Source organism: Psittacula echo (genome assembly GCF_963264785.1).
Source record: "Psittacula echo genome assembly, chromosome: 19".
In the NCBI taxonomy this organism is placed as follows: Eukaryota; Metazoa; Chordata; class Aves; order Psittaciformes; family Psittacidae; genus Psittacula; species Psittacula echo.
The window spans coordinates 3,246,207-3,317,851 of NC_137755.1; the positions used below are offsets into that span (position 1 = coordinate 3,246,207).

Here is a 71,645-nt window from a genome sequence, read left to right on the forward strand (position 1 = left end):
GGCCAGCCTGGCCCGCGTGTGCGGCCTGCGCCCGCGGGACGTGGTCTACACCACGCTGCCGCTCTACCACGCTGCCGGGCTCATGGTGGGGCTCGGGGGGTGCATCGAGGTCGGTACGTGCCCCACGGAGCGGGGGGAGGTGGGGGGTGGGGGGTGATGGATCAGTGACGGGTGATGGTGGGTGATGATGGATCAATAACAGATCAATGATGGATCAATGATGGATCGATGATGGATCAATGATGGATGATGGATCAATGATGGATCAATGATGGATGATGGATCGATGATGGGTGATGATGGATCGAAGCTGGATGATGATGGGTGATGATGATGGGGGATAATGGATCAATGATGGATGATGGATCGATGATGGATGATGATGGATCAATGATGGATGACGATGGATGATGATGGGTGATGATGGATCAATAACAGATCAATGATGGATCAGTGATGGATGATGGATCAATGATGGATCAATGATGGATCAATGATGGATGATGATGGATCAATGACGGATGATGATGGATCAATGATGGATGACGATGGATGATGATGGGTGATGATGGATCAATAACAGATCAATGATGGATCAGTGATGGATGATGGATCGATGATGGATCAATGATGGATCAATGATGGATGATGATGGATCAATGACGGATGATGATGGATCAATGATGGATGACGATGGGTGATGACGGATGATGATGGGTGATGATGGATCAATAACAGATCAATGATGGACGATGATGGATCAATGATGGATCAATGATGGATGATGATGGATCAATGATGGATGATGATGGATCAATGATGGATGATGATGGATCAATGACGGATGATGATGGATCACTGATTGCTCAATGATGGCTCAATGATGGCTCAATGACAGATGGTGTTGGATTGATAATGGATCAGTGATGGATGGTGATGGATCAACGATGGATCAGTGAAGGCTCAATAGTGCATCAATGATGGATCAATGAGGGATCGATGGATGATGATTGATCAATGATGGATCAGTGGTGGATCAATGATGGATCAATGACGGCTCAATGATGGATGATGATGGATCAATGATTGATGATGATGGGTCAATGAGGGATCAATGATGGATCAATGGTGGGTCAATGATGGATGATGATGGATCAATGATGGATGATGATGGATCAGTGATGGATGATGATGGATCAATGGTGGGTCAATGATGGATGATGATGGATCAGTGATGGATGATGATGGATCAATGGTGGGTCAATGATGGATGATGATGGATCAGTGATGGATGATGATGGATCAATGGTGGGTCAATGATGGATGGTGATGGATCAATGGTGGGTCAATGATGGATGGTGATGGATCAATGATGGATGATGATGGATCAGTGATGGATGATGATGGATCAATGATGGATGATGATGGATCAATGGTGGGTCAATGATGGATGGTGATGGATCAATGATGGATGATGATGGATCAGTGATGGATGATGATGGATCAATGGTGGGTCAATGATGGATGGTGATGGATCAATGATGGATGATGATGGATCAATGGTGGGTCAATGATGGATGATGATGGATCAGTGATGGATGATGATGGATCAGTGATGGATGATGATGGATCAATGGTGGGTCAATGATGGATGGTGATGGATCAATGATGGATGATGATGGATCAGTGATGGATGATGATGGATCAATGGTGGGTCAATGATGGATGATGATGGATCAGTGATGGATGATGATGGATCAATGGTGGGTCAATGATGGATGGTGATGGATCAATGATGGATGGTGATGGATCAATGATGGATGATGATGGATCAATGATGGATGATGATGGATCAATGGTGGGTCAATGATGGATGATGATGGATCAGTGATGGATGATGATGGATCAATGGTGGGTCAATGATGGATGGTGATGGATCAATGATGGATGATGATGGATCAATGATGGATGATGATGGATCAATGGTGGGTCAATGATGGATGATGATGGATCAGTGATGGATGATGATGGATCAATGGTGGGTCAATGATGGATGGTGATGGATCAATGATGGATGGTGATGGATCAATAATAAATGATGATGGATCAATGGTGGGTCAATGATGGATGGTGAAGGATCAATGATGGATGATGATGGATCAGTGATGGATGATGATGGATCAATGGTGGGTCAATGATGGATGGTGATGGATCAATGATGGATGATGATGGATCAATGGTGGGTCAATGATGGATGATGATGGATCAGTGATGGATGATGATGGGTCAATGAGGGATCAATGACGGCTCAACGATGGATCAATGGTGGCTCAATGACTGCTCAATGGCGGGTGCTGGCCACCCCACACCCAGGTGCCACCTGCGTCCTCCGCTCCAAGTTCTCCGCCACCCACTTCTGGGACGACTGCCGCCGCTACAACGTCACCGTCATCCAGTACGTGGGGGAGCTCCTGCGCTACCTCTGTCACACCCCCCAGGTGATGACCCCCCGAGCCCCACCCCGGCCCCAACCCCCCCGCCTTGGGGTGCTGCTCTCACCCCCCGTCACCCCACAGCGCCCCAATGACCGCGAGCACCGGGTACGCTTGGCCGTGGGCAATGGGCTCCGAGGGGACGTGTGGAAGATGTTCCTCGACCGCTTTGGCCCCATCTCCATCAGGGAGTTCTATGGGGCCACCGAGGGCAACGGTGGCTTCATCAACTACACCGGGAAGGTCGGGGCTGTGGGGAGAGCCAACATGTTCCTCAGGGTGAGGACCCATGGCGGGCGATGGCGGGGGGGTGGGAAGAGGTTGGGGGGCTTCAGGTTGCTGGTGCCTCCATGGAGAAGTCAAGGGCACCCATAGGGTTGGGTTGGTAGCAAAGAGGATCTCCAGGGCTTCTTCCCCTTTGAAGATCCTAAAGGAGCATCCTCCATTGGTTGGCCAATGGTGACTCCAAGGTTGGGATTGGAGGGTTCATGATGGACATGGATGTCCCCTCCATTGGTTGGCCAACATTGACCCAATGGCAGGTTCTGGAGGGTTCATGGTGGACATGGATGTCCCCTCCATTGGTTGGCCAACATTGACTCAATGGCAGGTTCTGGAGGGTCCATGGTGGACATGGATGTCCCCTCCATTGGTTGGGTCTGCGGTGGCATGAACGTCCCCTCCATTGGTTGGCCAACGTTGACTCCAAGGTTGGGATTGGAAGGTCCATGGTGGACATGGACATCCCTCCATTGGTTGGGTCCTCTCCATTGGTTGGCCAACGTTGACCCAATGGCAGGTTCTGGAGGGTCCATGGTGAACATGGGTGACCCCTCCATTGGTTGGCCAACACCGACCCTCCAGCATTGACTCCAAGGCTGCTTTGGAGGGTCCATAGGGACACAGCCACCTCCAGCCCCCCAAGAAGAGCCCTTTGGATGCCACTTGGCCATCTCCAGCCCCCCAAATGTCCATCCAAAGGAGGCCTTCTCCCCCATCTTCCCCTTGGTTGTGCCCTACACGTCTTGGGCTTGAGATACCACCATGAGCAGGGTCAATGGGTGGCTCCCTCTCATTGCAAGGGTGATGGAGGGGAGCTCTCGGCCTTCATTCAGCCCATAAGGGGGGGCTTCCTCTTCCACCATCACCTCTTGGTCCTTCTTCTGCCCCCCCAGTTCTTCGCCCCCTTTGAGCTCATCAAGTACAACGTGGAGAAGGAGGAACCGGTGCGAGACGCACGAGGCCTCTGCATCCCGGTTGGGCCCGGTACGATGGGATTGGACCTTGGGAGGTGGGAAGGGGATGGAGCTGCAGCAAAACCACCCCGGGGGCCTTGACATCAGCATCTGAGGGGGTGGAGGCCACCAGGAAGCCACCAGAGAGACAGGGACCAGTGGTGGGACATGGAGGTGATGGCCCTCACCCCTCAGGTAGCTTCTGGAGCAGCGTCTGAGCCTCTTTGTCCTCCCTATAGGGGAGACGGGGCTGTTGGTCACCAAGATCACCAAGACGACCCCATTCCACGGCTACGCCGGGGATTCCATGAAGACGGAGCAGAAGATCCTAAGGAACGTCCTGGTCCACGGTGACGCCTTCTTCAACAGCGGCGACCTCCTCATGATGGACCATGAGAAGTTCCTCTACTTCCAGGACCGCGTTGGAGACACCTTCAGGTACCGCGGGTGGACCCGGCCTGGCCAAAGGCACCCCTGGACCCCCTCCCACCTTCACCCTCTTCTTCTCCATAGGTGGAAAGGGGAGAACGTGGCCACCACAGAGGTGGAGGCCGCTCTTGCCATGGTGGACTTCATCCAGGAGGTCAACGTCTATGGGGTGGCCGTCCCAGGTGAGCTCCTCGTGGGGCTCAGGTGACCCAATGGGAGGTTCGGGGGGGGGTTCAACCACTTGGGGTGGCACCGAAGGGTCTCAAGGGGTCATTGAGAAGCTTGAAGGACCTCGAGGTGGACCCACAATGGCCATAGAAGGGGTTGGGGTGGATGGAACCATCACGGTCTTCTACTGCCACCCACTTCGAGATGCTGCTCGACCACTTCAGGTCACAGAGGCTCAAAGTGGAGGCACCAAAGGAAGAGTCAACCAAGACCAGGCTGATGGGGGCACGTAGCGTGGCCATACGATGGCCCAACTGACCCCCAAAATAGGACTTCATGACCCAAAATCAGCTTCCACTGTACAGTGGGTTCCTCCATCATGGCCCAAGGGGCCTCCAAGAAGGCTGAATGAGGACTTGGCTTGCCCAAGTCAAGGCTTCGTTGTTGTTATGGCCATGGACATCACCCCTATGCTGGTCAATGGAGCCCCCAAGAGAAGCCAAGGGGGTTCTGGTGGCCCCACGTTGATGTTTCGGGCATGAGGGGCCTCCAAGGAAGGTGAAACCCCCCCAAAATGGGTGTTCTGGGCAGCCAAATGGGCACCAGGGTGGTCAATGTGGGGAGGGGGCTGGAGGTGACCATGGGGTGTCCATGGGGTTTCCGTAGGGTGCGAGGGGAGATGTGGCATGGCCGCCGTGCGCCTCAAGCCGGGGCACAGCTTCGATGGGCAGAAGCTCTACAGCTTCGTGGAGGACGCGCTGCCGGGGTACGCAGCACCACGGTTCCTGAGGGTGCAGGTCAGTGACTGCTTCTCCATCCCAATGCATCCCTACCCATCATCCATCCCCATCCATCATCCATCCCCACCAAACATCACCCACCCATCCATCCCCATCCATCATCCATCCATCCATCATCCATCATCCATCCCCATCCATCATCCATCCCCATCCATCATCCATCCATCCATCATCCATCATCCATCCCCATCCATCATCCATCCCCATCCATCATCCATCCCCATCCATCATCCACCCATCCATCATCCACCCATCCATCCATCATCCATCCCCATCCATCATCCATCCATCCATCCATCACCCATCCATCCATCATCATCCATTATCCACCCATCCATCCATCATCCATCCATCCATCATCCATCCATCCATCATCCATCCATCCATCATCCATCCATCCATCATCCATCCCCATCCATCCATCCATCATCCATCCATCATCCATCCATCCACCCATCCATCCATCATCCATCCATCCATCCATCATCCATCCATCCATCATCCATCTATCCATCCATCATCCATCCATCCACCCATCCATCCATCATCCATCCATCCATCATCCATCCATCAATCCACCCATCCATCCATCATCCATCCATCCATCCATCATCCATCCATCCATCATCCATCCATCCATCCATCATCCATCCATCCACCCATCCATCCATCATCATCCATCCATCCATCATCCATCCATCCATCATCCATCCATCATCCATCCATCATCCATCCATCCACTCATCCATCCATCATCCATCCATCCATCATCCATTCATCATCCATCCATCATCCACCCATCATCCATCCATCCATCATCCATTCATCATCCATCCATCCATCCATCCATCATCCATCCATCCATCCATCATCCATTCATCATCCATCCATCCACTCATCCATCCATCCATCCATCATCCATCCATCCATCATCCATCCATCCATCCATCATCCATCCATCCACTCATCCATCCATCCACCCATCCATCCATCATCCATCCATCATCCATCCATCATCCATCCATCCATCCATCATCCATCCATCATCCATCCATCCATCATCCATCCATCCATCATCCATCCATCCATCATCCATCCATCCATCATCCATCCATCCATCCATCATCCATCCATCCACTCATCCATCCATCCACCCATCCATCCATCATCCATCCATCATCCATCCATCATCCATCCATCCATCCATCATCCATCCATCCATCATCCATCCATCATCCATCCATCATCCATCCATCCATCATCCATCCATCCATCCATCATCCATCCATCCATCCATCCATCATCCATCCATCATCCATCCATCCATCCATCATCCATCCATCATCCATCCATCCATCATCCATCCATCATCCATCCATCCATCCATCATCCATCCACCCATCCATCCATCCATCCATCATCCATCCATCATCCATCCATCCATCCATCATCCATCCATCATCCATCCATCATCCATCCATCATCCATCCATCCATCCATCATCCATCCATCATCCATCCATCATCCATCCATCCATCATCCATCCATCATCCATCCATCCATCATCCATCCATCCATCCCCATCCATCATCCATCATCCACCCATCCATCCATCCCTCCCTCCACCCCTCATCCCTGTATCCCTGTTCCTCCCAGGACTCTCTGCAGACCACGGCCACCTTCAAGCAGTGCAAGAGCCACTTGGTCACCCAAGGCTTTGATCCCGACCTCATCCGGGAGCCTTTGTTCTTCCGCCACAGCCAGGCCAAGGCCTACGTGCCCCTGACCCCCGAGCTCCACTCCCGCATCCTGGACATGGCCCTGGCCCTCTAATTCCCGCTGGGAATTCCCGATGGAGGACGCCCATTCCCCCCCTTTCTGCCCATGGAAGCCCCCCAAGCCCTTCTCCTGAGCCCATCCCCACTCTTCCCTCCTGATCCCATGGAGCCCCTTCCACTCCCCCATTCCCAACATTCCCTTCTCCTCCCCTTGCGTGTGATGGGATCGATGCCAACCCCTCCGTGTCCAACACGACCCCAACGAACATCCCACCACCACTGCAGCACCTTCTCCTCCTTCCCACCACCTTTCGGTCACGGGAATAGCGGGAATAGCGGGAACAGCGGGAACAGCGGGAATACTGCTCCATCCAGACCCCAAAGCCACCCTTTTGCTCCTTACAAACCCCATTCCTTTTATTCCCAGCCCTTCCAAAGCCATCACTTCCCGCCCTCGCCATCCTCCAGCTTCACGGCCGCTTCCCGGCCTTCCCAGCGCCGTTCCCGCTGGAGCTCTCCGACGCGGAGCCGGAGGCGCTGCTCCCGCCTCTTACAGGCCTGGAGCTGCCGCTGGGCTTTTCCCAGCGCTTCCAGAGCCGCTTCCGCCCGGCGCTTCCAGAGCAAGGCGCTTCCCACCTGGTAACTGTGCTCGCTCTGGATGTAGGCTCCGAGGCGCGGCGGCAGGCGGAGCATGTACCGGGATGGGGACGGAGGCACGGATCCGGCCTCGGCGCATCCCAACGGAGGCTCCGGGCTGGAGCCGCGCGCTTCCGAAGCGCCGGGAAGAGCCGGGATGGCGCCGTGGTCGCCGGCCGGAGCAGAGCCCTCGGGCTCTCCCGGGAAGCAGGAGATGGCCAAAGGGAAGGGGGGGGAAGAGGGATCCGATTGGGATAAGGGGGGGTTCAGGGGGGAGGGAGAGGGATCCAGTTGGGAAGAGGGATCCAGTTGGGAAGAAGAAGAAGGGGCGAATTGGGAAAAGGGCTCCAATTGGGAAGGCTGCAACTGGGAAAAGGATGAGTCCGCTCGGGAAGAAGAATCCAGTTGGGAAGAAGGCGGCTCCACTTGGCAGGAAGGATCCAATTGGGAAGCAGAGGGATCCAACTGGGATGCAGAGGGCTCCAATTTGGGAGCAGAGGGATCCAATCGGGACACAGAGGGATCCAGTCGGGATGCAGAGGGATCCAATTTGGGAGCAGAGAGATCCAGTCGGGACGCAGAGGGCTCCAATCGGGACACAGAGGGATCCAGTTGGGATACAGAGGGATGCAATTTGGAAGCAGAGGGCTCCAATTTGGGAGCAGAGAGATCCAATCGGGATGCAGAGGGATCCAACCGGGACGCAGAGGGATCCAATTGGGACACAGAGGGATTCAATCGGGACGCAGCGGGATCCAATCGGGACGCAGCGGGATCCAATCGGGACATAGAGGGCTCCACTCGGGACGCAGAGAGATCCAATCGGGACGCAGCGGGATCCAATCGGGACGCAGCGGGATCCAGTTGGGATACAGAGGGATCCAATCGGGACACAGAGGGATCTAAACGGGACGCAGAGGGATCCAGTTGGGATACAGAGGGCTCCAATCGGGACGCAGCGGGCTCCAATCGGGACGCAGCGGGCTCCAATCGGGACGCAGCGGGCTCCAATCGGGACGCAGCGGGCTCCAATCGGGACGCAGCGGGCTCCAATCGGGACGCAGCGGGCTCCAATCGGGACGCAGCGGGCTCCAATCGGGACGCAGCGGGCTCCAATCGGGACGCAGCGGGCTCCAATCGGGCCACCCTGCCTTCAAGCCTGGGGAGCACCAAGAGCATCCATCGAGGCTGAGGAGCACCCAAGCCAAGGTGCCCCCCCCCCCCCCGCCCTGCCCCTGGGGCCTCACCTCCACTTGCGGGGGCCCTTGAGGGGCTTCAGGGGGTCCGAGGCCGGGGGGGGCTGCAGGCGGCGGGGCCGGGGGGGCACCAGGTTGAAGAGGGTGGGGACGGCGCCTTCCTTCAGGCGGTGGTAACCGCTGTGGGGCACAGAGAGGGGGGTCCATGGGGGCACAAACAGCATGGTCTATGGGGGTCCAGGGGGTCTATGGGGGGTCCAGGGGGGAGTCTATGGGGGCACAAAGAGGGGGGTCCATGGGGTCTATGGGGGGTCCATGGGGGCACTAAGAGGGGGTGGGTACATGGGGTCTATGGGGGGTCCATGGGGTCCAGGGGGGAGTCTATGGGGTCTATGGGGGCACTAAGAGGGGGTGGGTCCATGGGGTTTATGGGGGATCCATGGGGGCACTAAGAGGGGGTGGGTACATGGGGTCTATGAGGGCACAAAGAGGGGGATCCATGGGGTCTATGGGGGGTCCATGGGGTTTATGGGGGCACAAAGAGGGGGGCCTATGGGGGGTCCATGGGGGCACAGAGAGGGGGGTCCATGGGGTCTATGGGGGGTCTATGGGGGCACAAAGACGGGGGTCCATGGGGTCTATGGGGACACAAAGAGGGGGGTCCATGGGGGGCCCATGGGGTCTATGGGGGCACTAAGAGGGGGTGGGTACATGGGGTTTATGGGGGTGTCCATGGGGGCACAGAGAGGGGGGTCCATGGGGTCTATGGGGTGTCCATGGGCTCTATGGGGGTGTCCATGGGCTCTATGGCGGCACAAAGAGGGGTGTCTATGGGGTGTCCACTGGGTCTATGGAGGTGTCTATGGCACACGGAGCAAACCATTCCCACTGGGGGGGGGGAGACGATGACCACTGTCACTCCCTAAAGCGGAACGCCCCATTTTAACCCCAAAAAGGGGGGGGTTGGGGGGGGCCATCCATGACCGCCGGTCCTTGAGGACCCCCCGAGGCACCTGAAGCCCACGATCTCGAAGCAGCTCTTCTCGAAGTGCTGCGAGCAGAAGTAAATGTACTTGGAAGCGGGATCCCAGAGGCCCTTTCCCGTGGCATCCCGGCGCCGGCTGTTCTCCAGCCATAGGGCCCGCCGGGGGTTGTCCTTCTTGGGGAGCCTGGGGGGGGGACACACACGCATTAAAGGACATTGGGGACATGGGGGGCACCTCAGCTGTGAGGCAGTGGCTTCAGAATCCTGCTTGCTGGAAGGGTGAAAGGGGGCAGACCCCCCCCCAAGGTGGGAATGGAAGGGTCCAGGTAGGGAGAGGTAAAGGGAGTGCGGCAAAACCATTGCGGGAATAGGGGGGAGTGGGGGGAAAGCACTGATAAAGGGGGGGACAAATGGGATAACCCATTGATAAAGGGGGGGACATGGGATAACCCATTGATAAAGGGGGGGACAAATGGGATAACCCATTGAAAAAGGGGGGGACATGGGATAACCCATTGATAAAGGGGGGACAAATGGGATAACCCATTGATAAAGGGGGGGACAAATGGGATAACCCATTGAAAAAGGGGGGTCCATGGGATAACCCATTGATAAAGGGGGGGTCCATGGATAACCCATTGATAAAGGGGGTTCATGGGATAACCCATTGATAAAGGGGGGGGCACAGGGGATAACCCATTGATAAAGGGGGGGACATGGGATAACCCATTGATAAAGGGGGGGTCCATGGGATAACCCATTGATAAAGGGGGGGACAAATGGGATAACCCATTGATAAAGGGGGGGTTCATGGGATAACCCATTGATAAAGGGGGGGTTCATGGGATAAACCATAGATAAAGGGGGGGGTCCATGGGATAACCCATTGATAAAGGGGGGACAAATGGGATAACCCATTGATAAAGGGGGGGACAAATGGGATAACCCATTGATAAAGGGGGGGTTCATGGGATAACCCATTGATAAAGGTGGGGTTCATGGGATAACCCATTGATAAAGGGGGGGGTCCATGGGATAACCCATTGATAAAGGGGGGGACAAATGGGATAACCCATTGATAAGGGGGGGACATGGGATAACCCATTGATAAAGGGGGGTCCGTGGGATAACCCATTGATAAAGGGGGGGTCCATGGGATAACCCATTGATAAAGGGGGGGGGACAGGGGATAACCCATTGATAAAGGGGGGGACAAATGGGATAACCCATTGATAAAGGGGGGGTCTGTGGGATAACCCATTGATAAAGGGGGGGTCCATGGGATAACCCATTGATAAAGGGGAGGGGTCCGTGGGATAACCCATTGATAAAGGGGAGGGGTCCGTGGGATAACCCATTGATAAAAGGGGGTCCATGGGATAACCCATTGATAAAGGGGAGGGGTCCATGGGATAACCCATTGATAAAGGGGAGGGGTCCATGGGATAACCCATTGATAAAGGGGGCCCATCTGGACCAACCCATTGCTAGAACCAGGGGGAGGGGGTGCAAAGAAGCCCCAAAGAGATGAGCCCCTCCCCCAATTAAAGTCACCCCAAGGCAGGAAGGGGGTGAAACCCCCCCCCCCCGGACCAAACCACTCTGGGGGGAGCGGGGGGCGCCCACCGGTGGAAGGAGATCCCACGGCTCCGCGTCTCCCGCGTGTCCCGAGTGCAGCAGCCGATGGCGGAGCAATGGCGCGGCATCTGGGGGGGCAAGGGGGGGATGAATGGGGGGGAAAGGGGGGGAAAGGGGGGGAATGAATGGGGGGGAAAGGGGGGAAGGGAGGAATGAATGGGGGGGAATGGGGGGGAATAAATGGGGGGGAAAAAAGGGAAGGGGGGAAGGCGGGAAGGGGGGGAATGGGGGGATGAAGGGGGAGGGGGGAAGGGGGGGAAGGGGGGGAATGGGGGGGGAATGAATGGGCGGGAAGGGAAGAATGGGGGGAAAGGGGGGGATGGGGGGGATGAGGGGGGAGGGGAGGAAGGGGGAGGGGGGGAAGAGGGGGAAAGGGGGGGCAAAGTGGGGGGAAAGGGGAAAGGGGGGAAAGGGGGGGAAAAGGGGGAAGGGGGGAATGAATGGGGGGGAATGGGGGGGAAGAGGGGAGAATGGGGGAAAGGGGGGGAATGGGGGGGGAATGAATGGGTGGGAATGGGGGGGAATGGGGGGAAGAGGGGAGAAACGGGGAGAAGGGGGGAAGGGGAAGAAAGGGAGGAAAGGGGGGTGAACGTGGGGGAAGGGGGGAAACGGGGGAGGAGGGGGGGAAAGGGGAGACAATGCAGAAAAGTGGTGTAAATGGGGGTAAATGGTGGGAAAAGGGGGGCAAACAGGAGGTAAATGCAGGTAATGGGGGGCAAACGGGGCAAATGGAGGGGGAAATGGGGGAGAAAAGGGGCAAAAAGAGGGGGGCAGAAGGAGGGGGTAGGAAGAGGGTAAAAAAGGGGGGGTAAAAGAAAGAGGCACCCTCACATTCGATGCCCCCCCATAACGCACCCCCCAACCCCAAAGGACCCCCCCAAATGCCCCCCCCGCCTCTTCAGTGTCCCTCTGATGACGTCACGGGAGGAACCCCCAGTTCACCGCCGCCCCCCCCACCCCGGGGTTGGGGGTGCGCATGACGTCACAGGGAGAGCCTGTGACGTCACGGGGGACCCCCCGCCCTGCCCCGAACCCACCTCTGCGCTCCCATCCCGCCGCCTCCGACGCCCGCCCGCAGCTCTCGCGAGACTTCCGCCTCTCGCGAGAGCCGGGCCCGTCCCCTCCCGCTCCTCCCTTGCCAGCCTCTCATTGGCTGAGACGCCGGCAAGGGGGCGTGGCTCCGCCTCCTCCTTGCCCCCGCCCCCTTTCATTTGCATACCGCACTGCCATTGGCGGGGCTGGACACGCCCCTTTCTTTGCCCCGCCCCTTCGCCGCCGGCGTTTCAACGCGCCTCCCCCAGCGGCTTTGGGGCGTTCCGGGGCGTTTCCACCCCGTTTTGGCGCGTTCCAAGGTGTTTCCACCCCGGTTTGGCCGTTTCAAGGCATTTCCACCCCGTTTTGGGGCGTTCCAAGGCGTTTCCACCCCGTTTTGGCCGTTTCAAGGCGTTTCCATCCCATTTTGGGGCGTTCCAAGGCGTTTCCATCCCGTTTTGGGGCGTTTCAAGGCATTTCCACCCCGTTTTGGGGCGTTCCAAGGCGTTTCCACCCCGTTTTGGCCGTTTCAAGGCATTTCCATCCCATTTTGGGGCGTTCCGGGGCGTTTCCATCCCGTTTTGGGGCGTTTCAAGGCATTTCCACCCCATTTTGGGGCGTTTCAAGGCATTTCCACCCCGTTTTGGCCCTTTCAAGGCGTTTCCACCCCCGTTTTGGGCCATTCCAAGGCGTTTCAAGGTGTTTCAAGGCCCCCCCCCCAAGGCCCCTGAGTTCCCCCAAAGTCACCGGGGGGCAGAGCCAATTGAAGGCACTTTAATGATTCTCTATAGACGTACACATATGTAATGTCCCTTTAAGCCCTGCCCTAATGCTAGAAGCGGGGGGGGTGTCCTTGGGCGCCGTTTCAAGGGTCCAGCGGGGGGGACCCATTGTCCTCACTGCTGTCCCCATTGGTGTCCCCATCGGTGTCGTCGGTGTCCTCGTCCTCCCCCCGCAGCATCCGGCGCACGGTGCGGGACAACGTCAGGGGGTCACACCTGGAGGGGGGGGGCGGACATCCCATAATACCCCATATAGACCCCTTCCTTACCATGATACCCAATACACTCACCACTATCCCATAATACCCCAAATAGACCCCCCCCATTATCCCATAATACCCCATAATACCCCCCTACTATCCCATAATACCCCATACGGACCACCCAATATCCCATAATACCCCATACAGAAACCCTTACTATCCCATAATACCCATAGACCCCATAGAGCCCCACCACTATCCCATAATACCTCACAAGCCCCCCCATTATCCCAATATACCCCATACATCCCCTCCATCATCCCATAGTACCCTGTAGAGACCCCTCATCCCATAATACCCCCAAACCCCCCACTATCCCATAATACCCCATACAGACTCCCCCTCCATCCCATAATACCCCCAAACCCCTCCACCATCCCATAATACCCCATATAGACCCTCTCCATCCCATAATAATACCCCATAGAGCCCCACCAGACACCCCCCATTATCCCATAATACCCCTCTATAGGGTATTATAGGGTGCTATAAGGAGCCCATAGGGTTCCATAGGGTGCTATAGGGTTCTATAAGGAGCCCATAGGGTCCCATATGGTGTCATTAGGCTCCATAGGGTGCTATAGGGTGCCGTAGGGTTCTATAGGGTGCTATAAGGAGCCCATAGTGTGCCATAGGGCACTATAGGGTGCTATAAGGAGCCCATAGGGTCCCATATGGTGTCATTAGGCTCCATAGGGCGCTATAGGGTGCTGTAGGGCTCTATAGGGTGCTATAAGGAGCACATAGGGTGCCATAGGGCTCCATAGGGTTCCATAGGGCTGCGTGATCCTACCTGAGCCTCGCTCTCAGAGCAGTCACGTGACGTGCGGTGGCCGCGGCCCCGTCCCCGGCGGCCTCCAGTGCCTGGCGCAGGCGCCAGCCCTGGGCTTGGTCACGTGACGTCCCTGCAGCCACCGTGGCCACGCGCTCGGCAACAGCGTGGCACATGACCTCCAGAGCCTGCGCCTGGGGGGGACACGTGATGTCACATGACACGTGATGTCACATGACAACACGTGGTGACACGTGATGACACATGACACGTGATGGCACATGACAACACGTGGTGACACATGATGACACATGACACGTGATGGCACATGATAACACATGATACACGACACGTGATGAGTCGTGACGTCACACAACACCACATGAGAACACATGACGGCACATGATGACAAGTGACGATATGTGATGTCACACGATGACACGTGATAACACGTGACGACACATGACACGCGATGGCACACGATGAAGTGATGACACGTGACGACACATGATGTCACATCACGAACCATGAAAACGCGATAACACATGATGGCACATGACAACATGCAACGCCACACGGTAATATGTGATAACATATGACGTCACACAATGACAACCATGACGTCACATGACGGCACCCGTGACGTCACAGGAGCGCCGCCCTCACCTGCAGCCGGTAGCGCTCCCCCCGCAGCCGCTGTTCCTGCACCTCCCCCCGCAGCAGCCGCAGGCGCCTCCGAGCGGCCCGGGCTGAGCGCAACAGCGCCCCCCGCGCCCTGCAGGGGAACAGCACCCATGGAGACACAGCACCCATAGAGACACAGCACCCATAGAGATACACAGCACCCATAGAGATACAGCACCCATAGAGATACAGCACCCATAGAGACACAGCACCCATAGAGATACAGCACCCATAGAGACACAGCACCCATAGAGATACAGCACCCATAGAGACACAGCACCCATAGAGATACAGCACCCATAGAGATACAGCACCCATAGAGATACAGCACCCATAGAGATACACAGCACCCATAGAGATACAGCACCCATAGAGATACAGCACCCATAGAGATACACAGCACCCATAGAGACACACAGCACCCATAAAGATACACAGCACCCATAGAGAGACAGCACCCACAGAGATACACAGCACCCATAGAGACACAGCACCCATAGAGACACAGCACCCATAGAGATACAGCACTCATAGAGACACAGCACCCATAGAGATACAGCACCCATAGAGATACACAGCACCCATAGAGATACAGCACCCATAGAGATACAGCACCCATAGAGACACAGCACCCATAGAGATACACAGCACCCATAGAGATACAGCACCCATAGAGACACAGCACCCATAGAGATACAGCACCCATAGAGATACAGCACCCATAGAGATACAGCACCCATAGAGATACACAGCACCCATAGAGATACAGCACCCATAGAGATACAGCACCCATAGAGATACACAGCACCCATAGACACACAGCACCCATAAAGATACACAGCACCCATAGAGAGACAGCACCCACAGAGATACACAGCACCCATAGAGACACAGCACCCATAGAGACACAGCACCCATAGAGATACAGCACTCATAGAGACACAGCACCCATAGAGATACACAGCACCCATAGAGATACAGCACCCATAGAGATACAGCACCCATAGAGATACACAGCACCCATAGAGACACACAGCACCCATAAAGATACACAGCACCCATAGAGAGACAGCACCCACAGAGATACACAGCACCCATAGAGACACAGCACCCATAGAGACACAGCACCCATAGAGATACAGCACCCATAGAGATACACAGCACCCATAGAGATACAGCACCCATAGAGATACACAGCACCCATAGAGATACACAGCACCCATAGAGATACAGCACCCATAGAGATACACAGCACCCATAGAGATACACAGCACCCATAGAGATACAGCACCCATAGAGACACAGCACCCATAGAGATACAGCACCCATAGAGATACACAGCACCCATAGAGACACAGCACCCATGGAGACACAGCACCCATAGAGATACAGCACCCATAGAGACACACAGCACCCATAGAGATACAGCACCCATAGAGATACAGCACCCATAGAGATACACAGCACCCATAGAGATACACAGCACCCATAGAGATACAGCACCCATAGAGACACACAGCACCCATAGAGATACAGCACCCATAGAGATACAGCACCCATAGAGATACACAGCACCCATAGAGATACACAGCACCCATAGAGATACAGCACCCATAGAGATACACAGCACCCATAGAGACACACAGCACCCATAGAGATACAGCACCCATAGAGATACAGCACCCATAGAGATACACAGCACCCATAGAGATACACAGCACCCATAGAGATACAGCACCCATAGAGATACAGCACCCATAGAGATACAGCACCCATAGAGATACACAGCACCCATAGAGATACAGCACCCATAGAGATACACAGCACCCATAGAGATACAGCACCCATAGAGATACAGCACCCATAGAGACACAGCACCCATAGAGACATAGCATCCATAGAGACACAGCATCCATAGAGACACAGCACCCATGGAGATATGGCACCCATAGAGATACACAGCACCCATAGAGATACAGCACCCATAGAGATACAGCACCCATAGAGATACACAGCACCCATAGAGATACAGCACCCATAGAGATACACAGCACCCATAGAGATACACAGCACCCATAGAGATACAGCACCCATAGAGATACACAGCACCCATAGAGATACAGCACCCATAGAGATACACAGCACCCATAGAGACACACAGCACCCATAGAGATACAGCACCCATAGAGATACAGCACCCATAGAGATACACAGCACCCATAGAGATACACAGCACCCATAGAGATACAGCACCCATAGAGATACAGCACCCATAGAGATACAGCACCCATAGAGATACACAGCACCCATAGAGATACAGCACCCATAGAGATACACAGCACCCATAGAGATACACAGCACCCATAGAGATACAGCACCCATAGAGATACAGCACCCATAGAGACACAGCACCCATAGAGACATAGCATCCATAGAGACACAGCATCCATAGAGACACAGCACCCATGGAGATATGGCACCCATAGAGATACACAGCACCCATAGAGATGCAGCACCCATAGAGATACAGCACCCATAGAGACACAGCACCCATAGAGATACAGCACCCATAGAGATACACAGCACCCATAGAGACACAGCACCCATAGAGATACAGCACCCATAGAGACACAGCACCCATAGAGACACAGCATCCGTAGAGATACAGCACCCATAGAGATACAGAGCACCCATAGAGACACAGCACCCATAGAGATAAACAGCACCCATAGAGATACAGCACCCATAGAGATACAGCATCCATAGAGGTACAGCACCCATAGAGATACAGCAGCCATAGAGACACAGCACCCATAGAGATACACAGCACCCATAGAGATACAGCACCCATAGAGACACAGCACCCATAGAGATACAGCACCCATAGAGACACAGCACCCATAGAGATACAGCACCCATAGAGACACAGCACCCATAGAGATACAGCATCCATAGAGATACAGCACCCATAGAGATACAGCACCCATAGAGATACACAGCACCCATAGAGATACAGCACCCATAGAGATACAAAGCACCCATAGAGACACAGCACCCATAGAGATACAGCACCCATAGAGATACACAGCACCCATAGAGATACACAGCACCCATAGAGATACAGCACCCATAGAGATACACAGCACCCATAGAGACACACAGCACCCATAGAGATACACAGCACCCATAGAGACACAGCACCCATAGAGACACAGCACCCATAGAGATACACAGCACCCATAGAGATACAGCACCCATAGAGATACAGCACCCATAGAGATACACAGCACCCATAGAGATACACAGCACCCATAGAGACACAGCACCCATAGAGATACAGCACCCATAGAGATACACAGCACCCATAGAGATACAGCACCCATAGAGATACACAGCACCCATAGAGATACAGCACCCATAGAGATACAGCACCCATAGAGATACACAGCACCCATAGAGATACACAGCACCCATAGAGATACAGCACCCATAGAGACACACAGCACCCATAGAGATACAGCACCCATAGAGATACAGCACCCATAGAGATACACAGCACCCATAGAGATACACAGCACCCATAGAGATACAGCACCCATAGAGACACACAGCACCCATAGAGATACAGCACCCATAGAGATACAGCACCCATAGAGATACACAGCACCCATAGAGATACACAGCACCGATAGAGATACAGCACCCATAGAGATACACAGCACCCATAGAGATACACAGCACCCATAGAGATACAGCACCCATAGAGATACAGCACCCATAGAGATACACAGCACCCATAGAGATACAGCACCCATAGAGATACACAGCACCCATAGAGATACAGCACCCATAGAGATACACAGCACCCATAGAGATACAGCACCCATAGAGATACACAGCACCCATAGAGATACAGCACCCATAGAGATACAGCACCCATAGAGATACAGCACCCATAGAGACATAGCATCCATAGAGACACAGCACCCATGGAGATATGGCACCCATAGAGATACACAGCACCCATAGAGATACAGCACCCGTAGAGATACAGCACCCATAGAGACACAGCACTCATAGAGATACAGCACCCATAGAGATACACAGCACCCATAGAGACACAGCACCCATAGAGATACAGCACCCATAGAGACACAGCACCCATAGAGACACAGCATCCGTAGAGATACAGCACCCATAGAGATACAGAGCACCCATAGAGACACAGCACCCATAGAGATACAGCACCCATAGAGATACAGCACCCAGAGATACATAGCACCCATAGAGACACAGCACCCATAGAGATAAAGAGCACCCATAGAGATACAGCATCCATAGAGGTACAGCACCCATAGAGATACAGCAGCCATAGAGACACAGCACCCATAGAGATACACAGCACCCATAGAGATACAGCACCCATAGAGATACACAGCACCCATAGAGATACAGCACCCATAGAGACACAGCACCCATAGAGATACAGCACCCATAGAGACACAGCACCCATAGAGATACACAGCACCCATAGAGATACAGCACCCATAGAGATACACAGCACCCATAGAGACACACAGCACCCATAGAGATACACAGCACCCATAGAGACACAGCACCCATAGAGACACAGCACCCATAGAGATACACAGCACCCATAGAGACACAGCACCCATAGAGATACAAAGCACCCATAGAGACACAGCACCCATAGAGATACAGCACCCATAGAGACACACAGCACCCATAGAGATACACAGCACCCATAGAGATACAGCACCCATAGAGATACACAGCACCCATAGAGATACAGCACCCATAGAGATACAGCACCCATAGAGATACACAGCACCCATAGAGACACACAGCACCCATAGAGACACAGCACCCATAGAGACACAGCACCCATAGAGATACAGCACCCATAGAGATACACAGCACCCATAGAGATACAGCACCCATAGAGATACACAGCACCCATAGAGACACACAGCACCCATAGAGATACAGCACCCATAGAGATACAGCACCCATAGAGATACACAGCACCCATAGAGATACACAGCACCCATAGAGATACAGCACCCATAGAGACACACAGCACCCATAGAGATACAGCACCCATAGAGATACAGCACCCATAGAGATACACAGCACCCATAGAGATACACAGCACCCATAGAGATACAGCACCCATAGAGATACACAGCACCCATAGAGATACACAGCACCCATAGAGATACAGCACCCATAGAGATACACAGCACCCATAGAGATACAGCACCCATAGAGATACACAGCACCCATAGAGACACACAGCACCCATAGAGATACAGCACCCATAGAGATACAGCACCCATAGAGATATACAGCACCCATAGAGATACAGCACCCATAGAGATACAGCACCCATAGAGACACACAGCACCCATAGAGATACAGCACCCATAGAGATACAGCACCCATAGAGATACACAGCACCCATAGAGATACACAGCACCCATAGAGATACAGCACCCATAGAGATACACAGCACCCATAGAGATACACAGCACCCATAGAGATACAGCACCCATAGAGATACAGCACCCATAGAGATACACAGCACCCATAGAGATACAGCACCCATAGAGATACACAGCACCCATAGAGATACAGCACCCATAGAGATACACAGCACCCATAGAGATACAGCACCCATAGAGATACACAGCACCCATAGAGATACACAGCACCCATAGAGATACAGCACCCATAGAGATACAGCACCCATAGAGACACAGCACCCATAGAGACATAGCATCCATAGAGACACAGCATCCATAGAGACACAGCACCCATGGAGATATGGCACCCATAGAGATACACAGCACCCATAGAGATACAGCACCCATAGAGATACAGCACCCATAGAGACACAGCACCCATAGAGATACAGCACCCATAGAGATACACAGCACCCATAGAGACACAGCACCCATAGAGATACAGCACCCATAGAGACACAGCACCCATAGAGACACAGCATCCGTAGAGATACAGCACCCATAGAGATACAGAGCACCCATAGAGACACAGCACCCATAGAGATACAGCACCCATAGAGATACAGCACCCATAGAGATACATAGCACCCATAGAGACACAGCACCCATAGAGATAAACAGCACCCATAGAGATACAGCACCCATAGAGATACAGCATCCATAGAGGTACAGCACCCATAGAGATACAGCAGCCATAGAGACACAGCACCCATAGAGATACACAGCACCCATAGAGATACAGCACCCATAGAGACACAGCACCCATAGAGATACAGCACCCATAGAGACACAGCACCCATAGAGATACAGCACCCATAGAGACACAGCACCCATAGAGATACAGCATCCATAGAGATACAGCACCCATAGAGATACAGCACCCATAGAGATACACAGCACCCATAGAGATACAGCACCCATAGAGATACAAAGCACCCATAGAGACACAGCACCCATAGAGATACAGCACCCATAGAGATACACAGCACCCATAGAGATACACAGCACCCATAGAGATACAGCACCCATAGAGATACACAGCACGCATAGAGACACACAGCACCCATAGAGATACACAGCACCCATAGAGACACAGCACCCATAGAGATACAGCACCCATAGAGATACACAGCACCCATAGAGATACACAGCACCCATAGAGACACACAGCACCCATAGAGATACACAGCACCCATAGAGATACACAGCACCCATAGAGACACAGCACCCATAGAGATACAGCACCCATAGAGATACACAGCACCCATAGAGATACACAGCACCCATAGAGACACAGCACCCATAGAGATACAGCACCCATAGAGATACACAGCACCCATAGAGATACAGCACCCATAGAGATACACAGCACCCATAGAGATACAGCACCCATAGAGACACAGCACCCATAGAGATACACAGCACCCATAGAGATACACAGCACCCATAGAGATACAGCACCCATAGAGATACACAGCACCCATAGAGATACAGCACCCATAGAGATACACAGCACCCATAGAGATACAGCACCCATAGAGATACAGCACCCATAGAGATACACAGCACCCATAGAGATACAGCACCCATAGAGACACAGCACCCATAGAGATACAGCACCCATAGAGATACAGCACCCATAGAGATACAGCACCCATAGAGACACAGCACCCATAGAGATACAGCATCCATAGAGATACAGCACCCATAGAGATACAGCACCCATAGAGATACACAGCACCCATAGAGATACAGCACCCATAGAGATACAAAGCACCCATAGAGACACAGCACCCATAGAGATACAGCACCCATAGAGATACACAGCACCCATAGAGATACAGCACCCATAGAGATACACAGCACCCATAGAGACACACAGCACCCATAGAGATACACAGCACCCATAGAGACACAGCACCCATAGAGACACAGCACCAATAGAGATACACAGCACCCATAGAGATACAGCACCCATAGAGATACACAGCACCCATAGAGACACAGCACCCATAGAGATACAGCACCCATAGAGACACACAGCACCCACAGAGATACACAGCACCCATAGAGATACAAAGCACCCATAGAGACACAGCACCCATAGAGATACAGCACCCATAGAGATACACAGCACCCATAGAGATACCCAGCACCCATAGAGATACAGCAGCCATAGAGATACACAGCACCCATAGAGACACACAGCACCCATAGAGATACACAGCACCCATAGAGATACAGCACCCATAGAGATACAGCACCCATAGAGATACACAGCACCCATAGAGATACAGCACCCATAGAGATACACAGCACCCATAGAGACACACAGCACCCATAGAGACACAGCACCCATAGAGATACACAGCACCCATAGAGACACAGCACCCATAGAGATACAGCACCCATAGAGATACACAGCACCCATAGAGATACACAGCACCCATAGAGATACAGCACCCATAGAGATACACAGCACCCATAGAGATACAGCACCCATAGAGACACAGCACCCATAGAGATACACAGCACCCATAGAGATACACAGCACCCATAGAGACACACAGCACCCATAGAGATACAGCACCCATAAAGACACAGCAGCCATAGAGATACAGCACCCATAGAGACACAGCACCCATAGAGATACAGCACCCATAGAGATACACAGCACCCATAGAGATACAGCACCCATAGAGATACAGCACCCATAAGGACACAGCAGCCATAGAGATACAGCACCCATAGAGACACAGCACCCATAGAGATACAGCACCCATAGAGACACAGCACCTATAGAGACACAGCATCCATAGAGATACAGCACCCATAGAGACACAGCACCCATAGAGATACAGCACCCATAGAGATACAGCACCCATAGAGATACACAGCACCCATAGAACCACAGCACCCATAAAGACACAGCACCCATAGAGATACAGCACCCATAGAGATACAGCACCCATAGAGATACAGCACCCATAGAGATACACAGCACCCATAGAGACACAGCACCCACAGAGACACAGCACCCATAGAGATACAGCACCCATAGAGATACACAGCACCCATAGAGATACACAGCACCCATAGAGACACAGCACCCATAGAGATACAGCACCCATAGAGATACAGCACCCACAGAGATACACAGCACCCATAGAGATACACAGCACCCATAGAGATACAGCACCCATAGAGATACACAGCACCCATAGAGATACAGCACCCATAGGGACACACAGCACCCATAGGCATGCACACACAGCACCCATAGGGACACACAGCACCCATAGGGACACACACAGCACCCATAGGAAACACAGCACCCATAGGGGACACACAGCACCCATAGAGACACACAGGACCCATAGCGGACACACAGCACCCATAGGGATGCACACAGCACCCATAGGGACGCACACACAGCACCCATAGGCATGCACACACAGCACCCATAGGGACACACAGCACCCATAGGGACACACACAGCACCCATAGGAAACACAGCACCCATAGGGGACACACAGCACCCATAGAGACACACAGGACCCATAGGGGACACACAGCACCCATAGGGATGCACACAGCACCCATAGGGACGCACACACAGCACCCATAGGGACGCACACACAGCACCCATAGGGATGCACACAGCACCCATAGGGATGCACACAGCACCCATAGGGATGCGCACACAGCACCCATAGGGACGCACACACAGCACCCATAGGGATGCACACAGCACCCATAGGGATGCACACACAGCACCCATAGGGATGCACACAGCACCCATAGGGATGCACACAGCACCCATAGGCACACACAGCACCCATAGGGATGCACACACAGCACCCATAGGGAACACAGCACCCATAGGGATGCGCACACAGCACCCATAGGGACGCATACACAGCACCCATAGGGACGCACACACAGCACCCATAGGGACGCACACACAGCACCCATAGGGACGCATACACAGCACCCATAGGGATGCACACAGCACCCATAGGGATGCACACAGCACCCATAGCGACGCGCACACAGCACCCATAGGGACGCACACAGCACCCATAGGGACGCACACACAGCACCCATAGGGACGCATACACAGCACCCATAGGGACGCATACACAGCACCCATAGGGATGCACACAGCACCCATAGGGATGCACACACAGCACCCATAGGGACGCATACACAGCACCCATAGGGATGCACACACAGCACCCATAGGGATGCACACAGCACCCATAGGGATGCGCACACAGCACCCATAGGGATGCGCACAGCACCCATAGGCATGCACACAGCACCCATAGGGATGCACACAGCACCCATAGGGATGCGCACACAGCACCCATAGGGATGCACACACAGCACCCATAGGGATGCACACAGCACCCATAGGGATGCGCACACAGCACCCATAGGGATGCACACACAGCACCCATAGGGATGCACACACAGCACCCATAGGCATGCACACAGCACCCATAGGGATGCACACAGCACCCATAGGCATGCACACAGCACCCATAGGCATGCACACAGCACCCATAGGGATGCACACAGCACCCATAGGGATGCACACACAGCACCCATAGGGATGCACACACAGCACCCATAGGCATGCACACACCACCCATAGGGATGCACACAGCACCCATAGGCATGCACACAGCACCCATAGGGATGCACACAGCACCCATAGGCATGCACACAGCACCCATAGGGATGCACACACAGCACCCATAGGCACACACAGCACCCATAGGGATGCGCACAGCACCCATAGGCATGCACACAGCACCCATAGGGATGCACACAGCACCCATAGGCATGCACACAGCACCCATAGGGATGCACACAGCACCCATAGGCATGCACACAGCACCCATAGGCATGCACACAGCACCCATAGGGATGCACACACAGCACCCATAGGCACACACAGCACCCATAGGGATGCACACAGCACCCATAGGCATGCACACAGCACCCATAGGGATGCACACACAGCACCCATAGGCACACACAGCACCCATAGGGATGCACACAGCACCCATAGGCATGCACACAGCACCCATAGGGATGCACACAGCACCCATAGGCATGCACACAGCACCCATAGGGATGCACACAGCACCCATAGGCATGCACACAGCACCCATAGGCATGCACACAGCACCCATAGGGATGCACACACAGCACCCATAGGCACACACAGCACCCATAGGGATGCACACAGCACCCATAGGCATGCACACAGCACCCATAGGGATGCACACACAGCACCCATAGGCACACACAGCACCCATAGGGATGCACACAGCACCCATAGGCATGCACACAGCACCCATAGGGATGCACACAGCACCCATAGGGATGCACACAGCACCCATAGGCATGCACACAGCACCCATAGGGATGCACACACAGCACCCATAGGCACACACAGCACCCATAGGGATGCACACAGCACCCATAGGCATGCACACAGCACCCATAGGGATGCACACAGCACCCATAGGCATGCACACAGCACCCATAGGGATGCACACAGCACCCATAGGTTCCCGTTCCCCCTCACTCCTTCTCCCTGCTCAGCAGCTCCTCCAAGCGGTCGCAACGGGCGCTGAGCGCGGCCTCGGCTCGGGCCGGGGGCTCCCAGGGGCTCCGTTCGCGCAGGCGCCGTTGCTCCCGCTCCAGCCGCGACCGCGCCTGCGCAGAGTCCTGAGCCCGCAGCGCCGCGGCCGCCAGCGCCCGGCCCAGCTCCAGCACCTGGGACAGCGGCGGGGAGAGAGTGGGGACCATGAGCACCCTATAGGGACCCATTAACACCTATAGGTACCCGTTATCACCTATAGATATCCGTTATCTCCTATAGATACCCGTTATCACCTATAGGGACCCATTAACACCTATAGGTACCCGTTATCACCTATGGATATCCGTTATCTCCTATAGATACCCGTTATCACCTATAGGTACCCGTTATCACCTATAGGGACCCATTAACACCTATAGGTACCCGTTATCACCTATAGGTACCCGTTATCACCTATAGGGACCCATTAACACCTATAGGTACCCGTTATCACCTATAGGTACCCGTTATCACCTATAGATATCCGTTATCTCCTATAGATACCCGTTATCACCTATAGGGACCCATTAACACCTATAGGTACCCTTTAACACCCTATAGATACCCGTTATCACCTATAGGGACCCATTATCACCTATAGGTACCCGTTATCACCTATAGGTACCCATTAACACCTACAGGTACCCGTTATCAGCTATAGATACCCGTTATCACCTATAGATATCCGTTATCACCTATAGGTACCCATTATCACCTATAGATACCCTTTATCACCTATAGGTACCCGTTATCAGCTATAGATACCCGTTATCACCTATAGATACCCATTATCACCTATAGATACCCGTTATCAGCTATAGGCACCCGTTATCAGCTATAGATATCCGTTATCACCTATAGGTACCCGTTATCACCTATAGATACCCTTTATCACCTATAGGTACCCGTTATCACCTATAGATACCTGTTATCACCTATAGATACCCGTTATCTCCTATAGATACCCGTTATCACCTATAGGTACCCGTTATGTCCTATAGATACCTGTTAACACCTATAGATGCCCATTAACCCCCTACAGATACCCATTAACACCCTATAGATAACCGTTAACACCTATGGGTGCCCATTAACACCTATAGCCTATTATCAACTATAGCCTGTTAACACCTATAGGTAACCCTTAATCCCGTATAGGTACCCATTAACTCATATAGGTACCTCTTACCACCTATGGGTCACCCTTAGCCGCTATGGGTGAACCTTAATCCTGTGGGTACCCCTTAAGCCCTATGGGTACCCCTTAACCCTATAGATATCCCTTAACACCTGTGGGTACCCCTTGGCCCTATAGATAACCCTTAACCCCCTATAGATAACCCTTAACCCCCTATAGATACCCCTTAACCCCCTATAGATAACCCTTAACCCCTACAGATACCCCTTAACCGCCTACAGATACTGCCTATACCCCATAGGTCACATCTATACCCCTATAGATACCCCTTAACCACTATAGGCACCCCTTATCCCCCTATAGATACTGCCTACAGCTCACAGATCACACCCATACACCCTATAGGTATCCCTTAACCCCTATAGATACCCCACCTGCTGCACCTCCTGCACCTGCAATAGCACCCACAGGTGACTCTAAGACCCTATAGGTGCACCCTAATACCCTATAGATACCATCTATGCCCCCATAGGTGCGACCTAAGTCCCATAGATACCAACTATGCCGACTATGCCCCCATAGATATGTCACTTTAGGACCCCTATTCCCTTATAGGTGCCCCCCATGTCCCCTATAGGTGCCCCCCATGTCCCCTATAGGTGCCCCCCATGTCCCCTATAGGTGCCCTCACCTGGGCCTGCCGCTGGTTCAGGCGCTGCTGCAGCTCCTGGTTGTGGTCCCGCAGCTCCATCAGCGCCGCCTGCAGCACCACAGGGTCCCGGAGCCCCCTGCACCCATAGGGGCTATAGGGAACGGGGGGGACACAGGGTGGAATATATTGGACAACCATAGGGGGTTATAGGGGAAAACCATAGGGGGTTATAGGGGACACACTATAGGGGGTATAGGGGACACACCATGGGGGGTATAGGGGACACACTATAGGGGGTTATAGGGGACACACCATGGGGGTTATAGGGGACACACCATAGGGGGTATAGGGGACACACTATAGGGGGTATAGGGGACACACCATGGGGGTTATAGGGGACACACCATAGGGGGTATAGGGGACACACTATAGGGGGTATAGGGGACACACCATGGGGGTTATAGGGGACACACCATAGGGGGTATAGGGGACACATCATAGGGGGTATAGGGGACACACCATGGGGGTTATAGGGGATGTGCCATGGGTTCTATAGGGGATGCACCAGGGGGCTATAGGTGACATGAAGCGGGGTTATGGGGTAAACACCATGGGGGCTCTAAGGGTCGCGCAATGGGGGCTATAGGGGACGCACCATAGGGCTATAGGGGGGATGTTGTGGGGCTATAGGGGATGCACTGTAGGGTTGTAGGGGGCAAGTTGTGGGGCTATAAATGCTATGGGGGCTATAGGTGACACAGCCTAGGGGTTACAGGGAGCCCCCATGAGGATACAGGGAACACGCAGTGGGGCTATAGGGGACCTCCAATGGGGGCTATAGGGGACCTCCAATGGGGGCTATAGGGGACATGCACTGGGGCTATAGGGGACCCCCTATGGGGTCTATGGGTCACTCACACGGTGCCAACTGGGCGGGGCCTCTGGGCAGCCAGGTCATCGCGCTCTTCCTCCGCCTTCCGCCGCTCCTGATTGGCCGCAGCCACCGCCTGGGGGCGGGGTTAGGGAATGGACACGCCCCCTTTCAACCCCAAGCCCCGCCCACCCATTGGCTCCCATAGCCCCGCTGCTTTACCACGTTAGCCCCGCCCCTTTCCCCCTTGGCCCCGCCCACCTGCCGCAGCCGCTCGAGCTCCGCCTCCCTCCCGCGCCGCTTTGACTCCGCCTCCATCGCCCGGAGCTCCGCCCCTTCCCTCGCGGCACGCTCGGCTCCGAGCTCCGCCCACAGCTGACGCTCCGCCTCCTGATTGGACGAAGCCGGCGTCAAGGCCACGCCCACCCCCCCCTCCCCCAATCCCCGCTCGCCCACCCCCCGCCCGGGCCCCGCCCACCTGCTGCAGCCGCAGCCGCTCGCGGGCGCGGTCACGTGCCCGGCAGGCTCCGCCCACCCGCGCCTGGGCCCCGCCCACCGCGATCTCCAGCGCGCGCCTGGCCCCGCCCTCCGCCAGGCTCCGCCCCCTTTCGGCCGCCAGGCTCCTCCCCAGCGACGTCACCTGCAGGGGGCGATAACGGCGCCTGATTGGCTGGGGCGCCCCCCCAAGCCCCGCCCACCGGGATCCAAGCCCTGCCCTTCGCCGTGGAAAGGGGCGGAGCTAAGCTCTGATTGGCTGCTTCTAAGCTCCGCCCCTTCCCCACGGGCCCCGCCCACCTTGATGCTGAGGTCCCGGAGCTCCTCCTCCAGGTCCCTGCGGGGCTGTGAAGTCATTGGGGGGTGGGGGGAGACACGTGTGACGTCATGGGAGGGGGACCCCCCCCCCCGTGTCCCATTGGGGGGGGAACCCCCTTTGGTGACCCATTGGGGGTGGGGCCACGGGACTGTGACGTCACTGGGGGTGTCCCCAGCGCCCTTTCCCACGGGGGGGGGGGGGGAGCCGCTCCGTTCCCATTCATCCCTGATCCCGCCCCGTGCCCTAATTCCAGGCCTGGGGCCGGGAAAGGGGGATCCCGGGGGGGGGGATGGGGAAACCCGCAGGCAAAATAGGGGGGGGGAGACCCCTTCATGCCTGGATACCCCCCCACCCCACCCCATGGGTGCCCCCCATCAAGATCCATGGGTGCCCCCCCATCCCTGGGTCACCCCCCAATGCCTGGGCCGCCTCCTTATCCCTATATCCCCTTATCCCTGTATCCCACTTATCTCTATGTCCCCCCATCTCTTTATCCCCCTTTATCACTATACCCACCCCTTATCCCTATATCCCCCTTATCCCTATATCCTCTTATCCCTGTATCCCCCTCATCCCTATATCCCCCACCCATCCCTGTATTCCCCTTATCTCTATATCCCCCTTATCTCTGTATCCCCCTATCCCTGTATCCCCCCCTTATCCCTATATCCCCCCCATCCCTGTATCCCCCCCCATCCCTATATCCCCCCCCATCCCTGTATCCCCCCCTTTATCCCTGTATCCCCTCCGCAATCTCAGCTCCCCACTCACCCTCCCGCCGCAGCCGCGTTGTCCCTCGTCCCGTTCCTGCTCCATGGCACAGACCTGGAACCCCCAAAACAGCCCCGAACACCCCAAAAACAACCCCAAAACAACCCCAAACCAGCCCCGAACCCCCCAAAACCACCCAAATTCACCCAAATTCACCCCAAACCCGAGCCGGCTCCGGCTCCACCGCCCGGCCCGGGGCAGGGAGGACCCGGAGGAGGGGCCCGAGGGTGGGACCCGGAGGCACCCAAAGCCCCATTCAAGTGCATCCAAGGGCATCCAAGTGCATCCAAGTGCATCCATGGGCATCCAAGGGCATCCATGGGCGTTCAAGGGCATCCACAGCCCCATCCATGGGCATCTCTGGGTACCCACAGCCCATCCATGTGCATCCAAGTGCATCCATGTGCACCCAAAGCCCCATTCATGGGCACCCATGGATATCCATGGCCATCTATGGGCATCCATGGGCAGCCAAAGCCCCATCCATGTGTATCCATGTGTATCCATGTGCATCCATGTGTATCCATGTGTATCCATGTGCATCCATGTGTATCCATGTGCATCCATGTGTATCCATGGCCATCTATGGGCATCCATCTATGGGTACCCACTGCCCATCTCTGTGCATCCAAGTGCATCCATGGGCATCCATGGGCATCCATAGCCCCATCCATGGGTATCCATGGGCATCCATAGCTGCATCCATGTGTATCCTTGGCCATCTATGGGCATCCATGGGTACCCATAGCCTCATCCATGGGCATCCATGCGAATCCTTGGGCATCCATATGTTTCTATGGCATCTTTGGGTACCCACAGCCCATCCATGGGTATCCCTGGGCATCCATAGCCCCAAAGCTGCCCCATAGACCCCCCCCTGCCCCATAGACCCCTCCCTGCCCCATAGACCCCCCCTGCCCCATAGACCCTCCCTGCCCCATAGACCCCTCCCTGCCCCATAGACCCCCCCTGCCCCATAGACCCTCCCTGCCCCATAGACCCTCCCTGCCCCATAGACCCCCCCTGCCCCATAGACCCTCCCTGCCCCATAGACCCCTCCCTGCCCCATAGACCCCCCCTGCCCCATAGACCCTCCCTGCCCCATAGACCCTCCCTGCCCCATAGACCCCTCCCGCCCCATAGACCCTCCCTGCCCCATAGACCCCTCCCTGCCCCATAGACCCTCCCTGCCCCATAGACCCTCCCTGCCCCATAGACCCCTCCCTGCCCCATAGACCCCCCCTGCCCCATAGACCCTCCCTGCCCCATAGACCCCTCCCTGCCCCATAGACCCCCCCTGCCCCATAGACCCTCCCTGCCCCATAGACCCTCCCTGCCCCATAGACCCCCCCTGCCCCATAGACCCTCCCTGCCCCATAGACCCCTCCCTGCCCCATAGACCCCCCCTGCCCCATAGACCCTCCCTGCCCCATAGACCCTCCCTGCCCCATAGACCCCTCCCGCCCCATAGACCCTCCCTGCCCCATAGACCCCTCCCTGCCCCATAGACCCTCCCTGCCCCATAGACCCTCCCTGCCCCATAGACCCCTCCCTGCCCCATAGACCCCTCCCGCCCCATAGACCCCCCCTGCCCCATAGACCCTCCCTGCCCCATAGACCCCCCCCTGCCCCATAGACCCCCCCTGCCCCATAGACCCTCCCTGCCCCATAGACCCCCCCTGCCCCATAGACCCTCCCTGCCCCATAGACCCCTCCCTGCCCCATAGACCCCCCCTGCCCCATAGACCCCTCCCTGCCCCATAGAGCCACCCAGTCCTCTCCATCTGAGCCAACACGTTTATTGTACACGTGCCCCTCCCAGGTGTGGGGCAGGCTCACACCTGTGGGTCCCAGGTGTGGGTCAGAGGTCCCATTTGTAGGTCCCAGTTATGGGTCTGGGTCACAGTTATGGGTCCCAGTTGTGGTTAAGGGCCCTGTTATGGGTCAGACTCACTCTTGTGGGTCCCAGCTGTGGGTCTCAGTTCTGGGTCCCAGTTCCCAACCCCACACATGTGGGTCCATCCCCCCCAATGGGTCCCAGCCCCACACATTTGGGTCCATCCCCCCCTCAATGAGTCCCAGCCCCACACATGTGGGTCCATGCCCCCCAATGGGTCCCAGCCCCACACGTGTGGGTCCATTCCCCCCAATGGGTCCCAGCCCCACACATTTGGGTCCATCCCCCCCAATGGGTCCCAGCCCCACACATTTGGGTCCATCCCCCCCAATGGGTCCCAGCCCCACACATTTGGGTCCATCCCCCCCAATGGGTCCCAGCCCCACACTTTGGGTCCATCCCCCCCAATGGGTCCCAGCCCCACACATTTGGGTCCATCCCCCCCAATGGGTCCCAGCCCCACACATTTGGGTCCATCCCCCCCAATGGGTCCCAGCCCCACACGTGTGGGTCCATCCCCCCCAATGGGTCCCAGCCCCACACATTTGGGTCCATCCCCCCCAATGGGTCCCAGCCCCACACTTTGGGTCCATCCCCCCCAATGGGTCCCAGCCCCACACATGTGGGTCCATCCCCCCCAATGAGTCCCAGCCCCACACATGTGGGTCCATCCTCCCCAATGGGTCCCAGCCCCACACATGTGGGTCCATCCCCCCCAATGGATCCCAGCCCCACACATTTGGGTCCATCCCCCCCCAATGAGTCCCAGCCCCACACATGTGGGTCCATCCCCCCCAATGGGATCCCAATGGGACCCCCCCATAATAAACCCCCATTGACTCCCTTCCAACCCCACCTTTATTGGGGGGGGCACCCAATGGGGACCCCCCTTTATAATGGGGCTCCCCCCTTATTGGGGTCCCCTTAGAGCCTCTTGAGCCACTCGAGGTCGGGCCCTTGGGGGTCGCAGGGGTGGGAGGGGACCCCCGGCAGGTTCCCATCGTCCCGCAGCGGCACTGGGGGGGGGGGGGGGGGGGCAAAAAGGGGGGGGGGTCAGGGGGGGGCGGTTTGGGGGTGCCCCCCCCCGGTTCCCATAGAGGGAGATGGGGGGGGGCACCCCGGGTGTTGAGGTTGAAGGGGAAATGGGGGGGGGGTTTGGGGGGCTTAAGACTGGTTTGGGGGGGGTTAGGTGGTTTGGGGCAGTTTGGGGGCAGTTTGGGGCGGTTTGGGGCGGTTTTGGGGCAGTTTGGGGCAGTTTTGGGGCGGTTTTGGGGCGGTTTTGGGGCGGTTTGGGGCAGTTTGGGGCGGTTTTGGGGCAGTTTGGGGCGGTTTTGGGGCGGTTTTGGGGCAGTTTTGGGGCGGTTTTGGGGCGGTTTTGGGGCGGTTTTGGGGCAGTTTTGGGGCGGTTTTGGGCGGTTTTGGGGCGGTTTTGGGGCAGTTTTGGGGCGGTTTTGGGGCAGTTTTGGGGCGGTTTTGGGGCAGTTTTGGGGCGGTTTTGGGGCGGTTTTGGGGTGGTTTTGGGGCAGTTTTGGGGCGGTTTTGGGGCAGTTTTGGGTCAGTTTTGGGTCAGTTTTGGGGCGGTTTTGGGGCAGTTTTGGGGCGGTTTTGGGGCGGTTTTGGGGCGGTTTTGGGGCGGTTTTGGGGCGGTTTTGGGGCGGTTTTGGGGTGGTTTTGGGGCAGTTTTGGGGCGGTTTTGGGTCAGTTTTGGGGCGGTTTTGGGGCGGTTTTGGGGCGGTTTTGGGGCGGTTTTGGGGCAGTTTTGGGGCGGTTTTGGGTCAGTTTTGGGGCGGTTTTGGGGCGGTTTTGGGGCGGTTTTGGGGCGGTTTTGGGGCAGTTTGGGGCGGTTTTGGGGCAGTTTTGGGGCGGTTTTGGGTCAGTTTTGGGGCGGTTTTGGGGCGGTTTTGGGGCAGTTTTGGGGCGGTTTTGGGTCAGTTTTGGGGCGGTTTTGGGGCGGTTTTGGGGCGGTTTTGGGGCGGTTTTGGGGCAGTTTGGGGCGGTTTTGGGGCAGTTTTGGGGCGGTTTTGGGTCAGTTTTGGGGCGGTTTTGGGGCGGTTTTGGGGCGGTTTTGGGGCGGTTTTGGGGCGGTTTTGGGGCGGTTTTGGGGCAGTTTGGGGCGGTTTTGGGGCAGTTTTGGGGCAGTTTTGGGGCGGTTTTGGGGCGGTTTTGGGGCGGTTTTGGGGCGGTTTTGGGGCGGTTTTGGGGCAGTTTTGGGGCAGTTTTGGGTCAGTTTTGGGTCAGTTTTGGGGCGGTTTTGGGGCGGTTTTGGGGCAGTTTTGGGGCGGTTTTGGGTCAGTTTTGGGTCAGTTTTGGGTCAGTTTTGGGGCGGTTTTGGGGCAGTTTTGGGGCGGTTTTGGGGCGGTTTTGGGGCGGTTTTGGGGCAGTTTTGGGGCGGTTTTGGGCGGTTTTGGGGCGGTTTTGGGGCAGTTTGGGGCGGTTTTGGGGCGGTTTTGGGGCAGTTTTGGGGCGGTTTTGGGGCGGTTTTGGGGCAGTTTTGGGGCGGTTTTGGGTCAGTTTTGGGGCGGTTTTGGGGCGGTTTTGGGGCGGTTTTGGGGCGGTTTTGGGGCAGTTTGGGGCGGTTTTGGGGTGGTTTTGGGGCAGTTTGGGGCAGTTTGGGGCGGTTTTGGGGCAGTTTGGGGCGGTTTTGGGGCGGTTTTGGGGCAGTTTTGGGGCGGTTTTGGGGCAGTTTTGGGGCGGTTTTGGGGCGGTTTTGGGGCAGTTTTGGGGCGGTTTTGGGGCGGTTTTGGGGCGGTTTTGGGGCAGTTTTGGGGCGGTTTTGGGTCAGTTTTGGGGCGGTTTTGGGGCAGTTTGGGGCAGTTTGGGGCGGTTTTGGGGCAGTTTGGGGGCAGTTTTGGGGCAGTTTTGGGGCAGTTTGGGGCAGTTTGGGGCGGTTTTGGGGCAGTTTGGGGCAGTTTGGGGCGGTTTTGGGGCGGTTTTGGGGCAGTTTTGGGTCAGTTTTGGGCAGTTTTGGGTCAGTTCGGGTCAGTTCGGGGCGGTTTTGGGGCGGTTTGGGGCGGTTTTGGGTCAGTTTTGGGCAGTTTTGGGTCAGTTTTGGGGCGGTTTGGGGCGGTTTTGGGTCAGTTCAGGGCGGTTCGGGGCGGTTTGGGGCGGTTCCGGTACCGGGGTACGAGTAGGGCGTGGCCTGGTTGATCATGGCCGAGTACTTGGTGTAGGGGCTGAGGAACGGGGACACCAGGGCTGGGGGGGCACGGGGGGGTCAGCCCCGCCCCTTCCGCGGCCACGCCCCCTCCTTAACCCCGCCCCTTTGCACCCACCCTCCCCAAGCCCCCTCCCCATTGGCTGCGCCCTCCCCAAGCCCCCTCCCCATTGGCTGCGCCCTCCCCAAGCCCCCTCCCCATTGGCTGCGCCCTCCCCAAGCCCCCTCCCCATTGGCTGCGCCCTCCCCAAGCCCCCTCCCCATTGGCTGCGCCCTCCCCAAGCCCCCTCCCCATTGGCTGCGCCCTCCCCAACCCCCCTCCCCATTGGCTGCGCCCTCCCCAAGCCCCCTCCCTATTGGCCCAGTCCTCCCCAAGCTCCCTCCCCATTGGCTGCACCCTCCCCAAGGCCGCTCCCCATTGGCCCAAACCTCCCCAAGCCCCCTCCCTATTGGCTGCGCCCTCGCCAAGCCCCCTCCCCATTGGCTGCGCCCTCCCCAACCCCCCTCCCCATTGGCTGCGCCCTCCCCAAGCTCGCTCCCCATTGGCTGCGCCCTCCCCAAGCTCGCTCCCCATTGGCCCAGCCCTCCCCAAGCTCGCTCCCCATTGGCCCAGCCCTCCCCAAGCTCGCTCCCCATTGGCCCAGCCCTCACCCAGGGCAGCGATGCCGATGCTGACGGTGATCACCGGCTCCTTGGCCCAGAGGGTCCTGAGCGCGGCCCCGAGCCCTGGGGGGGGGGACGGGACATGGGGGTCATTGCCCCATAGCGACCCCCATGCACCCCATAGGGACCCCATAGGGACCCCAGAGAGACCCCCATGCACCCCATAGGGACCCCATAGGGACCCCAGAGAGACCCCCATGCACCCCATAGCGACCCCATAGGGACCCCATAGAGACCCCCATGTACCCCATAGGGACCCCATAGGGACCCCCATGTACCCCATAGGGACCCCATAGGGACCCGCAACCCCCTCCCACCCCTTACTCACGCCCCAGCGCCGCCATCTTGGTTCCCAGCAGCCTCCGCGCCCCCCCTCCCCCCGGTGACGTCAGAGCGGAGGGGCGCGGTCACGCGGGGGGTGGGGGAGGGGCGGGGCGGAGCCCCTCCCCCCAAGATGGCGGCGCGCGCGGAGCGGCGGAGGGTGGGGGAGGGGCGGGCGCTGCCCCCCAGCGGCCTCGAGCCCCAGAGAGAGCCCCGGGGGCGATGCGGTAAGAGCCGGCCCCATAGCGCTGCCCCATAGCGCTGCCCCATAACCGGCCCCATAGCGCTGCCCCATAGCGCTGCCCCATAGCGCTGCCCCATAACCGGCCCCATAGCGCTGCCCCATAGCGCTGCCCCATAGCGCTGCCCCATAGCGCTGCCCCATAACCGGCCCCATAGCGCTGCCCCATAGCGCTGCCCCATAACCGGCCCCATAGCGCTGCCCCATAGCCTGCCCCATAACCGGCCCCATAGCGCTGCCCCATAGCGCTGCCCCATAACCGGCCCCATAGCGCTGCCCCATAACCGGCCCCATAGCGCTGCCCCATAGCGCTGCTCCATAGCGCTGCTCCACAGCGCTGCCCCATAGCCTGCCCCATAACGCTGCCCCATAGCCTGCCCCATAACGCTGCCCCATACCCGTGTCCCGTAGCGCTGCCCCATAGCCCTGCCCCATAGTGCTGATCTATGTGGCTGCCCCATAGCACCCGGGACACCCATTGCTGCCCCATAGCCTGCCCCATAGCGCTGTCCCATAGCCTTTCCCCATAGTACTGATCTATGGGGCTGCCCAATAGATCCGGGACACCTATTGCTGCCCCATAGCACTGATCTATGGGGCTGCCCCATAGAGCAGAGATCACCCATTGCTGCCCCATAGACCCGCCCAACAGACCCTGGGACACCCATTGCTGCCCCATAGATCCCTGAACATCCACTGCTGCCCCATAGACCAGCCCCATAGGCTTGCCCCATAGATCCTCCCCATAGACCCCAAGACCCCCATCACTGCCCCATAGATCCAGGACCCCCATCTTCCCCCCTGACCCCCCTGCCCCACATCTCCCCCCCCCCAGCCCCCCTGCGCTGGGTGGACAGCGTCGGCCTCGACACCTTGGACCTACTGGAGCCCGATGGGGACCCCCCCAGCACCCACCCAGGTACGTGGGGGGTGGGACCCACACTTATGGGGCAGGAGGGGGACTTGTGGGGCGGGAGCCCCATAAGTAACCCCCCCCCCTTTTTCTCCCCACAGCTCCTGCCCCCCGCCCCCCAACTGAGAAGGGGCCCCCCCGGCGCAATGGGGGCCTCTGCCCCACAGCTGACCCACGGGGCAAGAAGGGGCCCCCTACATCCAGGCCCCCCAGCAGCCGCCCGGCTCCCCAGCCCCACACATCCAGGGCCCCCCCAGCTCAGGCCCTGCCCCACATCTCCCCATGGGGGCTGAAGGGCTCCCATGCGCTCGGAGCCCCTGAAGCTCCCCATACCCCCCTATGTGAAGAGGAGTGGCCCCCCATAGCTGGGACCCACAAGTGCCCCCCTGGCCCCTCCCTGCCCCACAACACCCCCCAAGCGCCCACCCAGCCCCATAGCGGCCCCCAGCCCCATAGCGAGTCCCAGCCCCATAGCGGCCCCCAGCCCCATAGCGAGTCCCAGCCCCATAGCGGCTCCCAGCCCCATAGCGGCCCCCAGCCCCATAGCAAGTCCCAGCCCCATAGCGGTCCCCAGCCCCGTAGCGAGTCCCAGCCCCATAGTGGTCCCCAGCCCCATAGCGGTCCCCAGCCCCATAGCGGTCCCCAGCCCCATAGCGGGGCCCAGCCCCATAGCGGTCCCCAGCCCCATAGCAAGTCCCAGCCCCATAGCGGTCCCCAGCCCCATAGCGAGTCCCAGCCCCATAGCGGTCCCCAGCCCCATAGCGGTCCCCAGCCCCATAGCGGTCCCCAGCCCCATAGCGAGTCCCAGCCCCATAGCGGTCCCCAGCCCCATAGCTGTCCCCAGCCCCATAGCGAGTCCCAGCCCCATAGCGGCTCCCAGGCCCATAGCGGCCACCAGCCCCATAGCAAGTCCCAGCCCCATAGCGGTCCCCAGCCCCGTAGCGAGTCCCAGCCCCATAGCGGTCCCCAGCCCCATAGCGAGTCCCAGCCCCATAGCGGCTCCCAGGCCCATAGCGGCCACCAGCCCCATAGCAAGTCCCAGCCCCATAGCGAGTCCCAGCCCCATAGCGGTCCCCAGCCCCATAGCAAGTCCCAGCCCCATAGCAGTCCCCAGCCCCATAGCGAGTCCAAGCCCCATAGCAGTCCCCAGCCCCATAGCGGTCCCCAGCCCCATAGCGAGTCCAAGCCCCATAGCGGTCCCCAGCCCCATAGCGAGTCCAAGCCCCATAGCAGTCCCCAGCCCCATAGCGAGTCCCAGCCCCACAGCGGTCCCCAGCCCCATAGCGGTCTCCAGCCCCACAGCGGTCCCCAGCCCCGCCCCCCGCCCCACGTGGGCTCTGACGGGGACCTCGCTCTCCTCTCCCGCCAGCTGGGGGCGCTGCTGCGCGCGCACCCCTCGGGGCTCTCGCTCTTCGCGCTGCGCGCCGCCTACGTCACGGCCTTCGAGCGCCCCCTGCCGGTGGGGCCCTGCCCCTCGGCCCGCGCCCGCCTGGCCCAGCTCCCGCACGTGCTGCGCATGCGCGGCCGCGGCGTCCAGACCCGCGTCCTGCCCGGCCCCGCCCCTCTCGCGATAGCGAGGCCGGAACCCGCCCCCAGCGCGATAACGAGGCCAGACCCCGCCCCTCTCGCGATAGCGAGGCCAGAACCCGCCCCCAGCGCGATAACGGGGCTAAAACCCGCCTCTATTGCCATGACGAGGCCGGACCCCGCCCCTATCGCGACAGCGAGGCCAGAACCCGCCGCTATCGCGATAACGAGGACGGACCACGCCCCCAGCGCGATAACGAGGCCAGACCCTGCCCCTATCGCGACAGCGAGGCCAGAACCCGCCGCTATCGCGATAACGAGGCCGGACCACGCCCCCAGCGCGATAACGAGGCCAGACCCCGCCACTATCGCGATAACGAGGCAGGACCCCGCCCCTTTCGCGATAGCGAGGACGAAACCCGCCCCTATCGCTATAAGGAGACCGGACCCAGCCCCTATCACGACAGCGAGGCCGGACCCCGCCGCGCCGCGATTGGCTCCATCCCCAGCGACACCGAGGCCCATTTTGGGGTCCCCCCCCGTGACCCCAACCCCTGGGACCCCCCCTTTGGGGTCCCCCCCCCCGGTTGGGCCCCATTCGAGGTCCCCCAGCCTGGAACTGATGGGAACCCCCCCGCCCCCCCCCCCGCTGCACCCTGCTCTAAAGGGGGGGTCCCCCCCTCCCACCCCATGGGGACGGGGGGGGGGAGCTTGGCGCCGATTTGGGGCGGTTTTGACCCCATTTGGGGCGGTTTTGACCCCATTTGGGGGGGGTTGCCCCGGATTTGAGGGATCTGGAGTGAATTGCCGAGATTTACAGCAGATTCCCACGGGTTTTAACCCATCGGGGGGGGGGGGGGGGTTGGACCTCATTTTGATGGGGTTTGGCCAATTCCGGTGGATTTTAGCCCAATTCCGATGGGGTTGGATGGATGCTGAGCAATTCTGCGGGATTTGGACCAATTCTGACCCATTCCTGATGGATTTTGACCAACGCTGATCAGTTTTAATGGATTTGGACCAATTCCGATGGACTTTGATGGCTTTTGACCCAATTCTCCTGGATTTTGACCCAATTCTGACGCATTTGGACTCATTCTGGTGGATTTTAACCAATTCGCATGGGTTTTGCCCAAATCTGATGGATTTTGACCCAATTCGGATGGATTTTAACCAATTCCAATGGATTTTGACCCAATTCAGCCGCTTTTCACCCCAAATCCCCATCAATAAACTGCTGTGACGAACCGCAAGTTGGGGGGGGCACCCATAGGTGGGGGGGAGCACCCATAGTTGGGGGGGCACCCATGGAGGGGAGGGCACCCATAGGTGGGGGGGCACCCATGGGGGGGAGGGCACCCATAGATGGGGGGGCACCAATAGGTGGGGGGGGCACCCATAGTTGGGGGGAGGCACCCATATTTGGGGGAGGGCACCCATAGGTTGTTGGGGGGCACCCATAGGTGGACAGGGGCACCCATGGGGGGGAGGGCACCCATGGGGGGGAGGGCACCCATAGGTGGGGGGGAGCACCCATAGGTGGGGGGGGTACCCATAGGTCGGAGGGGTTCCCATAGGTGATGGGGGGGCACCCATAGTTGGGAGAGGGCACCCATAGGTGGGGGGGCACCCATAGGTGGAGGGGGCACCCATAGGTGGAGGGGGCACCCATAGGCGGGGGAAGGCACCCATAGGTTGTTGGGGGGCACCCATAGGTGAGGGGGGGGCACCCATGGGACCATTCCAAAGGTGTTTAATTAAGGGGGGGTTCACATCACCTGGGGGGGGGGGGGGCAGTTGGGGGTCACCCTCCTCCAGCCCCACATCTATGGGGCAGCAGCACCTGGGGGGATCAATGAGGACATCAGTATTGGAGCCCCCCCCCCATGGTATTATGGGATGGAGGGGGGGGAGGTGTCCCGCGCCATCGACCGCCCCATATTCCTGCTCTAATTAACCCAGCGTTAATTAATGGGGGGGAGGCACATGCAGAGCCCCCCCCCCCCCCCACGTACCTCAATGGGTGCTGGATGCGGTGGGGGGGGGGGGGTCAGAGCATCAGGAGGGCAGCGATGCCCCCCACCCCCAAGGGGACCCCCCCCAAAGTGGGGGGGGCTGCAGCCGAGGTGGGGGGGGCCCCCTATAGCAAGGGGGGGGCTGGTCCGGGGGGGGGGGGGCTTGAGTCCAGCTGAGGTCTGGGGGGGGGGAAAAAGGGGGTGGGGGGTATGGGGGTCAATGGGGGGGTATCAATGGAGGGGTCCCCATTCATTGGGGGGTCAATGGGGTTAATGCGGGGGTATCAATGGGGGGGTCCCCATTCATTGGGGGGGGTCAATGGGGGGGTATCAATGGGGGGGTCCCACATTCATTGGGGGGGTCAATGGGGGTCAATGGGGGGGTATCAATGAGGGGGTCCCCACTCACTGGGGGGGTCAATGGGGGGGTCTCAATGGGGCTCAATGAGGTCTCAGTGGTTATCAATAGGGGGGTCTCAGTGGGGGGTTCCACACTCACCGGGGGTCTCAATGGGAATCAATGGGTATCAGTGGGGATCAATGGGGGATCAATGGGTCTCAATGGGGATCAATGGGTCTCAATGCGGATCAATGGGGTCTCAATGGGGATCAGTGGGTCTCAATGGGTACCAATAGGGATCAATGGGTCTCAGTGGGTATCAGTGGGTACCAATGGGTCTCAATAGGGATCAATGGATCTCAGTGGGGATCAATGGGTCTCAGTGGGTACCAATAGGGATCAATGGGACTTAGTGGGTATCAATGGGTACCAATGGGTCTCAATAGGGATCAGTGGGTATCAATGGGTTTCAAAGGGGTCTCAATGGGGATCAATGGGTCTCAATAGGGATCAATGGGTCTCAGTTGGGTACCAATAGGGATCAATGGGTCTCAGTGGGTCTCAGTGGGTACCAATGGGATCAATGGATCTCAGTGGGTATCAATGGGTACCAATGGGGATCAATGGATCTCAATGGGTATCAAAGGGGTCTCAATGGGTTTCAATAGGGATCAATGGGTACCAATGGTTATCAATGGGATCAATGGGGATCAAGGGGTCTCAGTGGGGATCGAGGGGGCTCCGGGCACTCACCGGGGGGCTCCCGCAGCCGCAGCAGCCCCAGGGCCCTGCTCAGGTTCCTCAGGGCCCCCTCGAGCCGCGCGTTCTCCCCCCGCAGCCCCCCCAGGGCCTCGCGCAGCTCGAACGGGGCCCCCCCCCCCACAGCGCCGCCCCCCCCAGCACCAGCGCCAGCAGCAGCCGCTGCCCCACGGCTGCCATCGCGTGACGTCAGCGACACCCCCCCGTGACGTCATCGCATCCCCCCCCCCCCCCCCCGCAATCACTGCGCATGACTCTGGGGGAAGCTCCACCCCCCGGCCCCTATGGTCCTACCCCCCCCATAGACATCCATAGCCCTCCCAAGCACTAGTCCTGCCCCACAAGTGCTTCCCCAGCCCCATAGATCCCCCCCAGCCCCATACATCCCCCCCAGCCCCATACATCCCCCCCAGCCCCATACATCCCCCCCAGCCCCATACATCCCTCCAGCCCCATACATCCCCCCAGCCCCATACATCCCTCGCAGCCCCATACATCCCTCGCAGCCCCATACATCCCTCCCAGCCCCATACATCCCCCCCAGCCCCATACATCCCCCCCCAGCCCCATACATCCCTCCCAGCCCCATACATCCCTCGCAGCCCCATACATCCCCTCCCAGCCCCATACATCCCCCCCAGCCCCATACATCCCCCCCAGCCCCATACATCCCCCCCCAGCCCCATACATCCCTCCCAGCCCCATACATCCCCCCCAGCCCCATACATCCCTCCCAGCCCCATACATCCCCCCCCAGCCCCATACATCCCTCCCAGCCCCATACATCCCCCCCCAGCCCCATACATCCCCCCCAGCCCCATACATCCCCCCCCAGCCCCATACATCCCTCCCAGCCCCATAGATCCCCCCCAGCCCCATACATCCCCTCCCAGCCCCATACATCCCCCCCAGCCCCATACATCCCTCCCAGCCCCATACATCCCTCCCAGCCCCATACATCCCCCCCCAGCCCCATACATCCCTCCCAGCCCCATACATCCCCCCCAGCCCCATACATCCCCCCCAGCCCCATACATCCCCCCCCAGCCCCATACATCCCCCCCAGCCCCATACATCCCTCCCAGCCCCATACATCCCCCCCCAGCCCCATACATCCCCCCCAGCCCCATACATCCCCCCCAGCCCCATACATCCCCCCGCAGCCCCATACATCCCTCCCAGCCCCATAGATCCCCCCCAGCCCCATACATCCCCCCCAGCCCCATACATCCCTCCCAGCCCCATAGATCCCCCCCAGCCCCACTGTCCTGGTTCAGCAGCAGCAGTCATTTTTTCTCCTTAGTACCTGGTGCAGCGCTGTGTTTTTGACTTTCAGCCTGGGAACGGAGCTGATAACACTGACGTTTACCCTGACCAAGGGACTTTGTGAGTCTCAGGCTCTGCCAGGGAGGAGGGAAGCCAGGAGGAAGCAGGGACAGGACACCTGACCCAACCTAGCCAGAGGTATTCCATACCGCAGCACGTCATGCCCGGGAGGTAACTGAGAGTTACCCGGAAGGGCTGGATCACTGCTGGTGGGGGTGAGTTATCGGTCGGCGGGTGGTGAGGTGTTGTATTCTCTTCCCTTGTTATTTCCTTTATCACTATTATTATAGTAGTGATAAATACTTGATATATTCTAATACTATATAGTATGATATATATTATTATATATTATATATTATATATTGTATATATATGTATATATGTGTATATATATGTATATATATGTATATATGTATATATGTGTATATATATGTATATACATATATATGTGTATATGTATATATATGTATATATACATATGTATATATGTATAATATATATATTATATATGTATATACATATACATATATATACATATATATGTGTGTGTATATATATTATATATTATATGTTATATATTATATGTTATATATTATATGTTATATATTATATATTATATATTATATATTGTATATTGTATATTGTATATTGTATATTGTATATAGATAGTATTATATATCTATATCTATAGATATATAGAGATATAGATATATATATATTATAATACTAGATATAGTAGCAGCAGTGATTTGTGTTATACCTTAGGTACTGATCTGTTCTTACCTCAACCCGTGGGAGTTCCATTTCTTCCCATTCTCCTCCCCATCCCTCCAGGAGCAGAGGGAAGAAAGGCGGGGGGGGGGGGAGCAGACTGCGTGGTTTCTGATTTACGGCCCGGGCTTAAACCACGACAGCCCATGAAGGGCAAGGAGGAGGCTCCGGGTCATCACAGCCCGGGCAGCTCAGCTCAACCCTGGGAAGGGGAGGGACCAAATCCACCCGCCGCCGTCTCAGGGTGCCTGTGGGAGCAGGCGGCCACGGCCCAGCCGCTATGGGCAGGGGAACGAAGGCAGGTTCTGTGCCTGCGCCATCAGGAACCCCCTTACAGGCAGCCGGTGACGGCCGGAGCGAAGAAACGGCGGACGTGGGGAGCGGGATGCGGGGCCGAGCCCCAGTGTCAGCGGCGGGCGGCCAGCGCTGGTGGGTGTCTGTGTGAACCCGTGTGAAGGGCTGCGGGGCCTCTCCGGCTCCGTGGGGGATGTCCCTGCCTCGGGCAGCAGAGCCAGGCAAGGCGGTGCTCAGGCTGCAGTGGGTCCGTTCCTTGGAGGCAAAGGACGGGAGGAGGAGGAGCGGGAAGGCAGGATGCCCTTGCTACCGAATCGGCTTTTGGGCTTGTGGCTTTTCTAATAGGATTTCTTATACTTTGTTTCAGGTTTTTTCCATGATTTTCATTACTTTCTATGATAACATTACAAAAATAAGTGAGGTTCAGAGATCGGGTCAGGAGCGTGGGGCCAGGTCTGGGATAGGGTTTGGGGTCAGCTCTGGGATAGGGTTTGGGGTTAGCTCTGGGATAGGGTTTGGGGTCAGCTCTGGGATAGGGTTTGGGGTCAGCTCTGGGATAGGGTTTGGGGTCAGCTCTGGGATAGGGTTTGGGGTCAGCTCTGGGATAGGGTTTGGGGTTAGCTCAGGGATAGGGTTTGGGGTCAGCTCTGGGATAGGGTTTGGGGTCAGCTCTGGGATAGGGTTTGGGGTCAGCTCTGGGATAGGGTTTGGGGTTAGCTCTGGGATAGGGTTTGGGGTTAGCTCTGGGATAGGGTTTGGGGTCAGCTCAGGGATAGGGTTTGGGGTCAGCTCTGGGATAGGGTTTGGGGTCAGCTCTGGGATAGGGTTTGGGGTCAGCTCTGGGATAGGGTTTGGGGTTAGCTCTGGGATAGGGTTTGGGGTTAGCTCTGGGATAGGGTTTGGGGTCAGCTCAGGGATAGGGTTTGGGGTCAGCTCTGGGATAGGGTTTGGGGTCAGCTCTGGGATAGGGTTTGGGGTCAGCTCTGGGATAGGGTTTGGGGTTAGCTCAGGGATAGGGTTTGGGGTCAGCTCAGGGATAGGGTTTGGGGTCAGCTCTGGGATAGGGTTTGGGGTTAGCTCTGGGATAGGGTTTGGGGTCAGCTCAGGGATAGGGTTTGGGGTCAGCTCTGGGATAGGGTTTGGGGTTAGCTCAGGGATAGGGTTTGGGGTTAGCTCAGGGATAGGGTTTGGGGTCAGCTCTGGGATAGGGTTTGGGGTCAGCTCTGGGATAGGGTTTGGGGTCAGCTCAGGGATAGGGTTTGGGGTCAGCTCTGGGATAGGGTTTGGGGTCAGCTCTGGGATAGGGTTTGGGGTCAGCTCTGGGATAGGGTTTGGGGTTAGGTCTGGGATAGGGTTTGGGGTCAGCTCAGGGATAGGGTTTGGGGTCAGCTCTGGGATAGGGTTTGGGGTTAGCTCTGGGATAGGGTTTGGGGTTAGCTCTGGGATAGGGTTTGGGGTCAGCTCAGGGATAGGGTTTGGGGTTAGCTCTGGGATAGGGTTTGGGGTTAGGTCTGGGATAGGGTTTGGGGTCAGCTCTGGGATAGGGTTTGGGGTCAGCTCAGGGATAGGGTTTGGGGTCAGCTCTGGGATAGGGTTTGGGGTTAGCTCTGGGATAGGGTTTGGGGTTAGCTCTGGGATAGGGTTTGGGGTCAGCTCTGGGATAGGGTTTGGGGTCAGCTCTGGGATAGGGTTTGGGGTCAGCTCTGGGATAGGGTTTGGGGTTAGCTCTGGGATAGGGTTTGGGGTCAGCTCTGGGATAGGGTTTGGGGTTAGCTCTGGGATAGGTTTTGGGGTCAGCTCAGGGATAGGGTTTGGGGTCAGCTCTGGGATAGGGTTTGGGGTTAGCTCAGGGATAGGGTTTGGGGTTAGGTCTGGGATAGGGTTTGGGGTCAGCTCTGGGATAGGGTTTGGGGTCAGCTCTGGGATAGGGTTTGGGGTCAGCTCTGGGATAGGGTTTGGGGTCAGCTCTGGGATAGGGTTTGGGGTCAGCTCAGGGATAGGGTTTGGGGTCAGCTCAGGGATAGGGTTTGGGGTTAGCTCTGGGATAGGGTTTGGGGTTAGCTCTGGGATAGGGTTTGGGGTTAGGTCTGGGATAGGGTTTGGGGTCAGCTCTGGGATAGGGTTTGGGGTCAGCTCTGGGATAGGGTTTGGGGTCAGCTCAGGGATAGGGTTTGGGGTCAGCTCTGGGATAGGGTTTGGGGTCAGCTCAGGGATAGGGTTTGGGGTCAGCTCAGGGATAGGGTTTGGGGTTAGCTCTGGGATAGGGTTTGGGGTTAGCTCTGGGATAGGGTTTGGGGTCAGCTCTGGGATAGGGTTTGGGGTCAGCTCTGGGATAGGGTTTGGGGTCAGCTCTGGGATAGGGTTTGGGGTCAGCTCTGGGATAGGGTTTGGGGTTAGGTCTGGGATAGGGTTTGGGGTCAGCTCAGGGATAGGGTTTGGGGTTAGCTCTGGGATAGGGTTTGGGGTCAGCTCTGGGATAGGGTTTGGGGTCAGCTCTGGGATAGGGTTTGGGGTCAGCTCTGGGATAGGGTTTGGGGTTAGCTCTGGGATAGGGTTTGGGGTCAGCTCTGGGATAGGGTTTGGGGTCAGCTCTGGGATAGGGTTTGGGGTTAGGTCTGGGATAGGGTTTGGGGTCAGCTCAGGGATAGGGTTTGGGGTCAGCTCAGGGATAGGGTTTGGGGTTAGGTCTGGGATAGGGTTTGGGGTCAGCTCAGGGATAGGGTTTGGGGTCAGCTCTGGGATAGGGTTTGGGGTCAGCTCTGGGATAGGGTTTGGGGTTAGGTCTGGGATAGGGTTTGGGGTCAGCTCAGGGATAGGGTTTGGGGTTAGCTCAGGGATAGGGTTTGGGGTCAGCTCTGGGATAGGGTTTGGGGTTAGCTCAGGGATAGGGTTTGGGGTCAGCTCTGGGATAGGGTTTGGGGTCAGCTCTGGGATAGGGTTTGGGGTCAGCTCTGGGATAGGGTTTGGGGTCAGCTCTGGGATAGGGTTTGGGGTCAGCTCTGGGATAGGGTTTGGGGTTAGCTCTGGGATAGGGTTTGGGGTTAGGTCTGGGATAGGGTTTGGGGTCAGCTCTGGGATAGGGTTTGGGGTCAGCTCTGGGATAGGGTTTGGGGTTAGGTCTGGGATAGGGTTTGGGGTCAGCTCTGGGATAGGGTTTGGGGTTAGCTCTGGGATAGGGTTTGGGGTCAGCTCTGGGATAGGGTTTGGGGTCAGCTCTGGGATAGGGTTTGGGGTCAGCTCTGGGATAGGGTTTGGGGTTAGCTCTGGGATAGGGTTTGGGGTCAGCTCTGGGATAGGGTTTGGGGTTAGCTCTGGGATAGGGTTTGGGGTTAGCTCTGGGATAGGGTTTGGGGTCAGCTCTGGGATAGGGTTTGGGGTCAGCTCTGGGATAGGGTTTGGGGTCAGCTCTGGGATAGGGTTTGGGGTCAGCTCTGGGATAGGGTTTGGGGTTAGCTCTGGGATAGGGTTTGGGGTTAGCTCTGGGATAGGGTTTGGGGTCAGCTCTGGGATAGGGTTTGGGGTTAGCTCAGGGATAGGGTTTGGGGTTAGCTCTGGGATAGGGTTTGGGGTCAGCTCAGGGATAGGGTTTGGGGTCAGCTCTGGGATAGGGTTTGGGGTCAGCTCTGGGATAGGGTTTGGGGTCAGCTCTGGGATAGGGTTTGGGGTTAGGTCTGGGATAGGGTTTGGGGTCAGCTCTGGGATAGGGTTTGGGGTTAGGTCTGGGATAGGGTTTGGGGTTAGGTCTGGGATAGGGTTTGGGGTCAGCTGTGGGATAGGGTTTGGGGTCAGCTCTGGGATAGGGTTTGGGGTTAGCTCTGGGATAGGGTTTGGGGTTAGCTCTGGGATAGGGTTTGGGGTTAGCTCAGGGATAGGGTTTGGGGTCAGCTCTGGGATAGGGTTTGGGGTTAGCTCTGGGATAGGGTTTGGGGTTAGCTCTGGGATAGGGTTTGGGGTCAGCTCTGGGATAGGGTTTGGGGTTAGCTCTGGGATAGGGTTTGGGGTCAGCTCTGGGATAGGGTTTGGGGTCAGCTCTGGGATAGGGTTTGGGGTCAGCTCTGGGATAGGGTTTGGGGTTAGCTCAGGGATAGGGTTTGGGGTCAGCTCTGGGATAGGGTTTGGGGTCAGCTCAGGGATAGGGTTTGGGGTCAGCTCTGGGATAGGGTTTGGGGTTAGCTCTGGGATAGGTTTTGGGGTCAGCTCAGGGATAGGGTTTGGGGTTAGCTCTGGGATAGGGTTTGGGGTCAGCTCAGGGATAGGGTTTGGGGTCAGCTCTGGGATAGGGTTTGGGGTTAGCTCTGGGATAGGTTTTGGGGTCAGCTCAGGGATAGGGTTTGGGGTCAGCTCTGGGATAGGGTTTGGGGTTAGCTCAGGGATAGGGTTTGGGGTTAGCTCTGGGATAGGGTTTGGGGTCAGCTCTGGGATAGGGTTTGGGGTCAGCTCAGGGATAGGGTTTGGGGTCAGCTCTGGGATAGGGTTTGGGGTTAGGTCTGGGATAGGGTTTGGGGTCAGCTCAGGGATAGGGTTTGGGGTCAGCTCTGGGATAGGGTTTGGGGTCAGCTCTGGGATAGGGTTTGGGGTTAGGTCTGGGATAGGGTTTGGGGTTAGGTCTGGGATAGGGTTTGGGGTTAGGTCTGGGATAGGGTTTGGGGTCAGCTCTGGGATAGGGTTTGGGGTCAGCTCTGGGATAGGGTTTGGGGTTAGCTCTGGGATAGGGTTTGGGGTCAGCTCTGGGATAGGGTTTGGGGTTAGGTCTGGGATAGGGTTTGGGGTTAGGTCTGGGATAGGGTTTGGGGTTAGGTCTGGGATAGGGTTTGGGGTCAGCTCTGGGATAGGGTTTGGGGTCAGCTCTGGGATAGGGTTTGGGGTCAGCTCAGGGATAGGGTTTGGGGTCAGCTCTGGGATAGGGTTTGGGGTTAGGTCTGGGATAGGGTTTGGGGTCAGCTCTGGGATAGGGTTTGGGGTCAGCTCTGGGATAGGGTTTGGGGTTAGCTCTGGGATAGGGTTTGGGGTTAGGTCTGGGATAGGGTTTGGGGTCAGCTGTGGGATAGGGTTTGGGGTCAGCTCTGGGATAGGGTTTGGGGTCAGCTCTGGGATAGGGTTTGGGGTTAGCTCTGGGATAGGGTTTGGGGTCAGCTCTGGGATAGGGTTTGGGGTTAGGTCTGGGATAGGGTTTGGGGTCAGCTCTGGGATAGGGTTTGGGGTCAGCTCTGGGATAGGGTTTGGGGTCAGCTCTGGGATAGGGTTTGGGGTCAGCTCTGGGATAGGGTTTGGGGTCAGCTCAGGGATAGGGTTTGGGGTCAGCTCTGGGATAGGGTTTGGGGTCAGCTCTGGGATAGGGTTTGGGGTCAGCTCTGGGATAGGGTTTGGGGTTAGCTCAGGGATAGGTTTTGGGGTTAGCTCTGGGATAGGGTTTGGGGTCAGCTCTGGGATAGGGTTTGGGGTCAGCTCAGGGATAGGTTTTGGGGTTAGCTCTGGGATAGGGTTTGGGGTTAGGGTTTTATCGAGGCCACAGCATCACCGCAGGGGCTGAAAGGGACACGAGGAGTTCGGGCGCTGCCGGTGGTGTTCGGGGGCTCTGCGGGTGTTGGTTCTCGGGTGTCTCAGGGTGCTCCTGGGGGTATGGGGCTGGTTCAGGGTGCTCCAAGCGCCTGTGTCCAACCTGGCCTTGAGCACAGCCGGGGATGGGGCAGCCGCAGCTTTGGGCCCCCGGTGCCGGTGTCCCAGCACCCTCCCAAGGAGAATTCCTTCCTCCTGCCTGATCTAAACCCTCTCGTTCGGCTTAAAGCCATTGCACTCGGTCCTGTCACTGCTCCCCTTGCAAACAGGACCCTAAGAGAGCAGAGGTTGGAAGGGACATCAAGAGGTCTCAAGTCCAACCCATCACGAACAGGGTCACGGCAAGTGGTTCAAGGCTTGATTCAGTCTGAGTTGGATGGCCAAGGATGGATGGAGCTGGGAGCCCCTGGAATGGCCGGGAAGCTCCACATGGGAGGGTTGGAAGGGGAGGAGAAGGCTCCATGGATGCAGCACCAAAAGCCCTTTGGGCACAGTCCAAGGGGGACCCCCCCCCATAGGTGCTCCGATGTTGGTGCCTCGAAGGAGCAGCTTTCCCATCTCCAAAGGGTGATGCAGGCCCAGCACCGGGACCTGCGCCATGGGATCCAGGAGGTCAGGATGGGCTTGGCTGCGTTGAAGAGGCCGCATCCCCATGGATTCCATCCATCATTTGGGGTCCTTCCATAGGACTTAGGGGGGGCCCTACTGCAAGGAGGTGGCTTTGGATGGGCTCAGGTCCTGCATCTCCTCCCTGCTGGAATCTTCAGGTGGAGGAGCTGAGGAACTGGCTCCAGATCCATGATGGGAAGATCCAGGAGCTGATGGAGAAGGTGGCGTGGTTGGAAGCCAACGTAGGGATGGGGCCCACCAAGGAGCTCCATGGAGGAGTCTATGGGGGGTGAAGGTGGAGACCGTGTCCCTTCTCCTAGAACAAGGAGCTCTGAGCCAGGACCTGCCAAGCCAAGGGCTAGGATATTCCAGCTCCATGGACACCGTGAGTGCAGGGGAGATCCTTAGGGAACGGGGTGGAGGGAGGCCATGGAAGGTGGGGGACGTTGGGATGGGTTGGATGGAGAAGGGGTGGGGAAGGCCACAGGGATCCTCAGGGATCGCAAGGTCCCTTCCACCCTGTTCCATGATATGGATTGCGCTTGATGGGTTACTCATGGCTCACTCATGGGTTACTCATGGGTTACAGATGGGTTACTCATGCCTTACTCATGGGTTACTCCTTACTCATGGCTCACTCATTGGTTACTCATGGCTTACAGATGGGTTCCTCATGACTTACTCATGGGTTACTCCTTACTCATGGCTCACTCATTGGTTACTCATGGCTTACAGATGGGTTACACATGGCTTACTCATGATTTACTCATGGCTTACTCATGACTTACTGATGGGTTACTCATGACTTACTGATGGGTTACTCATGGCTTACTCATGGGTTACTCATGACTTACTGATGGGTTACTCATGGCTTACTGATGAGTTACTCATGACTTACTGATGGGTTACTCATGGCTTACAGATGGGTTACTCATGGCTTACTCATGACTTACTGATGGGTTACTCATGGCTTACTGATGGGTTACTCATGGCTTACTCATGGGTTACTCATGACTTACTGATGGGTTACTCATGGCTTACAGATGGGTTACTCATGGCTTACTCATGACTTACTGATGAGTTACTCATGACTTACTGATGGGTTACTCATGGCTTACTGATGGGTTACTCGACTTACACATGGCTCACTCATGGCTTACTCATGCCTTATGGCTTACTCACAGCCCCCCCAGCACCTTGGAGCACCCCCAACCCTGCTGCTCCTCAAGCTCCAGAAGCAGGAGCACTGATGGCTGCCTCCAACCTCTCGGAGGCCTCCTCCATGGAGCAACCTCCATCTTCTCCATAGCTCCGTATGGAAGCATCCTGGATGCAAGGGATGAGGTAGGCACCTCCTCCATGGAGCAGTCCCTTGCTCTGCCTTCTCCTATGTGGCCAAGCAACCCCTGGTACTAAAGGGAGTAAACCTGAAGTAAGGCTCCAGTGAGGTCCTTCAGCCATGGGGCTCCTCCTTCCCTCCTCCCGCTTCCATGATCCCATTCCCGTATTCCCTTTGCAAGGATCTGCACCTCCACCCAGCTCCAAACCCTCCTCTTGGCCTGGTTGCAAAGCCCCCCCCCCTTCCCTGCTTTCCTATGGGGTTCCCAAAGCTTGGAGTAGGTTCCACCTCCCAGCTTGATGCTTCCAAAGGAGCCAGCACCAATCCAAAGGGAATTTCATTGTGGAATGGGGCCACCAAGGAGGTTCCTCACCGGAACACAAGGAGGGGGGGACCCGCTCCCAAAGTGGTACCCAAGGGAGAGCAGCCATGGACGGAGCCAAGGGCTCAGGAAGGTACAAGGGGAATGGTTTCCTTAGGCTGAGGATGGGATGGAAGGGAAGAAGCGATTCCATAAACCGGAGTTGCTCAGGATCCGTGTTATATCCCTTCGAAAGCCTCCCTGCAGCGAGAGAATTCCCATCTCCATCCTTTCCCCTCTCCCATTCCAAACCTTTGGAATCTCGGCACCATAAGAGATGCCGCTCCATCCCCTGATGCTGCTTTATCCCATTGAACGCCCTCATTCCCCCCCCCCAGACCCAAATCCCACCCCCCGCCCCCCTTCCCAACCCATTATCCCAGTGATTCCATAGGGATGGATTCACACCATTCCTTACGCTGTGCAACCACAGTGACTTCCGCCTCTCTGCTTTGGTCCCTGATGCAGATAATAGAAACAATGGGATTAGGCGGAAAACCGGCATGGATATGGAAAACCACCCCTTTCCCTATGGATTCCAATGGCCAGTGTAGGAGTTTTCCCTCTTTTCCTAGAAAAATAAAGCTCCTTTCCTCAATTTCCTATTGTGATCCCAGGAAAAATAAAGGAATAGGGAAGCGTTTTCCAGCTTGGAGTCAGAATCCAGGCCTTGGGAGACCCATTCCCAAGAAAACGATGGATTTAGGCCTCGGAGGAGCCAATGGGGATCCGAAGCCACCTTCTCCCATTGGAGCTTCAGCAGGAGCACTTCTTCCCCCCCTTGCTCCATATGGGATGGACCCAGCATTCCCAATGTTCCTCCATTGGGCGGCTCCAGCTCCTCTCCATGCGTTCCATGATCAAATCCAGGAGCGTGGCCACCGCCTCCTGTGAGGAGGAAGAGGAGTCGGGAATTGGTTTCCTTATGGAAGCATCGACTCTGGCTTCAGGGAAGCAGGGAATGGGGCTCATCCAGTTGGGATGAGGTTGGGATCTCGGGAAGTTCATCCCTATGAAGGTCCTGATGGGCTGGAGGAGTAGAAGGGGATTCCCAAGGGATTTACGACTCCTCCAATCCAACCCATCCCATGTTTCCATGACGAAACAGGAGTATGGATACAATGAGGATGCTCCAAGGAGGAATGAAGGTGGAATTCTGAGCTTTTCCAATCCAATTCATGTTTCTAGGAAGAAACAAGAGTATGGATACAAGTTTTCCAATGGAATTCCATTGATTTAGGATGGGAAAAGGTGGAAAACTCTACCCTTTTACTCTACTCTTTAGGTCCTACTAAAGGGGTTTGGATGCTCCAATGGGGATTAAATGGAAGGGAATGAGGCCGTGCTCCTTCCCAGCCTTTGGGAAGCACATCCCTTCCCAAAAGAACCAGGATTCCCTGGAAGGGGAAAGAGGAACAACTCAACCCAGGCTCCAATGGGATACAGGGATGAAGTTCTTCCCTATAGGGGTGCTGAGACATGGGAATGGGTTGAATCCCTCAAGGCCAGGTTGGAGCAACCTCTAGCAGATCCCTATGGATGGAGAGGAGCTTGAAGGTCCCTTCCAACCCAACCCATCCCATAATCCTCAAGGAAAAGCAGGAGCAGATACAGGAATACTCCAATCCATCACTTTGAAGAGCAGGAACTGGTGGTAAAGGGGACCCAGCAGCCACGGCCTTCCATTATTCAAAGAGTCTTAGGGATGTGCTCCACGGATTCCTTTCCGTATGGAATGGGTTCCTTTCCTTATGGATTCCTTTCCTTATGGATTCCTTTCCGTATGGAATGGGTTCCTTTCCTTATGGATTCCTTTCCGTATGGAATGGGTTCCTTTCCTTATGGATTCCTTTCCTTATGGATTCCTTTCCGTATGGAATGGGTTCCTTTCCTTATGGATTCCTTTCCGTATGGAATGGGTTCCTTTCCTTATGGATTCCTTTCCTTATGGATTCCTTTCCGTATGGAATGGGTTCCTTTCCTTATGGATTCCTTTCCGTATGGAATGGGTTCCTTTCCTTATGGATTCCTTTCTGTATGGAATAGGTTCCTTTCCTTATGGATTCCTTTCCCTATGGAATGGACCCCATTCCTTCTCTTCTGGAGGAGGAGACCTCTTGGTGGTCACCTTGAGCTTCCAGGCTTTGGAGACAGCGCTGTAAAGCCCTGAGGAGGGAACAGACAGGTTTTGAGAGCAGGTTCCGTGGTGGTGTTATCCATAATGGACATGCAAGGATGCTTAATCCCTGAGGAATTCCATGGATTGGATGGAATTCCATAGTTCCCATCCCTATGTGTAACCTTTGTGTAGCTGAGAGGTTGTATTGAGATGCTACTTATAAGGCTGAATGGCTGCTTGGACCTAAAGGTAGCAGTAAATCAATTCAATGACATGAAATGATGCTCATTCCCTCAGGAATTCCATGGATTGAAAGAGAGGGAAAGGGGGAAAGGAGGAGGGGAAAGGGGAAAGGGGAGAGGGAAAGGGGAGAGGGAAAAGGGAGGGGGAAAAGGGAGAAGGGAAAAGGGAGGGGGAAAAGGGAGAGGGAAAAGGGAGGGGGAAAAGGGAGGGGGAAAAGGGAGAGGGAAAAGGGAGAGGGAAAAGGGAGAAGGGAAAAGGGAGGGGGAAAAGGGAAGGGGAAAAGGGAGAAGGCAAAAGGGAGAGGGAAAAGGGAGAGGGAAAAGGGAGAGGGAAAAGGGAGAGGGAAAAGGGAGGGGGAAAAGGGAGAGGGAAAAGGGAGGGGGAAAAGGGAGAGGGAAAAGGGAGAGGGAAAAGGGAGAGGGAAAAGGGAGAGGGAAAAGGGAGAAGGGAAAAGGGAGAGGGAAAAGGGAGGGGGAAAAGGGAGAGGGAAAAGGGAGAGGGAAAAGGGAGGGGGAAAAGGGAGAAGGGAAAAGGGAGGGGGAAAAGGGAGAGGGAAAAGGGAGGGGGAAAAGGGAGAGGGAAAAGGGAGAGGGAAAAGGGAGAGGGAAAAGGGAGGGGGAAAAGGGAGAAGGGAAAAGGGAGGGGGAAAAGGGAGAGGGAAAAGGGAGGGGGAAAAGGGAGAGGGAAAAGGGAGAAGGGAAAAGGGAGAAGGGAAAAGGGAGAGGGAAAAGGGAGAGGGAAAAGGGAGAGGGAAAAGGGAGGGGGAAAAGGGAGGGGGAAAAGGGAGGGGGAAAAGGGAGAGGGAAAAGGGAGAGGGAAAAGGGAGAGGGAAAAGGGAGAGGGAAAAGGGAGAAGGGAAAAGGGAGAGGGAAAAGGGAGAGGGAAAAGGGAGAAGGGAAAAGGGAGAGGGAAAAGGGAGAGGGAAAAGGGAGAGGGAAAAGGGAGGGGGAAAAGGGAGGGGGAAAAGGGAGAGGGAAAAGGGAGAAGGGGGGGGGGGAAGGAACAATTCCTACCTTGTTTTCTCTTGGCACAGCACTTGGGAAGCCCGTTTTCCTTAGGGCTGCTCCCATGGATGCAGATCTTGCCCATGCTTCCACAGGGAAATGCTCGGTTCAGGTTGAAGTCCTCAGTGTAGGCTTCCAAGGCTCCCGATGCGGAGCTGTAGGGATGCTCCTTGTAAAGGATGGAATAGGGCTGGGACCAGCGGCGGACCACAACTCCCACCATGCCCCGCGGCGGCGCCTTCCCTCCAGGCTGGAAATGAGCTCCGCAGGGCCCTGCATCCATGGGCATTGCCCATGGGATCCCTTGGGATTCTAAGCGGGAGTCACAGATGGCTCCCCTGGATCCATGGGAATCACCCATGGGATACCAGCACCTAAACCCTAAGGGGTCCTCACCCCTGACCCCATTGCTCCGAGCCCCAGGGCGTAACTCACCCGCCTCCGAGTAACCCTTCCCTTTAGGAATTCCCGAGCCCTGCATCCACATGGAATTTGCCCTTGGATTCACTCCTCAACCCCTTGGATCCACTATCCAAGGAAGAACGGATTTACATTGGGATTGAGGCGGATCCACACCAAGCGGAAGCGTTACACAGCAACTCCTGCTTTGCTCCGGGTGGGAATGATGCAGGAACCCCGAACCCCATCGGGAATGCTTTGGGACATGGTTACTACAGGTTTACACTGCGGTTGCGACAGGTTTACACTGAGTTTGCTACAGGTTTACACCGGGGTTGCTACAGGTTTACACCCGGGTTACTACAGGTTTACAATGGGGTCACTACAGGTTTACACCGGGGTTACTGCAGGTTTACACCCGGGTTACGACAGGTTTACAATGGGGTCACTACAGGTTTACACCGGGGTTACTACAGGTTTACACCCGGGTTACGACAGGTTTACAATGGGGTCACTACAGGTTTACACCGGGGTTACTACAGGTTTACACCCGGGTTACTACAGGTTTACAATGGGGTCACTACAGGTTTACACCAGGGTTACGACAGGTTTACAATGGGGTCACTACAGGTTTACACCGGGGTTACGACAGGTTTACACCAGGGTTACGACAGGTTTACAATGGGGTCACTACAGGTTTACAATGGGGTCACTACAGGTTTACACCGGGGTTACTACAGGTTTACACCGGGGTTACGACAGGTTTACAATGGGGTCACTACAGGTTTACACCGGGGTCACTACAGGTTTACACCGGGGTCACTACAGGTTTACAATGGGGTTACGACAGGTTTACACCGGGGTCACTACAGGTTTACAATGGGGTCACTACAGGTTTACAATGGGGTCACTACAGGTTTACACCGGGGTCACTACAGGTTTACAATGGGGTCACTACAGGTTTACACCGGGGTCACTACAGGTTTACAATGGGGTTATGACAGGTTTACAATGGGGTCACTACAGGTTTACACCGGGGTCACTACAGGTTTACAATGGGGTCACTACAGGTTTACAATGGGGTCACTACAGGTTTACACCGGGGTCACTACAGGTTTACAATGGGGTCACTACAGGTTTACAATGGGGTCACTACAGGTTTACACCGGGGTCACTACAGGTTTACAATGGGGTCACTACAGGTTTACACCGGGGTCACTACAGGTTTACAATGGGGTTACGACAGGTTTACAATGGGGTCACTACAGGTTTACACTGCGGTTACTACAGGTTTACAATGGGGTTACAACAGGTTTACACCGGGGTCACTACAGGTTTACACCGGGGTCACTACAGGTTTACAATGGGGTCACTACAGGTTTACAATGGGGTCACTACAGGTTTACACCGGGGTCACTACAGGTTTACAATGGGGTCACTACAGGTTTACACCGGGGTCACTACAGGTTTACAATGGGGTTACGACAGGTTTACAATGGGGTCACTACAGGTTTACACCGGGGTCACTACAGGTTTACAATGGGGTCACTACAGGTTTACAATGGGGTCACTACAGGTTTACACCGGGGTCACTACAGGTTTACAATGGGGTCACTACAGGTTTACAATGGGGTCACTACAGGTTTACACCGGGGTCACTACAGGTTTACAATGGGGTCACTACAGGTTTACACCGGGGTCACTACAGGTTTACAATGGGGTTACGACAGGTTTACAATGGGGTCACTACAGGTTTACACCGGGGTCACTACAGGTTTACAATGGGGTTACGACAGGTTTACAATGGGGTCACTACAGGTTTACACCGCGGTTACTACAGGTTTACAATGGGGTTACAACAGGTTTACACCGGGGTTATGGCCTCTTTGGGAAGGGAATGGCTGCAGTTGGGGCATCGCCTTCACTCCGGCCCCATTCCGAGAGCTGCATCCCCCCTTCCGACCCCTTCTCCCCGGGGTTTAAGGTATCTCCACAAGCTGTTGGAGCCGCAGGGCGCTTCCAGCCTCCTCCTTTTCCCTGCCTTCGGCTTTCTCCAGGGTTTATCCCTCTGTTGGGATCCACTCTTCCATTGGGCCAACAATTCCAGTTGCACATCCGCAGGGAGCTCATGGAAGGTCTCTGGATCCACGTCAGGAGGAATTACTACGCCTTTACTACAGGTTGGCTCCACGGACGCTGTTGCAGGGGCCTCCGTATCCCAGCGGGAAGCACAGATCCTGGTTGGGATGATCTCAGCTTCCGGAGGCTCCTTCTCCATCCTGACCCCTGTCCTGCTGGGACACTCGGAGGCCTGGGTTGCTCCTACACGGTTACTACACCCCGCAGGGTGAGCAGCACTGCTCAATCCCATTGGATTCTCGATCTCTTTGGGAAGAGGCACTGAGGGCTGAGCCAGACCATTCCCACCATGGAATTCCGCTCGGGAAGGGAGTTCCTGTTCAAGAGCTTCTGGAAGCCCTTCCTGGGCAATGCAAGGGAAAGAGGGAATGTCGCCGTCTCTCCGTGGGCTTTCCTCTCCCTCCGGAAGCTTCCGGCGGTTGGGAATTCCGCCGCAGGAGGCGCTGCCCTTCCCCTGGAAATCCGCAGCTTCCTATGGGAAGAGGAGAGCTCAAAGCCTGGGGGGCACCAAGCAGGGAGCAGCCACGGCCGGAGCCAAGGGCGCCTTGGAGCCAGCTCCAGGCGGACCAAGGCCAGGAGCCATAGCACCCACAGCACCCATAGCACCCAGAGCACCCATAGCACCCCAGCACCCATAGCACCCACAGCACCCCAGCACTCCAGCACCCATAGCACCCCAGCACCCATAGCAACCACAGCACCCCAGCACCCATAGCACCCCAGCACCCATAGCACCCCAGCACCCATAGCACCCACAGCACCCATAGCAACCACAGCATCCCCAGCACCCACAGAACTCCCAGCACCCATAGCACCCCCAGCACCCCCACCACCCATAGAACCCCAGCACCCACAGAACCCCCAGCACCTGCAGCAACCATAGCACCCCCAGCACCCATAGCACCCCAGCACCCATAGCACCCCCAGCACCCATAGCACCCCCAGCACCCATAGAACTCATAGAACTCCAGCCCCCATAGAACTCCCAGCACCCCCAGCAGCCATAGAACCCCCAGCACCCATAACACCCCCAGCACCCCCAGCACTCATAGAACCCATATCACCCTCAGCACCCATAAAACCCTCAGCAACCCCAACAGCCCCAGCACTCACAGAACCCACACCACCTCCAGCACCCACAACAGCCCCAGCACCCATAACACTCATAGAACCCATAACACCCCCAGCGCCCATAATACCCCCAGCACCCATAACACCCCCAGCACCCATAACACCCCCGGCACCCATAACACCCCCAGCACCCATAATACCCCCAGCACCCATAATACCCCTGGCACCCATAATACCCCCGGCACCCATAACACCCTCAGCGCCCATAACACCCCCAGCACCCATAACACTCATAGAACCCATAACACCCCCAGCACCCATAATACCCCCGGCACCCATAACACCCCCGGCACCCATAACACCCCCAGCACCCATAATACCCCCAGCACCCATAATACCCCCGGCACCCATAATACCCCCGGCACCCATAACATCCCCAGCACCCATAACACTCATAGAACCCATAACACCCCCAGCACCCATAATACCCCCAGCACCCATAATACCCCCGGCACCCATAATACCCCCGGCACCCATAACACCCCCGGCGCCCATAACACCCCCGGCGCCCATAACACGCCCGGCACCCATAACACTCATAGAACCCATAACACCCCCAGCACCCATAATACCCCCAGCACCCATAATACCCCCAGCACCCATAATACCCCCAGCACCCATAACACTCATAGAACCCATAACACCCCCAGCACCCATAACACTCATAGAACCCATAGGACCCTCAGCACTCCGATCACTCCCAGCACCCCCAGCCCCCATAGCACCCATAAGCACCCCAGAGAAGCACCTTCCCTCTCCCTCCTTGCCCAGCAGCGGGTGCCGGGCCCTTGCCCTGGAGGTAGAAGCCAATGGAGCCCTTCGCGGTGGGAAGCGCCCGGAGGTTGGAGAAGCAGACGCTGAGGAGGGTGAGGTGGAACGGGAGCGCCGTCGGGATCATCTTCCGCAGGAGCTTCATTAGGATGCTCCCCAAGGGCGAGAGGAGGCTCCCGGGATCTACGAGAGGGGAAAACCCTCGGGAAACGGGGAGCAGATCCCAGGGAATGCGGGGAACAGGGAGGTGAGCAGGAAAGGGTCTCAATGCCTCCTATGTCCACCTAAGGCTGATTGCAATGGGAGGTGATTCCAGCCCTCACGGGTATTCCCACATGGATGCTCCATCCATGTCCTGGTGGCCTCAACATAAGGGCATGGAGCAGACGGAGCAAAGGCAAAGGAGGCCGGAGCTTCTTCCAACCCATTCCATTGGCCCAGCAGCCCCATAGGGAAGAGCTTCCGAAGATCCCTCCTTTCCTCGGGATCAAGGAATGGGAAAGATTCCCAAAGCTTAAGGAATGGGATGACCTGGAATACTGGGCACAAAGGGGACCATTCCAAGCTTACCTGTCCCAAATTTGGGCAGGAGATGCGGCGGGATAGGGCACTGCCGGCATTCCCGAGGGAAGCCCTTTCCCGATGAGGACAAGCGGCGGATGCTCAGCCTTATGGTGCGTGGTTGCCTCCCATCCTGGCGGATTCTATGGAGCACCGAGGAGTTAAGCACTATTCCGGGTCTATGGAAGCTGCCACAGCATTGGATCATGGATCATGGGATCGGGAGCCTGGAGAAGACCTTCAAGGGCACCATGAACCCCCCCCCCCATATCCCTCTTTACTCCATGGAGAAGGCCCCTTCCAAGCCATTCCATGGGGAACATAATCCCATCAGGAAGAGCTCTGGAGACAATCACCTTTCCAAGAGGCTTGGAAGCAGCATTCCCAGTTTCTCCTGGACTTCTGCCTCTGAGGAACACTTCCGGAAGGAATCTTCATCGCTAATGGACTAAGAGTAGAAGGAATCCCATCACTTGGATTCCATTCCGGCTTCCCAAGAGGAATAGAAGCAGGGAGCTATGGAATGAACCTTGGCCACGTGGAGCTTCAGATCCTTCGGGAAGGACCTCTTGAGAATTCCTTCAAGGAATTCTCCTACCTGAGGAGGTCCCGATGGTGTCACAGGGGCCTCATCCTGCCCAGAGCCCAGCTTCCGGATCCGCTGAGCAAGCGCAATTCCCAGCTCCTTCTCCAAGGCAGCAGATGGAAACCTTTGGAGATCCACCACGGTCTTCACACCCAGCGCTTCCAGGCGTTCCGCCGTCCTGGAGCCAATGCCTGTCGGGATAAGGACATGGGAATGGCGTTATCCCGCCTGAGGGGTCCTTGGGATGGGAGCTGAGGCCTCCCTTGTGGGAATGATGGGATAATGGGAAGCGGGAGATGTCCCATCCATGCTGGTGGTGCCTTCAACCCAACTCCTAAAGGACACCGTAACCATTGGGTCTAAGGCAAGGATGAACACCTTGGGGTGCCCAGCCCCTACCTGGCACCTTCCGGATGGGCCCCAGCCCCTACCTGGCACCTTCCGGATGGGCCCCAGGCTCCTCAGCAGCTCCTGGGTGCTGTGAGGCAGGAGCAGGGTTTGTTGGTTGGGTTTGAAGGTCCCAGAGACCACCTTGGCCAAGAGCTTGGTGGTGGCCACCCCTGCGCTGCTGCTGAGGCCCAACGTGGAATAAAGGCATTCCCGGAGCTCTTCCATCACTTGGGATCCAATGGCGAGCTTCCGATGGGTTGGATCCTGCACGTTGATGGCTGGGAAGGAGAAGGAAGAGGGGAGGATGAGGGGAGTCAACCTAATTCCATGGATTTCCCATGGTGGGGGGCAGGAGGGGGTGGTATTCCAGTCCTGCGGGAGGCTTTGGTTGCCTGGATCAAGTGGAAGCCCATTCCTAGATCATGGAACGGGATGGATGGAGCTTAAAGCGCATCCAGGGCCACCTTGCACTGGAGCAGGTTGCTCCAGCCTGGCCTTGGGGATGGGACATCTCCCACCTCCCATTGTCCCACCAGCCTCATGGGGATGAACTTCCCCAGATCCCATCCCAAACCTTCCCAAGATTCCCATTGTCCCACCAGCCTCATGGGGATGAACTTCCTCAGATCCCATCCCAAAACCTTCCCAAGATTCCCATTGTCCCACCAGCCTCATGGGGATGAACTTCCTAAGATCCCATCCCAAAACCTTCCCAAGATTCCCATTGTCCCACCAGCCTCATGGGGATGAACTTCCCCAGATCCCATCCCAAACCTTCCCAAGATTCCCATTGTCCCATCACCCTCATGGGGATGAACTTCCCCAGATCCCATCCCAAAACCTTCCCAAGATTCCCATTGTCCCACCACCCTCATGGGGATGAACTTCCTAAGATCCCATCCCAAAACCTTCCCAAGATTCCCATTGTCCCACCAGCCTCATGGGGATGAACTTCCCCAGATCCCATCCCAAACCTTCCCAAGATTCCCATTGTCCCATCACCCTCATGGGGATGAACTTCCCCAGATCCCATCCCAAAACCTTCCCAAGATTCCCATTGTCCCACCACCCTCATGGGGATGAACTTCCTAAGATCCCATCCCAAACCTTCCCAAGATTCCCATTGTCCCACCACCCTCATGGGGATGAGCTTCCCCAGATCCCATCCCAAGCTTCCCATGGTCCCACCCCTCCAGCTCCTCGCCCAAAGCCCTTCTCCATCTTTCCGGAGCCCCTTTGCGCACTGAAGCCGCTCTGATGCCTCCATGGATCCCAAAGGTCCTTTCCAAGCTATTCCATGATTCCAGGATACTTGGACGTTCCCAAGTCCACTTCTCTGGCTATTCCGAAGCTGAGGTGGATCATGGCCTACTCACCTTGGTCCTTGTAGACATGGCCTGAGACACGGATCCCAGCCCATCCACCTGGCTGCAAGCGGCCTACACGTTGCTCCACCACATCCGTGATATCCAGGAAGTTCTCATCCAAGCCAAGTCTTTCCACCAATGGACAATGTTCCCGCAGGAGCTCTAGGAGAAGACAACCCGGGATAAGAGTGATACAAGTGATTCCAAGAGGTTGGCAGCTCCCTATGGATGGAAGCGACCTGCGAGCTCATGGAGTTCCAATAGGGCCACCGACTAAAGAAGGATGCTCCAACCTCTCCGGACAACCCATCCCTATGAGGGTGCCGGGACATTGGGATGGGTGGGATGGAGAACCTGGAGCTGCTCCATCCCTGGTCCAAGGCCAGCTTGGAGCAGCCCCCAGTAGAAGGTGTCCTCAAGGAGGAGAGCATCAGATGCTGCTATTATGGGATGTACCAAAGTGGTTGCCCTCTACCTGTGACCTTGTAGGACATCTCCCTATAGGGAGTGAGGTCTTCTCCATTGACCAGCACCAAGTGAGGACACTTCTCCACGGCCTCCTTGAGAGACATCAACTTCTTCACCCCATGGCGCCGGGCTTCGTAGTTACAGGTGACCACGAGGGACTTCTGTTTCACCCCTGCAACAAGGAGGACATGGGGGGGGGTGAAGTTCCTGCTGGATCCAGGAGGATGCTCCCATAGGGAACATCAGGAAGGTTCCTCCTACCCAAGGCCTTGCCCCTGAGCTCCGGGGCCCGCAGCATCTCCACCTGCGCGTAGAAGCAGTCGAGGTCCAGGTGTGCAATGACGCTGCTGCCCGCAGGGGGGCGCCGGCTCCCGCCGCCTCCTATGGGAGGGAAGGGGCGAGCGGGAGGCACCGGGACCCGGAGGCGCTGCCGGGGGGGGGGGAACTGGGGCTGGGCAATGGGGCTGAGCTGGGAGGGCAGGGAGCACCCACTGCAAAGGCAGCACCCATAGAACCACAGCACCCATAGAGACACAGCACCCATAGAGATACACAGCACCCATAGAGATACACAGCACCCATAGAGACACAGCACCCATAGAGATACACAGCACCCATAGAGATACAGCACCCATAGAGATACAGCACCCATAGAGATACACAGCACCCATAGAGATACAGCACCCATAGAGATACAGCACCCATAGAGATACACAGCACCCATAGAGATACAGCACCCATAGAGATACAGCACCCATAGAGATACACAGCACCCATAGAGACACAGCACCCATAGAGACACACAGCACCCATAGAGATACAGCACCCATAGAGATACACAGCACCCATAGAGATACACAGCACCCATAGAGATACAGCACCCATAGAGATACAGCACCCATAGAGATACACAGCACCCATAGAGATACAGCACCCATAGAGACACACAGCACCCATAGAGATACAGCACCCATAGAGATACAGCACCCATAGAGATACAGCACCCATAGAGATACACAGCACCCATAGAGATACAGCACCCATAGAGATACAGCACCCATAGAGATACACAGCACCCATAGAGATACAGCACCCATAGAGACACAGCACCCATAGAGATACAGCACCCATAGAGATACACAGCACCCATAGAGATACAGCACCCATAGAGATACACAGCACCCATAGAGATACAGCACCCATAGAGATACAGCACCCATAGAGATACAGCACCCATAGAGATACACAGCACCCATAGAGATACAGCACCCATAGAGATACACAGCACCCATAGAGATACACAGCACCCATAGAGACACAGCACCCATAGAGATACAGCACCCATAGAGATACACAGCACCCATAGAGACACAGCACCCATAGAGATACAGCACCCATAGAGATACAGCATCCATAGAGATACAGCACCCATAGAGATACAGCACCCATAGAGACACAGCACCCATAGAGATACAGCACCCATAGAGACACACAGCACCCATAGAGATACAGCACCCATAGAGATACAGCACCCATAGAGATACACAGCACCCATAGAGATACAGCACCCATAGAGATACAGCACCCATAGAGATACACAGCACCCATAGAGATACAGCACCCATAGAGATACAGCACCCATAGAGATACAGCACCCATAGAGATACACAGCACCCATAGAGATACAGCACCCATAGAGACACAGCACCCATAGAGATACAGCACCCATAGAGATACACAGCACCCATAGAGATACAGCACCCATAGAGATACAGCACCCATAGAGATACAGCACCCATAGAGATACACAGCACCCATAGAGATACACAGCACCCATAGAGATACAGCACCCATAGAACCCAGCACCCTCAGCACCCACCTTGCTGCTGCCTCCACCACTCCTCCTCCTCCTCCTCCTCCTCCTCCTCCTGCTCCTGCTCCTGCTCCTGCTCCTCCCTCCCTCTCCCCTCCATGCTCCTCTCTCACCGCTCCCCCTCCTCTCCCCCCACCCCAGGCAATGGCGGCTCCGCTTTCCCGCCCGGGCCCTCCCTTCACAATGGCGGCGGCTGCGCACGCACCCCTCGCTCCCGGCCTAGTGCCGGGTCCTAGCGCCCGCCCGCTGCCTCCCGCATCGGGGTCCTATTGCCCGCCCGCTGCCTCCCGCATCGGGGTCCCAGCGCCCGCCCGCTGCCTCCCGCATCGGGGTCCTATTGCCCGCCTGCTGCCTCCCGCATCGGGGTCCCAGCGCCCGCTCGCTGCCTCCCGCATCGGGGTCCTATTGCCCGCCCGCTGCCTCCCGCATCGGGGTCCCAGCGCCCGCCCGCTGCCTCCCGCATCGGGGTCCCAGCGCCCGCCCGCTGCCTCCCGCATCGGGGTCCTATTGCCCGCCCGCTGCCTCCCGCATCGGGGTCCTATTGCCCGCCCGCTGCCTCCCTCATCGGGGTCCCAGCGCCCGCTCGCTGCCTCCCGCCTGGCAGGGACCGGTCCCGATGCCCCCCCCCATAGCGCCAGTATCAGGGTCCTAGTGCCGCCTGCTCCATCACTGCTTAATGTGGCCCTAACTGAGCCCTGCTCAACAGTTGGGTGTTGAGCATCACTTCTCCTACGGAAGAGCAGGAAGCATCCCCCAGGATCTCCTTGGAGCAGGATTCCTGCTTTCCCAGGTGGTTTTTGACTCAATCCCAGCTTCCTTAAGCTGTGCTTTGGCCTCGCTGCCTTTTAGCAGCTCCTACTGGGTTGCTCTTCAGCTCTGTGCAGCTCCCTTTCATCCACCCTTTCATTCCTGCTTTCTGGAATGCTTTGGGGCTTTTCCTGCCCCTTGCTCAAGGGAACTCTGGGCACAGGTTTGGATTCAGTGCTCAAGCCATGCACTTCCTGCTGGGATCTGTGCCATGGGCTCTCTTTCCACATCCCTGATGGGATCTGTTCTGTGGAGGAAGCCCAAAGAACTTCAGCTCATTCCTTAGGGTGAGCCCTTCAGTTTATCTGCATCCAAGTGGTTTATGGATTCCAGACATAGGGAAAACCCTTCTAAGTTCCAGGACTTCCAGGTTTTCCTTGTTGCTTTGCCAGGAACAACGTTGGAATGCAAAAGCACCTCCAAAACCCCAAGAAAGGGTTGGATAAAGCTTCATTTCCTGCAGTGATGGAAAGAAGAACAGGAATGAAGGTGATGGAATCGTGGAATGGTTTGGCTTGGAAGGGAGCTTCAAGCTCATCCGGTTCCAATAGGGCCACCTTCCACGAGAAGGGTGGGGGAGAAGAGGGCAACATTCCCAATAGGGAATAGGGATAGGGCTTGGAACAACCTGGAAGGTGTCCCTATAGGGCCAGGTTGAGCTTCAGGTCCTTTCCAAGCTAAACCATTCCATGACTCAATGCTTAGGGTGAAAATTCCCTATTGCAAGAGGAATGGGGCAGAAACGCTTCCCAGATCCTGGCCTGGCTCAAGCCCTTGTGTCCTCATCCATCCTTTTCCCTTAAAACCCTGCTAAGAAGACCTTTTCCCAGTGGGTTTTCTATGGGAAGGCTCCCATCTGCTCATCCCTGCTTCCAGAATCCCTTGGGAAGAAGCGTTCTGACGCTCCCAATGTGGTTGAGCGCTGTAGATCAACAACAAGACTGAAGCTCCAAACCTCCCCCAGCTTCCAAATCCATTGAAAAAGGTCAGGGAACTGGAATTCTGTCGGGGAAAAGCCGGCAAAAAGAAGGAATGTTCATAAATGTTACAATCCGTAGTGAAAAAGTGGGAGTTGGATTGCATTTCTTATGGAATCATTTGGGAAGGAAGGGACCTTCAGGCTGATTCGGTTCCAATAGGGACCTGGTGGCATCCATAATCCCAGTCCTCTCCTTAGACAAAGAGGGATGCTCCTTGTAGTAACCGAGGTGTCTCTAACTCCCTGTTGAAAATGACTCCAGGCATGGAATTCCTGGCACCAGTTCGTGTTCCTTTGGGATGCAAGCTTGGATGGTAAGAGCAATGCCAGTGGTTTGCCAGAGACACAAGGATTAGTGGGATTCTGTGCTTTAGGAGCTGGAGAAGAGCTTTGGACAAGGGATTTAGGGACAGGACATTGGGAATGGTTTGAACCTGCCAGAAGGGACGTCGAGATGGGATATAGGGAAGGTCTTCTCTATAAGGGTGGTGGGACATTGGGATGGGTGGAAGGAGAAGCTGGGGTTGGAGCATCCTGGTCTAGGAGAAGGTGGCCCTGTTGAAACTGGATGAGCTTGAAGGTCCCTTCCAAGCCACCCCGTTCCATGATTGTGTAAGAGTCTTCCAACTCTCTCTGGTTGAAATTCCATGTGGATGTTCCCGCCTGGATCCTGTGATTGGCTCAATGGTCTCAATGCTGGGATTTAGTGAGAGCAGAGGCACCTCCAAGGACCCTTCCACTTTGCTTCTCCTTGCGTGCAGGAAGCCAGGAATGGACCTTGGCCATGTGAGCTTCCTTCTACATCCAACAGTTGGGCTTTGGGAAAAGGGAAGGAACCCAAAACCTCCAGGAGAACGCTCCAAGCTCCTTCGGCTTCCAGGAGCTGGGAACACTTCAGCCCTTGACTTCTTTCCCTGGAGAGAACTTTAAGCCAAGAGGATGGGTGGCTTCCCATAGGATGGATTGGGTTGGAAAGGACCACTTCCAAAGGAAGGGGTTGGGAGTTGTGTGGGGTGAAGATGGGTAGATACACCATTGGATAAGTGAAGATGGTATGGTTGCTGGTGTTATGCCCTTTAGGGCTCGGAATCATGGAATCAAGCAGGTTGGAAAAGCCCTTTAAGCTCATCCACATTCCACTGTAAGGCCATCACTAACTCATGGCACCGAGGGCTTTCATCTCCATGATTCAGGAACACTCCCAGGGGCTGGCAGCTCCAGCACTGCCTGTTCCAATGCCTTTGGGGAAGGAATTGTTCCCAATCTCCCATGTAAACCACTATTACATCCAGAATTCCAACTGAAGATGGTTTCAACCACTTCCCATCAACCGACTCCATTGGTTTTGGTGGCATCTAACGCACCTTTGGACCTGTTTCATGTTCCACATCATCTTGCTTGGTGCTCACTTCCTTCCCTTCCTTTGCTCTTCCCAGGCTTAGGGATCGAATGGAGATGTCCCTCAACTCCATGTAAGAAGCTCTAATGCCCTGGAGTTGAGGTTGAGTTGAGGTTGACCTTAGGTAGCTTCAACCATTGGCTCTGCTGCTCTTTATGCTTTAGATGCCCTCCTAACCCAGCTTTTCCCCTCTGGACCAGCAATGCTAACCTCTATTGATGCTGGGAGCTTGGACCTCCTTGAGGCCCCACAGCCAGGAACGTGCCACCTTGGTGCCAAGGCATTGAGGTTGACCAAGGCATTGAGGTTGGCCAAGGCGTTGAGGTTGACCAAGGCGTTGAGGTTGGCCAAGGTGTTGAGGTTGGCCAAGGCGTTGAGGTTGACCAAGGCGTTGAGGTTGGCCAAGGCGTTGAGGTTGGCCAAGGCGTTGAGGTTGACCAAGGCATTGAGGTTGGCCAAGGCGTTGAGGTTGACCAAGGCATTGAGGTTGGCCAAGGCGTTGAGGTTGGCCAAGGCATTGAGGTTGGCCAAGGCGTTGAGGTTGACCAAGGCGTTGAGGTTGGCCAAGGTGTTGAGGTTGGCCAAGGCGTTGAGGTTGACCAAGGCGTTGAGGTTGGCCAAGGCGTTGAGGTTGGCCAAGGCGTTGAGGTTGACCAAGGCGTTGAGGTTGACCAAGGCGTTGAGGTTGGCCAAGGTGTTGAGGTTGACCAAGGCGTTGAGGTTGGCCAAGGCGTTGAGGTTGACCAAGGCGTTGAGGTTGGCCAAGGCGTTGAGGTTGACCAAGGCGTTGAGGTTGGCCAAGGTGTTGAGGTTGGCCAAGGCGTTGAGGTTGGCCAAGGCGTTGAGGTTGACCAAGGCGTTGAGGTTGGCCAAGGCGTTGAGGTTGACCAAGGCGTTGAGGTTGACCAAGGCGTTTCAGTTGACCAAGGTGTTGAGGCTGACCAAGGTGTTGAGGTTGACCAAGGTGTTGAGGTTGACCAAAGCGTTGAGGTTGGCCAAGGCGTTGAGGTTGACCAAAGCGTTGAGGTTGGCCAAGGCGTTGAGGTTGACCAAGGTGTTGAGGTTGAACAAGGCGTTGAGGTTGACCAAGGCGTTTCAGTTGACCAAGACATTTCAGTTGGCCAAGGTGTCGAGGTTGACCAAGGTGTTGAGGTTGAACAAGGCGTTGAGGTTGGCCAAGACGTTGAGGTTGACCAAGGCATTGAGGTTGGCCAAGGTGTTGAGGTTGGCCAAGGTGTTGAGGTTGGCCAAGGCGTGCGTTGAGGTTGGCCAAGACGTTGAGGTTGGCCAAGGCGTTGAGGTTGGCCAAGGCGTTGAGGTTGGCCAAGGCGTTGAGGTTGACCAAGGTGTTAAGGTTGACCAAAGCGTTGAGGTTGGCCAAGGCGTTGAGGTTGACCAAGGCGTTTCAGTTGACCAAGGCGTTGAGGTTGACCAAGGTGTTAAGGTTGACCAAAGCGTTGAGGTTGGCCAAGGCGTTGAGGTTGACCAAGGCATTGAGGTTGGCCAAGGCGTTGAGGTTGGCCAAGGTGTCGAGGTTGACCAAGGCGTTGAGGTTGGCCAAGGTGTTGAGGTTGACCAAGGTGTTGAGGTTGACCAAGGCGTTTCAGTTGACCAAGGCGTTGAGGTTGACCAAGGTGTTGAGGTTGACCAAGGTGTTGAGGTTGGCCAGGGCCCCCGTAAAGTCTTTTCCTTCTTTCCAGTCCAAGTGGTAAGAAGTTCAGAAGCAAGCCTCAGCTGATGAGATACCTGGGGAACACTGTTGACCTCAGCAGTTTTGGTTTCCGCATGGGAAAGATGATGCCCAGTAAACTGCAGGGGAACAAACAGAAACTAAGGAATGAGTCTCTCAATCAAACTCAGGTTTGTCCCTCCTCTCTTCCGGGCTCTATTCCCGCAGCATTTCCTGCTCCTGGAGTTGCTTAAATCAGTCCTCTTTGTACCTATAGGGTTAGCTCCTAGTAGGAGAGGTGGAGATCTAATCAAACCATAGTAGATCTATGAAGTAGAAGGATCTACTAAGGATTCTGGCTATGTATATGTAGGTAAAGATTAGTAGTAGTAAGAGATTGGATTAGCAGGAGTAAGAGGTTGGGTTTGGAGTAGTAAGAAATCGGCCTTAGAGTAGTAAGAGATTGGATTAGAATTAATTAGGATTGCGGGGTGATCTGTACGGGGATCTATGGATGCTGGTGCCTGATCCTAAAACTGGAGGGGTCCTTATGGATTGCTCCTGGTTCAGGAATTCAGCAGAGCAAGGAGCCTGGGAATCTGAGCTTTGCTTTCCCTTTTCCTATTCCCTGTCTCTCCCAGCGTTAGCACTGATTGCAGGTCAGCAATGGGAGCTCTTCGTAGGGCTGTGACCCAGAGCACATCAAGACCTGCCTGACCCTTTGCAGGCACTGGGATGCGTTCTCCTGGTGCAGCCGATAGGGAAGTGCTTGTCCATGTCTGGTCCAGGTCGAGATCTGTGGCAAGACCCAGGACAAGAGGGATTCTGGGCGCCTTCTAAGAGCCAATAAAGGGATGGGAAGCAAACCTCATCATAAAGCTCTGAGCACACTGAAGGTGACTTGTGCAGGTCTGGGGAGATAGAGTTTGAAGCAGCCGTTTCCATCTCCAAGCAGGTACCTGCGATGGTGCTGGAATGGTGCTGGGTCCTGCTTCACTTCAGCCTCGTTTAACAGCAGTGTCCAAGGAAGACCTCGAAGCCATCAGAGGTGCTGGTGGTTGGGTGGGCTTCAAGCACAGATTGCTCCTGCCCTCAGTGCTTAGGGATGGGTGAGTGCCCGTGCGTGAAGCTCCCCCATCCCTGCAGCACTCCCCCATCTCCATGGGTGCCAGTGTCCTTCTCCAAGCGCATCCCTCTCCGTGCAGCGAACCAAAGGATCAAACCCCAGTAAGCGGTGATGCGTTTGCTCCTCCAGACCTGTTCATTGCACCCATAGCAAACAGCGGCTGTGCTGCCTGTAGCATATAGAAATA

The 71,645-nt window shown here is 56.3% G+C and overlaps 5 protein-coding genes across 6 annotated transcripts in view; 2 read left to right on the forward strand and 3 right to left on the reverse strand.

Annotated features, from left to right (window-relative positions):
* The window catches only part of LOC308228542 (long-chain fatty acid transport protein 2-like), a gene marked incomplete at both ends in the record, with an annotated part of 11,487 nt that extends 4,530 nt beyond the window's left edge, over positions 1-6,957 (forward strand). The window contains 8 exons of the mRNA XM_080631925.1: positions 1-113; positions 2,374-2,498; positions 2,577-2,771; positions 3,668-3,758; positions 3,967-4,165; positions 4,241-4,338; positions 4,991-5,121; positions 6,781-6,957. The exon at positions 1-113 is cut by the window's left edge and continues 46 nt beyond it. Coding sequence (XP_080488051.1) covers positions 1-113; positions 2,374-2,498; positions 2,577-2,771; positions 3,668-3,758; positions 3,967-4,165; positions 4,241-4,338; positions 4,991-5,121; positions 6,781-6,957 — 1,129 coding nt within the window. The remainder of the gene's footprint in view (positions 114-2,373; positions 2,499-2,576; positions 2,772-3,667; positions 3,759-3,966; positions 4,166-4,240; positions 4,339-4,990; positions 5,122-6,780) is intronic.
* A 386-nt stretch (positions 6,958-7,343) lies between these two features.
* Positions 7,344-12,453, reverse strand: THAP7 (THAP domain containing 7; the record flags this gene model as incomplete). The annotated part of the gene is made up of 5 exons (XM_080631926.1): positions 12,395-12,453; positions 11,346-11,425; positions 9,748-9,903; positions 8,786-8,914; positions 7,344-8,697 (listed from the first exon to the last, which is right to left on the reverse strand). Exons 2-5 carry the CDS (start codon positions 11,423-11,425, stop codon positions 7,344-7,346), a joined length of 1,719 nt encoding a protein of 572 aa, XP_080488052.1. The 5' UTR covers positions 12,395-12,453.
* A 19,699-nt stretch (positions 12,454-32,152) lies between these two features.
* On the reverse strand, positions 32,153-36,439 carry NDUFA3 (NADH:ubiquinone oxidoreductase subunit A3). 2 transcript variants are annotated; one of them, XR_013958213.1, is made up of 5 exons: positions 36,384-36,439; positions 36,044-36,118; positions 35,356-35,433; positions 33,095-33,254; positions 32,153-32,275 (listed from the first exon to the last, which is right to left on the reverse strand). XR_013958213.1 is itself a non-coding variant. In XM_080631882.1 (4 exons), exons 1-4 carry the CDS (start codon positions 36,397-36,399, stop codon positions 33,163-33,165), a joined length of 261 nt encoding a protein of 86 aa, XP_080488008.1. In that variant the 5' UTR covers positions 36,400-36,439; the 3' UTR covers positions 33,079-33,162. The 2 variants fall into 2 exon arrangements, 1 of the variants encoding a protein (XP_080488008.1); XM_080631882.1 differs by lacking the exon at positions 32,153-32,275 and having other exon boundaries at positions 33,079-33,254.
* Positions 36,431-40,295, forward strand: LOC308228494 (uncharacterized protein). The gene is made up of 3 exons (XM_080631880.1): positions 36,431-36,603; positions 37,453-37,536; positions 37,632-40,295. The coding sequence occupies exons 1-3, from the start codon at positions 36,510-36,512 to the stop codon at positions 40,055-40,057; spliced, it is 2,604 nt and encodes an 867-aa protein (XP_080488006.1). The 5' UTR covers positions 36,431-36,509; the 3' UTR covers positions 40,058-40,295.
* Positions 40,296-58,113: 17,818 nt separating this feature from the next.
* Positions 58,114-64,115, reverse strand: POLI (DNA polymerase iota; the record flags this gene model as incomplete). Its single annotated transcript, XM_080631927.1, has 10 exons — positions 58,114-58,803; positions 60,211-60,416; positions 60,804-60,937; positions 61,151-61,242; positions 61,393-61,571; positions 61,812-62,048; positions 63,147-63,299; positions 63,613-63,777; positions 63,867-63,986; positions 64,094-64,115. The coding sequence occupies 10 exons, from the start codon at positions 64,113-64,115 to the stop codon at positions 58,114-58,116; spliced, it is 1,998 nt and encodes a 665-aa protein (XP_080488053.1).
* Between the last annotated feature and the right edge of the window lie 7,530 nt (positions 64,116-71,645).

Excerpts from the sequence above, each read along its gene's own strand:
- NDUFA3 (XM_080631882.1), bottom strand. Across the intron at positions 35,434-36,043 it reads CATCGGCATCGCTGCCCTGG|CCCTGGTGTCCCCGTTCCTC; the intron begins GTGAGGGCTGGG and ends GTGCCCCCCCAG. Across the intron at positions 33,255-35,355 it reads CACGCCCTACTCGTACCCCG|TGCCGCTGCGGGACGATGGG; the intron begins GTACCGGAACCG and ends CCCCCCCCCCAG.
- LOC308228494 (XM_080631880.1), top strand. The coding sequence starts at position 36,510 with ATGGCGGCGCGCGCGGAGCGGCGGAGGGTGGGGGAGGGGCGGGCGCTG. Across the intron at positions 36,604-37,452 it reads AGAGCCCCGGGGGCGATGCG|CCCCCCTGCGCTGGGTGGAC; the intron begins GTAAGAGCCGGC and ends CCCCCCCCCCAG. Across the intron at positions 37,537-37,631 it reads CCCCCCCAGCACCCACCCAG|CTCCTGCCCCCCGCCCCCCA; the intron begins GTACGTGGGGGG and ends TTCTCCCCACAG.